The sequence below is a fragment of the Enhydra lutris genome, unplaced genomic scaffold (genome assembly GCF_002288905.1).
Source record: "Enhydra lutris kenyoni isolate GAN:26980312 unplaced genomic scaffold, ASM228890v2 scaffoldscaffold15, whole genome shotgun sequence".
Classification (NCBI taxonomy): domain Eukaryota; kingdom Metazoa; phylum Chordata; class Mammalia; order Carnivora; family Mustelidae; genus Enhydra; species Enhydra lutris.
The window spans coordinates 60,522,308-60,590,721 of NW_019154099.1; the positions used below are offsets into that span (position 1 = coordinate 60,522,308).

The following is a 68,414-nucleotide window of genomic DNA, read 5'->3' on the forward strand; positions in this document are numbered from 1 at the left end:
AGAGATGGGGAGAGATGGAGAGATGGGAGAAGGGAGGGAAGAGGTAAAAGGAGGAAAGGAAGTACAAACAACTCTCCTTTTGTTTGCCTGCTCATGGCTTTGCTTTTATGACACCAAGTGGAACCTTACATATGGGGTGGGAATGTGAGGCATCGGACTTCTTGGAACAAGGGTATCTTTGTACCCGCTGCTGATGGTGTAGGCAGTGTGGCTTTGGGGGCTGATTTTCCTTCCCCGAAGATATCTTGGCCTTGGGGAGGGAAGGCTGGACCTACGTCCCACACATTAAACTGTCATTTTATTTCTTGTAAAGTCTTTGCATGTTCAGAATAATGCATGCGTGTCGCATGGAGCTTCACAGAAGTTTCGGTGAATGAGGGAATGCAGGTAGACGGCTTCCCAAAGCGCCCATGGTGTCCGCTGGTGAGATCTTCTGAAGGCACAGCTGGGCTTCCCTGATGAATAGGTTTGTTAAACCCAAGAGGCCAGAAAAACGTGACCCACGCTTTTGACATATTTGCTGGTGTTACCCGTAATCACATTTTGGAAGAACAGAGCCGCCGAAACATACAGCACAGAGTATAGCTAGGTTCCCCCAAACTAGCCCCAAAACTCATTTATCAAATCCCAACTTCATTCCCTACAGTGCAGCCTTTTCATACCAACCCACAATTCCACAAACAGATGATTTCGAAGACCCAAACACTCACATTCTTGGAGAGATCCTGCAGTGTTGGTACAAACAGTCTAATCAGCGACAGCCCGCCACCCCAGCAGCTTCCAGCCCCCCTAAAGCCGTGGGCTCCTTAGCAACCACATGGCGGACCTCTCCAGGCTAGTCTCTTGGAGTGTTTGCGCATTGCTGCAAGGATTATCCCTGAGCTCTAAAACGGTAGCTGCCACTGTGCTCATAATCGTAATTTAGTTTTTCAAGGCCATGTTCTAAATAATTACAATCCGTGAGAGTCGAGGTTCCTGGCAGATGGGACGGTCCCTTTTCCTGCTCTCTGAGTAGAAGGATAAAAGAGGTGCCCTGATTCAGAGGCAAACGTGGGCCAAAGGAGTGCCAAGTGTCAGTAATGGGTTCCAGGGCGTTAGGGAAGTCTTCCTGGAGGCGGTGACAGTGGAGAAGGACCTGGGAGGAGGAGGGGCCAGCCAGCTTTTATCAGTGGGAGTGGGGACCCAGGAGCCCGCAGACACCGGGTTGTATCTGTGGCCGGTGGCTGGGGCTCAGGGACTGTGTAGAACGGCCGTCGCTGATCGGGCTGCCATGGATTCTCAGGGCTGGGAACACCAGAAAGCGGATTTGGGACTCTATTCCGGCATCAGGGGATCCACAGAAGGGGGTCAGCAGCGGAGACTGGTGTTATCAGTGACGTGTTATCAGGAACGGCAGGGAAGGAGGGTCCCCTGCCATCTCCAAGAGCCAACTCCACGGGCTGAGGGGCAGCCCCAGGCCTGCAGGAGCAGCCGCGCCCTCTAAGTTCTAGCCTCACAGACTCGGAGAAAATGGTCGGGAGGTGCAAGTGGTGTCCAGGGAAGACAGCAGCCCATCTCCAGACCAGCGGATGCCCGGACGCCCTCGGAGCCCCAGATTCCTGCCTGTGGCACACACCTGCCAGGGCAGGGGCAAGGCTACCAGGAGGAAGAAGGAGCTCACGGACCACAGGCGACAAGGGGTGAAGGATGAGGGTAGCTCAGCAAAGGGGGCAGGGCTCGGTGTGGACAGGGCACAACGACACAGACTGCGCTGCAAGCCTGGCCCCTGCCCTGCCCGGCCCCCAGCACCCCTTCCTCTGCCCCTCCCCCATGCACCCCTGCCCCGGCTCCACCACCCTGGCCCCCCACACCCCTGCCCTGTACCACCCCCACACACTCCTGTACCCGCTTCACCACGGGCCCCCTTCTCCCCGTCCCTGCCACCTTCGCACTCCCTCAACCCTGTCCCTGCTCCACAACCCTGCCCCCACCAGGGCTGCCCCCACCCTGCACCCCTGCCCCTGCTCCACCACAGCGCCCCCCCACCGCACCTCTACTCCCCCCTGCACCCCTGCACCTTTGCCCCTGCTCCACCCCCTTGACCTCCTCACCCTGCCCCTGCCCTGCCCGCCCCTTCACCCTGGGGCCCAGGAGCCACTCTCTGACTTTCCCTCCCGCATTAGCTGGGAGCTGTCTCGAGGGAGACACGGGATGCCCGGTGTTCGGTGCAAGGCCTGGCTGGTGCTGGCCCTCGGGAGTCTCCCTGTGACTTCACCGAGTGGGGACGGTCCCTTCCTTGGGAAAGGAGCTGCTGGGGGGGGGGGCATGAGCTACTGTCTGGAGGGCTCAGAGGCCCTCCCCACAGCCATGTCAGGGCCAAAGCCAGATGCAGAGGTGGAGAGAGTGCAGGGGAGGCCACAGACAGACGGCGGGGGCTACCCTCCTCCACCTGGAAACCGCCCTTCCGTCCTGGCCAAGGGGCACCAGGGCGCTGGCCTCCCCCACGTCCCCGACTCCTCACAGCAGAATCAGCCGCTCCAGCCTCTGGTGTCTCCAGGGCCTTTGTTCTTTATTTGAGGTCCCGGGGACACAATCCAGTCATTGATTTGCTCCCGGGCTCCCGTGTCCCCCTCCCCGCCAGGAGGAGGCTGAGGGCCACGGGGGCAGGAAGATGTCCTCGCCCACGACAGGTGACAGGTGCCAGGTGCGGACCAGTGCAGAGGGGGAGTGCTCGGGCCAGCGGGGAGGGGGGGGGGGGCGGGGGGGGGGCGGGGCCAGGAAGAGGAGAGGAGAGGGAGCATGGTGTGGAGGTGGGGCCCCCTGCACAGAGCTGGGGCTCCCCCAGCACAGAGCTGGGGTTCCGGTGAGGACCCCGTGAAGCAAAGTGAACTACAAGGGGGGGTGCAGAGGGGTTGGGTTAGGGGCGGGTGAAAACACCAGGATTTGCTGAAGGATGTAATGTGGGGTGTGGGCAGAGGTGGCCCCCAGCTTCTTGGCCTGTGTGTTTGGTGGGTGGGTGTGCCCCATGTTGCGGGAGCTGATGGATTAGCAGTGCATTGTGGGTGCGCAAGGGCATCAGGGGAAGGGCGTCAAGTTAACAAGCAGTGGGACAGAGAGCATCGCATATTTCTCGGACAGGGAGAGGAAAGGAGCCGAGTCACACAGACTTTAACCCCGAGGGAGGCTTTCCTCACCCCCCACCCCCCACCCCCGGGTTAGCGTCCCCGTCCTCTCTTGCCAAACACTGGGATTCTGGTCCCAAAGCAACAAGAAACTAAGCAGAGCGGGTTTGATTTCGTGATCGCTCCTGAGGACCGTGGGGAGAATTCGCAGGAAGGTCGGACGAAAGCTGAGCTGGGTCGTGATGGAGTCGGAACCCAGGGGCCCCAGGGAGGAGAGCGGCTCTTCCCGCCACTTTGCCTGATGCGACGTGGCTTCTCGTGTCAACTGCAGAAGCCGATGTTTGCGTAGACCTCTGTGAAGACTGGGTGACAGACGGAGAGACTCCATGCCCTGGGTCGGGGTTTGACGGAGATCATTCCCACGGCAGGGTGACATTGGTGGGACGGTCGTGTGAGTCACACGGGAAGATCCAGGCCACCCTGCCTTAGAGGCTGCCTGGTGGGACCATGGCCCTCGGCACCTCCGTGTGCGGATAACCAGGTACAGTTCCCGCATTCCCACGTCACGAGTTGACCTTGTCATTCCACTCGGGTTCACTAGCCCTATTCCTAGGCAAGGAGGGTTTGCAGAAGAACAGATAAGGTAGGAGACGCTGCCGCGGAGAGCGAGCTCCTCGTCCTACCAGCGATGCTTTGTGTCCTCTGCCCTTTGCTGCCCCAAGGACGGTCCCTACAGCATCAGCTGAAAAACATTATCATACGCTATTAAATGACATCCCCTTGGGTTTTGCCAAGGAAGAGCTTTCGAAGGAGCTAACCAGACTCCTCAACTTTCAGTGAAAGGCTCCATGACTTAGTCCCCGCATGCACCGCACCCCAATGGGAAACCATGCAGACAATCCCCTTAGTGGCTGATGACTTGGCTCACCCTTCAAAGAGTAACTTTGGGCCCCTTCGCTGTGCTGTGGGTGCCGCAGGGGCCCCCAGAGCTCTTCCCCTCCTCCTACTGCTCAGGAAGGGGGTCGCACCCCTCAAAGCCAGCCGGCCGCCCACTGCCATATGCAAATTAATCTGGGGGCACGCACACGTCCAGGCTATAACAACAAATAAAGATTAGAAGTTATTTGATAGGAGACAACACAGAAACTATCGCAACAGATATTTTAAATTTATCTACATGGGCACTTTGGTGCCCATCAATGGTTACAAGGTCACACCTTGCTCCCTGACCTTGAATGCAAAGGAAACAGAATGAAAAGTTTGCTTTTCTTCCTTGAGTGTGGATTAGAGAGCGTGAGACGGAGTGCGGGCCTGCGGGTTGGGAGGGGCATGAGATCCCCTTTCCCAGGAACTGCTCTTAAGCGTCCAACGAAAGCGAGCGTCTTGCAGTCTGTCTGGCCTCGGGGTCCTGCCCGAGTCACCAAGGGAACAGCCGTGGGTCCCTGTGAGCACCCACGCAGCGGGCAGCCTGCCTGGCACGGCTGTGCGTGCGCCTCAGTGTAGACATTTACTTAGGGGGCTGAGCGTAGTTTCAGGCACACCTGCGTGCCTCCAGGTAATCAGGAGAAAACTCTCAGTGGAAGGGAAACAACATACCTTTGCATAATTGGAACGTGGTGCGGAGGGGGTAATTACCTCTTCGGAATGGAGCAGCTTTGCTTCCTGTTGGAAAGGAGGCAGACACAGTCGAAGGCCCTCCTTAGGGCTTCCTGCTGTATTCAATTAGCTTTTGAGAGGATGCTGGAAAGGAGGCTCCGTTACCAGAGGCAGGATTTAGGAGATCCCAGAGAAACCCGTCCCCCTGCCCCGGGGGAGTGCCACCTTGTGATCCGGGTAGAACCCGAGGTGGGGAATGACGTGATCAGTTGAACTGGACTCGGTGTGTCACCAGGGCCCGGGTCAGACATGCCGTCTTCCCGTGCAGTGTTCAGAAGGGCACTGACACCGAGTAACTCCTAGGGGATTGTGGTGAGAAGAGGGAGCACACAGCTCTCTGAAGGCTGAGCCCCCCAGCCTCTGTGCACTCAGCAGGGACAACGGCGCTGCCCACATGGGACCGGCTCGAGCGGCAGCTGGACCTCGTTGGTTCAGGCCCGAGCACATGAAAGCGGGAAGCAGTTAACTTCGAGCCAAGAGCTTCGTGTTTTCAGAAAATGGACCAGACGGCAGGAAGGAGGGCGGGTTTGCTTTGAGAGCAGGAAACAAAGTCTGGGCCAGCCGCAGGGAGGAGCACGGACATCTCCAGCAGGTCCTAGAAAGCTCGGGTGGCTGGGGGGAGTGGCCAGTGCATATGCCTTCCCTTCCCATGCCCCCTGGGGAGGAAGCCCCCAGGGTGGGCCCCGCCCTGGAGTAAACCTGACCTGGGGCCACAGGATGGAGGAGCTGAGCCAGGCAGCACCGGCCCAGGCTCTCGCCGCGGGACGCTCCAGCCGGCCAGCAGCTCCTTGTCTGGGTTCCCTTATCCCTCATACTCATTAGGGAGGGCCCGGCTCACTCTCAGCCTGAGGCTTCCCTCCCCCTCTGCAAGGACTCCGACAGGTGCATGAGAGAGCTCTGCAGAGATGGACCCCCATGTATGTCATCTTACGCCATTGTAAGTTAACCTGCCTCTGTTTCTTTTTAAGGGAAACCTGCTCCCCGCGGACGCTGCTCGATGCAGTTAAAAACCAAGCCTCTAATCTTAGAAAGTTGCTGTGGGAGTGATTGCTTCTGGACATGCTCCGGCATCGCTGGATGGCGGAGCGAGATGCCCTGTAAAACGGTATAACCACATGGCCTGAGAGAGGGCACGTTCCTAAAACCTTGTCTTTGCTTCTTTCGGCAGGACACGCCCATCTCCGCCCCTCAGCAAGGCAGTGAGCGTCCCCTGCGCGAACGAACCGGTGAGATCGCCGTGATGTTTTGTGCTTTAATTTCTTTGGACGGCATGGACATTTTTAACAGAGGTCACGGATGGTGATAACACACAAGAGCCCAATAACGTAATAGCAGTAATCGCATCCATGGGTAAAGAAACTGCACAGCCTCGTAAGCTTGGATAATGCTGACTCATGAAATTAACTCTGAAATGTGGGTCAAGGGACCCAGCCAATCAGCACCCCGCTGGCATGGGGCCCGCCTCATTTCCGCTCTGGACCTCAGGAAGCCCTCTGGGTGACCGGCCCGCGATGACACGGTGCAGGTACTGTCCAGCAGCAGAGACCAGCCCAGCCGCGCAGGCTGCGCACGGCAGCTCATCAGCACGTGTCCAGGTGACGGAGCGTACTTGCCAGCTCCGACAGCCTCGGCTCCCACGCACTGCCCTTGACCATGTTGGCGAGGGGGTCCCTTGCTCCCAGCCCTTCTGGTGCTTCTGCAGGCGTAGCCTCCACTAGGAGACATACTGTTTCTGCTAATGTCCAGCCTGCCTCTGTCCTTCCCTTTCTCCTGGAATATATACTCACTGCGGATGACTAGCCCTTCAAAGCCAAGGCGAGTTTCTGTTTTTGCTTAGTGCTCTTCGGTCTCCTATTCTGCCCATTCTCTGTATTAGGCAGTAAATCAAAGCTGTTAACAACCATAATACACTTTGATAGATTATTTGCATAACTGGTTCTCTTTTAAGCAAGAGACTAGCTCATTGAAAACCTGAAATGGCGGGGCGGGGACTGAGACTTTGGCCTCCTTGTTTCTCCAGTATGGCAAATCGGTTTCAGTCCCAGGGCCTTTGCACATGCTGGTCCCTTGGACTTTGATGCTCTTCCTCTGAATCTCCACCCAGAGGGCCCCCTCAGGGCTCTGTTCAAGGGTCACCTTCTAAGAGAGAGGCCTTTTCTGGCCACCAAAGAAGGTAATGCTCCTGCCATTTCCCCCAAGCTAGCCTCTCTATACTGTTCCCTGTCCTATTCGTCTTCAACTCTTGTTTACTGACTTGCTTATCACTGGAAGTTCTGTGAGTGCTAGGACGCAGGTTTCCTCCCCACACTGCATCCAGTGCCTAGAAGAGTGTGCAGCACAGAGGAAGACGTACGGTAAACATTGCTGAAGACACAAACGGTGGAGAAAAGAAAAGTTCTCAGTGACATGTTTCAAATACGCAGGCACATATAGTGACATGGCTTCTCAATTATTTGAAGACAAACACCTTCACAGTCAGACAGGGACGGTCATGCTTCTCTCTGTCTTCTAAGCGGGAAAAACTGAGTGAATTTCCTGCTCTAGTGATTCTTGTCATGAATTAGTGTCGAATGAACTTCCCCATTGCCTCCGGGTAGCTGAGTGAGTGAGGGACCAGAGCTAAGGGTCTCCCACCAGAATTGAGGTTCACGTGTCATTTCAGTCATTTTAAATGCGTGCATTTTTCCCTGAGAAAGCGGAGGTGTTCTCACAACATAAGCTCATACGTTGTTAATAGACCTGTCCCTGTGTGTATTTCCTTTCCAGCACTGCACAGGTCACAGTAAACACGTGTTAGTTAAACCATCACTCTGCTATGGGTGATGCTTTTGGTGCTTGTCCATGAGCACCATGACCCTTGGGACTAAGTCCTTCATTCAGTTCAGAATCATGCCGAGTTTAAAAATCTTTGAGAGAAAAGGAAACCTAATAAAAGGTATATATTTTAAAAATCAAACCCCATGATCCTGTTATACAAAGGAAGCAGGTATTTTTGAAGTCAGATCTATATACATGACATGTCCCCCTTATGAGGGCCCTGTCACATTTCAGGGCGTGATGCTCCCAGTTCCAAGTCTGTCCCATAGCTTCTCCTGCAGCTCCTACATGTGTCTAAAGTCTAGCCTGTGAGGCTCAACCAGAAGGTTCACTTATAAAGCAGCTGACTTCATGCCCCCTTCATCATTTTTGTTGGAAAAGCACGTGTGATGGCTCGAGCTGCAGAAGCCACATTGGGCCATGAAGAAAACCTGAAGACAGAAGATGTGCACTGGGGATGGCAAAACTTAATGACAGAAGGAGCTGTGATCCTGGGAAACTTCATGAAATGTCCACATTGGGTCTCGTTTTACCTGAGAGAATAAACCCTTTGTTTGAACGATTGTTGCTTTGGTTTTTCTAGTCTAGGGAGCTACGTGTAATTCCTGCACACGTTAGGTATTGAGAGAACACTGGGATTAAATATTGGTCACTTATTATAATTCAGATGTATTTTAATTCCCTGAGTAAGATTATGCATTCATAAAGCTAATAAACAAGGTAAATTTTGAGAAATAACGCACACATACAGTATAAGCATTCAAAACTGATGAGATCACTTGGACTGGTGCCGTTGGAAGTGTACAAGACAGGGTAGTCATTTAGAATCTTCAGCAAACACTTGGTCAGCCTACTCCCTATCAGGTGTTGCGTTAGCTCTACCAAAGTGCGGCGGCGAAGACCTGGCACTCAAGCTCTGAGTGCCGACTCGCTGTTTACGAGCTATGTGACCCTGAGCAAGCTGCACCATCTCTCTGAGCTCCCGCGCTCCGGATCACACTTAGCCCTTGAGGGTTTGTGAACCCAGAGAAGTGACTTAGTGAGTGCTTAGGTGAGTTGAAAATAGGTTGTGTTGTCATTAAGCCTGCTCACCCAATGTTTCTGGATCTCCTCCTTCTGGTCCATGGCGCTTCCCATCCCCTTCGAAGATGTGGACATAGCATGCACTTGGGTCCATGAGAAATGAGCAGAAGTGATGACATGCCTCACTTCAGACTGTAAATTTTAAGGAACAGTGGACAATTTGCATTGTTTCCTACCGCGCAGTGGTCCTGGGAGCAAATCTGTGTGCCTCCATCCACCCTGGTCCCTGGTGACTACCGTAAGCTAGACCTCGCTCCTCCCTCCGCCGGCTCACGCTGGAGATGTCATTATGAAAAATACGCCTCTGAGATCCGAGGCTTGCTTCTCACTGCAGCATCACCTAGCTTATCCTGACCGGTCCAGCTGACGAAACCTGTCTTGAAGCCGGCGTACAGGTTTCCAGGTAAAGAAGGCACTCTCCATGCTCTAGGCAAAGGGAACAGAGTCTTGAAAGGGTTCACACGGTTCATGAGTTCAGTGTAACTGTTTCCAGCACTAGGAGCGTGCGGCAGAGAAGCAGAAGCTGAGTCCGGTTGGGGGGATGGGGAGCAGGGTGTATAGTCTGTGGCAACTTTCATGAGGCCAAGTCCCCAGAAATGATTCAAACTTGGAAACCATTCAGCCGAATCTCTGGATTCAATACATTAAGGGTTCTGAAATGAGTCCGTAACCCAAGTCAGAACAAGATCAAAAGCGGAATGAAGTCCGAAAGCCACGAACCAGGACCACGCAACACCAACGTGACACTAGCGCATTCCCAGCATAAGGAGCGGGTTAGACACAGTTGGAGGGAATTACTGACATGGAGAAAACTCTAGCCATAGTGAATACAGACGTGAAACGGGGAACAGTATCAAGACATTTACAGAGAAGGTAATGACCGGATATGAAGAAGCACCAGAGATAAAACCCATCCAATAATCATTGCCCCTGAAGTACAAAACTCAATAAATTTCCAAATAAGAGGTTTCCAAAGGTATAATACAAGAATGTTTTCAACATGATTTCAAGCCCAGCAGGTCTTACCGGCGTCATTCTGTGTCCACGTGCTGAGCTGGGGGTGGCTCCCGGACTTCGGCAAGACTCGGGTGCGGATGAGTGGAAGGGGTGGCCGCGGTGGGAGCCGCGATGGGCCCGTCGAAGGCCATGGGCTGTGTCGACCAGGCTCGGGAAGTTGGACTCCCTGTAAGAAAACGGGCTGGGGGAGGGGCGGGGCATCTTTAACCAGATGGAGAGACGGTCGCGCGCGGATTGCGTGAGCACCATTCTGTCACTTTGGCTGCGCCAGACTTTGTCATCTCTCGACGTTGTCTTCCTGGTGGTCGTCTAGCAGCAGGACTTGATGGCGTGGGGTATGGTCAGGACTGACCTAAGACCCTGATCTCGTCCTCAGGTTTTCAGACCTTTACTACCGATTCTTTTTTTTTTTTTTTTAAGATTTTATTTATTTGAGAGGCAGGGCGTAAGAAACAGCGCGCGAGAGTGGGGGAGGGGCAGGGGGAGAAGCAGACTGCCTGCTGAGCAGGGAGCCGGCGCAGGACTCGATCCCAGGACCTGGGGATCATGACCCGAGCCAAAAGCCGACACCTAACTGACCAGGCCACCCGGGCGCCCTTCACTGCAGATTCGTAAACACTTCCTGGCTACATGCTCACACGACAAAGTAAACGCGCGTAAAAATCCTTCTCCTGTTCCTGCGCAAACCCAGTGCCGAGTAGAGTCCCCGTCTTCAGCGATGCCAGGACCAGAAACGGCAGCGGCTCCATGGGCTTCCGGCCACGCTGCTCCAGGGGCATCTGGGACAGCCGCCTCTGGCTCCCAGAGCTGAGCAAGGCCGGAGTTCGCGTGACCCGCCTGCCGCTCTCCATTCCCTTCAAAAACGTCCTACTTCTTCAGGCTTCCGAGATGTAAACTACAGTCCTTTCAGCGTCAGTGTTGGCATTCAACAGTCCTCGTTATTATCGAGTTATTCCTTTTGGGAAATGAACGTGTTTCTCCCACGGCCTTTCGTCCCTTTCTCTGGTGCTATCTTCTTCCAGGAAGGTCGGTGACAAATCTCTTATCATAGCCTCTAACGGCACTGATGGGGATAAATCACAGCAGCTCTCTCTTCCAACCCAAACAGTCCTTGCTTTTAGAGCTGCTGCAAAGGTCCAACTTTCCGTCCTTTGTATCCTGAGCGTTCACAACATAGGGTCCAGCGGGGTACGGAGCAACAGAGAAGCCCGTACAGGACTGGTGGAGTGAGTCCAGGGTCTGGAACACAATTCTGCAAACACAGGCTGGCATCACTGCTATCTTTGATCAGGCTAAACTCACCACTTTATTCCATGGGTACGTTGCTAGGAGCCCCCTTTCCGAAGCCGCCCGGAGATCAGGGGTGCGTGCACCTTGAACGTAGAGGGCCTGTTTGAGGTCTACTTGCATTGGAAAGGGTTCGGATCACGGGTCCACTTTCTGCTGCCCATGTAGCCGCGGCAGCCCCGCCCTGCGAGACACCACGCCCTCTCTGAGCTTGTCACCAGCAGCCACCACCACCTGGTGCCTGGCGTGTCCCAGGATGCCGACGGCTCCTAGGCGCAGGGGTGAGCCTCGTTCAGTACAAACCAGCTGTGGGGGTCTCCCTCCCCAGGGAACAGCATCACGATGGTCAGGGACCCGGTTCTGGTCCGTGGGAGTGAGGTCTGGCTATTCTGGGACCATTTGCATCCCTCCCAAAAGTACCCAAGAACAAGCGACTGTCTTTATTGGATATTTTGACGGGAGGATACGCCCTATGGGGCTACTACACCCATCTTATGAGCACGAGGGGACAGTCTGAAAAAGAAAAGCCAAGATGCCATGCGTGGCTGAGTAGAAGGTGAGAAGGTCCTGGGCCCCTGGTGAGGCCAGGTAGCTGAGTAAATAATGCAGCCTTGGACCCTTGTTACCGGAGATAACAAATCCCTTTACTCTTCAGTGGTTCTCAAAGGGCGTTCCCAGACCAGCAGCCCCAGCAGCCCCTGGGACGGTTGCTAGAAAGGCAAATCCTTGAGCCCCAGCACCCAGATGACCGAAAAGAAAGTCTGGGGACCAACCATCCAGAGATCGGGTCTAACAACACTCGGGGTGATTCTGATCCGCCCGCGTGCTGGAGAGCAGACGTCAGCCACTGCCCTGGGGTTTCTGTCATCTGCAGTAAACTCTGTCTTGTGAATACCCACACGGCACTTCACACCCCCTTTCCTGGGAAATGCAATCAATTTAACGTTTTTGTTCTACGTGGGGTCACCCGGGAATCTGTGACGTCTGAGATGGGCAGGCTGGAGAGAGGGGGCTGGGGCCGCTCCGGCAGTGTTCTTGAGGTGTAAGGAATTTTGTGAAAATTTAGAGCTTTTAGAGTTCCCGCCCTCGGTGAAAGGAGTGCACTCAGAAAAAGACGGGAAACCAACCAACCAACCAACCAACCCAGGAGGCACAGCTCAGGTCAGAGGAGCCCAGAACTCTCTACACGTCAGGGCAAAGGCCATGAGTCACTCGAGGGCTGGGCGGATGCTTCTAGCACGAAGTCAAGGAGGTACTAAGGACAGGCAGGCAGGAATCTGCCCGACAGCTCAACGGCGTCCTTCGGAGAGGCGGGAACGCGCTGCGGAGCAGGACAGAGCCAGGCTGCAGGAGAGAAACCCCGGCCAGATCCCAGAGGGACGGTCACGTTGCCCAGCTGTCAAGGGCACGAGGCCACACGGCCCTGTCTCCTGGATCACTGCCAAAGCAAGAATCGGAGACTTCACATCCCACCGAGTTGTATCCATCAAAGAAGCGAGGGAGGGCGGCACAGGGGAGGAGTGATGGAGAAGACACAGGGCACATTTCAAGGCACCAATTATCATCCCTTGTCCTTCAAGCGGGGCATCAAAGCGCCGCTACAGTAAGTCCGTTGTGCTGGCTTCACCCAAATGCTCGCACACTCATCTCCTCAGACCTCCCTGCGCCCGCGGACGGACAGCCTGCTCCGTACTGTCTGACCGGGGGGCCCCAGGTCCCACAGGGCAGCTCGGATACCGGACCTCCACAGAGGACGCCAGGCCGGGAGACCGGGAGCAAGACACGTCTCCCAAGCTCACTACGGAGACCCTCCATGGGTCAGAACCACGCTCTTCCCAAAATCCAAAGAGGGGGATCTCCACCCTTCCCATCATTCCGTCCTACGACACTTCGCCTTCTCCTCCGAGTTTCTAGATCACTTTCAAACGAATGCTCCTGGCATTTGCAGATTTTGGCAGTGACTCCCCACTTCATTTGTGATGAGATCTTTTGAGTAAATCCATTTACCGATTCCTACTTTATGTGACTCTCCCAGAATGGCGACCATGACCTGCTCTTTTCATGAAAGTAGGTTTCACAGGCATCAGACCTGGCAGGCCATCTTCCCCCTGCGGCTAATGGGAGCCCCCCATCCCCACCCCGTCACGGCATCACATGTCCCACCTCCATCCAGCTGTCCTGCCACCTCCAAGTCCCCAGACACCCCTACATGGAGGACTTCAGTCTCGGGACTTAAAAACCAACATTTAAAATCGTCTTCCCAACTGCTCCGGTTCTATTTGCTCAAAAGAAGGGACACCCACGTGTTGTATTCCTGTGACGTGAGGATAACGTGGAGGGGCAGAAAAACTATTTCCAACAAGGAGGTCAAGTTGTTCTCGATAAAAATCAAGAGTCATCATTTTTATATTTTCTGCCTCCTAAATTGCACCTGCCATCCACCGCAGTGACCCTGCCTCACGGCTTCGGTTCACCCCTCTCACGCGGGCACACCCAGGAGGCGGCAGGGCCAGGAGCATGAGTGTCCCCATCGGCCCGGACCCGGCTCCTGGGCTCAGGGCTCCGTGTCTCCGCCCTCCCGCCGCGTCATCTGTAAAATGGGTCGGGGGCTCCACCGCCGCGGTGGTGAGGGACTACAAAGGACTTGGTGTGGGGACGGACTCTGAACAGCGGGCAGCCAGCACGCCGGGAGTAGCCTGTGTGTTTGCGAAGTAAGTAACATCTTTGTTTTCCTAATACACTTCCTTTTCATAAGTTCTATCATTTGGGGACCATTATCAGGCTCCCGGGATGAAAACATTTAAATTACGAGGCATCAAAGTATTTGAAGAGCTCCGTGTTTACTTTTTCACTCTCAAACAGCAGGAGTGGCTTTACGCGAAACTCCACATCCACGCAGAAGAAGACGTCCTCCAGGCGCTCATCTCATAAATAATGTATTTTATTTTATTGCATATGGCTGTTAAGGAGAGCATCCATGATCAATACAGACTAAGTACAATGCACTACTCTAGGCCCGTTATCGCCGTCTCCAGCAGTGTCTCATCGACGCTTTATGTACAGCGTGGACAGTGGAAGACAGAGCAAGTAAGTCTTTCGTCATATCACAATAGCAAGAAATATATTTAACATCTTGATATCCAGAAACAATACGTAGCCAAAAAGAAAACACTGTTTAATAACTGTTAAAGTTTATATAGCAAAAAATATTTTAAATTTAAGGTAAGTCAGGCAAAATGTACAAAGACCCAATATACATTGTGAAGTTTTAGCAAACATAACATTTATACATTTTGGTTCCATTCTGTAAACTAAATTAAAAATGTAAATATTGCATATGCCTTTTTTTTTCTTTTTTGAAATGTACAGGATAGAGGAAAATTTAGTATATTATCAACTTTTTATTCTGCTTGTTGTAAGCTGCGGTATGAACGGGAGCCATGGGGAAGGTGCTGAGACCTACTGTAAGTGTAGAGCCTACTCACCCACGCCAGACGTGCGCACGCTGTAGCCAACAGGGTCCGCACTCAGTCCTACTGGACCGGGGGGCACTACACAGCAAACACCACCCACCGGTCCCGAGTCCCCAAAACTAAATGCAAATTTCAGGATGTTTTATACATTGTCATAAAGTGTACATATCCTACACTGAAACTGACCTTCGAGCGGACATCGTAGGGTCCATACCTGTTGCGATGTGTAATTTTAGAAAAGTAAAACTTTAAAAATGTTCTGGGGGATCACTTTACATTCAACTTTGTCTTGCAATACAATCCTCTGTTCTAGAAGTCAGCAAGGAAGCAGGAAGACGTTTGCATTGCCATTAAATATTTTTTTAAGACATTGAATTTTTTTTGGTCTTCCTCTTAAAAAGCCTCATTTTATTAATGCATTATTCTATAGTCATATATATCTATATATTTATATATATTTTTTCTCCAAAAAAAAAAAAAGCTCCCATCTCCAATGATTTAGTGTAACCTCTACAGGACTACCCCCAGCACACAGGCACTGCAGACATGCCCATGGGAAGGGCTCTGCAGCCCTCCGCCACGTGTCACGGGGGCAGCGAGGTGACAGGACATTCTGCTGGTCAAGGTCAGCAGTGGTGGGTAACACCTGCAGAAATCAGAACACTGCAAACACATAATGAGGGTAGTCTTGTCGGGAACTTTTCGACAAGTCAGATGTACCGTGAGGTTTTTCTTTGTCTCCTCCTTTTTCTTCTTCCCTTAACAACACAGGGGCCAGAACAGCTCTTCTACCAAGTTCTTTGCTTCCCTTGTCTTTTTTTGAGTTTTTGTGTGTTTTTTTTTTTTTTAAATTGTTGCTCAGGACAGCCTCATTGGCTGACACAACAGCATCGAGTAAAGATAACACACTTTTTTTTTTCTTTTAAATCTGCCAAAGCTGTGACCACCCTGGGATCGCTAGCATGCCTACGCGAATTTTTGGTTAAAGAAATGCAAGCTCGAGGTTAAGGACAGCAGAGACATCTGAGCTTGTGAACAGGACCAAAGGCTTTTGCAGTCTGAAGTACCTACAGAAACATCCACAGAGAGAAGATTCAACAAGTCTGTTAAAGGTAAAAACAGTTATTTACCCCCTGCCCCAACGCCCCCCAACTCCCTAGCATAGTTGATGATTTTTTCAAAAGTAGGTTGCTTCAGTTACGCATGTTATCGTTATTTATCAATCCATCTTCGAAGTCCAATCCCGAACTGCCTTTCCGCCGAGAAACGTCAGTCCCACACTGGGCTCTGTCTGAGTAAACACGCAGGGACCTGGATTGGAGCCCACGGAGCCGATGCGTCCTGGGACCGGTTAATAAGGCTGAAGGGCCATCCTCGAGCCGCACTCAGCAGAGACGCGCAGAGGTCCCGCCAGCCCCCCGCCGCACAAATCCGGCTTCACCTGGAACTGAGGTAGGACTGTGGTAGGTCTGAGTGCGTGCCAGCGAATGCCAGAGTTCGCCACCTCCGCGGGCATCGGGAGAACCTCCCAGCACGCCGAGGGATCGATTTGCTTTGCCAAAATGAAAGTAAGAAGAAAGTCAGACACTGGCCGTGATTTAGAAGGCCAATGGGAACATCCAATTTTCTTGAGAGTAACTTCTTCGGTGAATTTTGTCAACAAACAAACAAAACACAGCACAAACAGCAGAGTGATGAGTGCGCCCCTCCCCCGCCGCGGGAGCCGGAGAGGGGCAGGCGTCCTTGTCTTGTTGGTTCAGAGTCTAACACGGTCACAGATGTTCCCAAACCTAGTCATTGCTCAGATCCAAAAGAAAACTGTAAGCAGCTTCAGATTTAAAAACAGAACAAAAACCCCACGCTGAGCATCTTCCTTTGATGTCATTCTCAGACGTGTGACGTCATAGTGATCAAGCCAGACAGATCCTCACTCTGGAAGAGAAAGGAAAGAAGTCAGTGGTGACTGTCACAGGAACAGAGCCATCCTGAGTGAGAAAAAGTCCCCTCACGACCCGTGTCACTTGCAAGCATGATGCACTCTGGGAAGAACCACCTCCTCACTGTGTTTTCCAGGGTGGTTACCCCCCCCCCGCCCCCGCACACACACTCCTCTCCTCTGGAAGCACGGCCCGGGGCTAGTGACTTGAGAGGGTCATGCATGGTCTCTGGTGAGGCCAGGCTTGGACTGGACACAGAGAAAGGATGCTGCCCTTGCCCTCGGGGACAGAAGCCATGGAGCCAGTGGCCAGCCTGCTGTCCCGGCTCTCAGCAGCGGCTGCGGGGGAAAGCTCACGAGGGGACGGACACCAGGGCCCGGGAGCACGTCCCAGAAATCACGCCATCGGGGGTTGGTGGGAACATGGGACAGGCAGTGAGTCTGCACCTGCCTCGGAAAACCATCCCCCTGGGTCATGTATCCCATTCCGAAAATGGCCAGGACCACACACATTACTGCAGAGAAACGCTCGTCGTCCCACACCCTCCCCATGGGCCTCGCCGCCCCGGGCCAGGTTAGGTCACTGACCCCCAGGAGCCTACTGATGACACAGCTGTCGGACCCTAACCCGCCCTAACAGCTTCCTGCCTTCAAGCACAAGGATCAAACTTCTTCAACCTGTTCCTAATTTCCATTGTTTCCCACATGTTGTTAACTTCCTGTGTTCTCTGACGGACAGACCGAATTGGAGACTTCGCCATTTCATAGCAAACTGCCTTTCTTTGTAAACTTCTTGGCTTTTTTTTTTTTTTTTTTTAGATTTTATTCATTTTGGGGAGAGAGAAGGCACAATAACAAGAACGAGCAGGGGTTGGCGGGGCAGAGGGAGAAGCAGGCTCCCTGCTGAGCAAGGAGCCCGACGCGGGACTCGATCCCAGGACCCTGAGATCATGCCCTGAGCCAAAGGCAGATGCTTCACCCACTGAACCCCCAGGTGCCCAAAGCTTCCTGGCTTTTTAATCAAATTGTCTCCTGCTAACCCCACACCCACCACTTAGAGAACCGCTAAGCAAGTGCATCCCTCCATCTCCCAAGCGGAAGCACAGTCCCAGAAACCCGTATCAGCCGCTCCTGAGGACGTGCCCCGCTCGCACCAGCCAACTCTCGGGGGCCTGGTGGCCATGCACACCACAGGCGGAGGGGACGCTCCATCCCGAGACCCAGATCCCAGCATGGGACCTCCCGGAGCGCCCTTCCAGGGCACATGGGACTTTATCCCTCAGCCAGTGTCAAAACCTTCCCTTCTGTGCTTTGTCACGCTGTGAGGAGCTACGGAGGACAGGGGGGCCTCTTTCATTCCTGCATTTGTGCATGCGGTGACTCTGCAGGACTCTGCAGGACGAGGGCCTCCCTGAGGCTGCAGGGTGCTGGTGGGGGAGGGGAGCCCCCGGGCAGGGAGTGGAAGCAGCTGGAACTCGGCTCCCACACACGCTTGCAGGGGCCAACGGAAAGGGGCCGGGGCTCCGAGGGTCGAGAGGCAGCGGCCTCCCAGACATGGAACTCCAGATCAGCAGGCTGCCCCCCTCACCACACCCTGCTCTGCTCCACTCCCCACTCCCTGGAGCCTGGGAACCAAGCACATTTGCCTCTATCTTTGTTTACTGACTTCTAGAGGAAGTTAAATGATCTCTCCTCCTGAAAATTAATCTGCTTCATCCAGACTAGGAAAAAAGTCTTCTAACATGACCAACCTGACATCCTCGCCTTTAAGTACGTATGCTTTCTAAGGGTGATACCAGCAAACTTTCATGGGCTTTATTATCTATGTTAATTCTAGTAGGAGCAAAGTACAAATCATTAATTTTATGATCATTCCACACGGAATATTCATCAGGACAGAAGACCCCCTTGAGCCCATTAGGTGTAGCAGCAAAACAAAAAAAGAAACACCAAGAACCACACGTTGCTCGTGAATGTGATCACCAGGATATTTGGATGCTATCCTGGGGGTGCGTGTCTCCAAGGAATTTAAACTTATTGGCATTCATTGAATTTGTCATATCATCACACACAGTGCTGGTCTGCAGCTTAGACACTGCTTTGGAAAGAAACCCATTCACAGAAGCACGGCCCTAAAATTAGTTGATTTTATTTTATTTTAAGGATTTTATTTATTTATTTGACAGACAGAGATCACAAACAGGCAGAGAGGCAGGCAGAGAGAGAGGAGGAAGCAGGCTCCCCGCTGAGCAGAGAGCCCAATGTGGGACTCGATCCCAGGACCCTGAGATCACGACCTGAGCCAAAGTCAGAGGCTTTAACCCACTGAGCCACCCAGGCGCCCAAAATTAGTTGATTTAAAAAAAAAAAAAAACCTTGCATTAACAAGATCTAAGTTGTTCCACTGGACACGTCACCCTGGCCCGCTACTCCCCATCTTGTGACAAATGATGGCCGCAGGAAGGACATGTTTCCTCGTGCCTGGCACCCTCATTCCTGGGAGGAGGGATAATCCCGGGACTTTTCCTTTAAAAGAGCAATCAGAATGCAAATGAGCAAGGGCCCCGTCATTAAAGACCCCGCCTGCAGTCTGCTCTGCTCTGCTCTCCAAAAAGCAGCCGCAGAAACAGAAAACAAGTCACTGAAGACCTTGTCATGAGAATAAGCGGGAAGGCGTCTTTGCCACGCATAGCACCAACGTCGAAACACGGACACGTGTGTCGTTGCTGCGCGGGGCTCCAGGATTCCCAGTATGGTGCGCTTCGGGTCTAGAATGTTCTAGAGATAAATCGGGGAAATCTGCACTGGCAAATTAATTCAAGCAGCATTTTCGATACACATTCTGGCTCAAGACGTTTTCGTTTTGATTTCTCGGGAGTCTGTGGGTTCGGGTGGCTTCACAGTGCGCACTGCAGCGCCAGAATTCAGCGCACAGCCCTGAGTGGTGGCGAGCCAGCCCGGGGAGGCCCTGGTTTCCTCTGCAGAGAGCCTCGTTCCCACCCGCGCCGGACGTGGAGCCCCGGGGCAGGCTGGGTGGGGATGTGCGTGGGGCCCCATGCTGGCCCCCTCCGTGGGGCCCCACGAAGACAGAGCCCCACACCCGACTCCATGGTGCAGGGAGCTCCCAGCGCAGCAGCAGGGACCCGACCTGGATCCAACGGGACCGGACTTAACCCTTGCAGGTGCTTAGGAGAGCCACAGAGGACAACTTACGTGACAAAGAAACAACATATTCTCAAAATGAAAACCTCTATTTCCAGCGGCAACTATGATTAGGAGGAAAGAAACCTGCAATGAGCCCAGACATGCCCTTTGGCCCATTTAAACCTTTGATGTTAAACACAGACTTACAGGAGAACATAAACTTTTCAGTTACATGAGAAATTCCTAGAAAAATAACCCTGATAATACAGTATCTCCGCACTTGACTAAAGGCAAAGCTCTCTTGACTATACCAGCAGGAAAAAAAAAAGTACGGTGAAATGTGATAACAAACCAGAGATTCTAAGAAAAACGGTTACTTGAACTTTTCATTTAAATAGGAGAAAAAAAAAAGAAAAACACACAACTTAAAAGGAAACTAGGGAAGACGTTCCCCCAGGACAAACGGGGGCAGTAAATTACTTCACCAACCCTACTCGTGAGAGACTTCAAACTGTCTATCCTATGAGATCACCGTTTCCACTGACAAGATCATTCCATCCTGACGGCTTGCTGAAGAAGAAATGTCGCAGCCCCAAGTTGAAACTCGATGGAAATGACACAGCACAGACGGGACGAGATGGTCTAGCCCTGGGAAGTGGCTGGGGTCAGAAAAGGGGGCTTCTCCTCCTTTCGCTCCCGTTTAAACCTTCAGGTGAGACCTTGTGTTCATCACCGCACACTAGAGCCCCCAGGGGTCCCGGGCTGGGGGTCCCAGCAGACTCCCACCGCACGTGTGTGTTTCCTTCCTGTGAGTGTCAGTAAGAAGTCCGACGTGCACTTCCTACAAGCTGTGCTACGGCGCGAGCACCCCTCTGCACGCGAGGCCGTGGCGTCCAACAGTGCAGGAGAAACAGGATCCTCACCTGAGGGGCAGGTCCCCCGAATTCCTGGGGGACCCTGCTCTTCAACCATGAAATGTCAGACCTTCCTAGGTACCAACCAGATGGCGGAGCGTCAGAGACTGGTCAGCAGTGAAGGATAGACTGTAACTGTCCCCCGGGGTCCCCTCCCTGCTCCGCTGGGGCCGTCACTGTCCATTGTTACAAATAAGGAGAGAGGAGTGGGGCTGGGGAGGGAGAGAGAGGGTCTGTAACTGTGATGGGGTCCCTGGAGTTTACACTGTTTACACAGCCCCAAGGGCTCGTTCCAGAACTCTCCCCAGTGACACGAAACACTGCCCGGGCCACGGGCTGCAGCCGCACAAACCTGTCTCCCCTGTGAGTGGAGCCCTCAAACCCTACCTGTCCCCAGCATTCTGTATAATGCTTGGTGGCCCTTCCTAAAGCTTCAATGAATTATCTTGAAATAAAGACCCACGTGGTTTACGCCATCTCTCACAGGCAGAAAAGCTATTTAAAAAAAAATTTTTTTAAAAAGGAAAAAAAAATTCTTCTAAAGGAGAACGAATATTTAGGACGGTCTGAGGCCCAACAGAAAGAAAAACCTCTTCAGTTCACAAGACAAGAGAGCGAGAGAGCAAGAGAGAGACACAGGCATTCAGGCAGAGGTCCACAAAGTATGCCAAATCTGACCTGTTGCCTGTTTCTGTAAGTAAAGTTTTATTGGAACAGAGCAAATGCTCACTCGTTAGCAGATGGCCGCTTCTGCACTCAACAGCAGAGGGCAGTGGTCCTGGAGACACTGCCTGCCCCTGGACAGGAGGAAAACTTTGAGGACAAAGGAGGCCAAAGCAGTCAAAATAACACCAGATATTTCCATCTGTGCATTACACCTAGAGACGAATTGATTCTCCCTCTGGAGATTATCTGCAAGCTTCCGTCCTTTGGAAACGCAACACCATGGACTAAAAACCACTAAAAAATCTTGTTAAGCCCTGCCAAAAAGGACGAAGCAAGTCACACACTCATTTATGAAGCCGGCACGCTTTGGGGATTAACTTCCCTTACCCATGGCTCCTCTTGCTTGGTTCTCCACACACAACACGTAAGCACTGAGGGCGTATGATTATCACGAAACACAACCCACCTTCAACAGAAGTGAGTTCACAATATGTTCGTCCAAGTCTTTTCTCTTTCTGGGGCCATCTAAGAACAGGAATATAAGCGTTATGCTTCTAACCTATGAAACAGTAAGAATGCTTGAGCCGAGTGACACCACGTGCATTAAAAGTGCACATATCCAACGAACGGTGTAATTCTTTCCTCGGATTTAACATATTATTATGCTTACACGTTTACGCTGATATAAAGAAGATGTATTTTATGTAGACCACAAAAGTGTTTGTTACATTGTTGTTATCTGAAGTTCTCAAACCTAAATATTATGTGTTTTGTTCAAAATTAAGGCATGTACAATAACAATTTATTCAAAATATATTCACCCCAAATATCCTGTTCTTGTATCTCATTTCAAATGCACCTTTCTCTCCTTCAAATACTTAAATACTTAAGAACTGCTATGGGGGTTATTTTAGTTTTATGATTTCATCCCTTTTTTGTTTTATTACGGAAATCGAAATAAGCATTTTTTGGAAGTCTGAAATTATGCCAAATACAACTCAGATCCCCTCTATAATATCACTGAATAGGAAACAGACTTAGGAGAGTAGTTAAAAAGGGATGGCCTCAGGATTCTAAAATATACTTTGGTTTTCACATTTAACAATAATACTGTAATTTGGAAATGTATTAAAAATAGAGAATAAGCAGTAAAACACTTGTCTTTCATTACAGGAAAAAAGAAAGAAACGTTTAATGGCAACAGGAAGATTCTGGAATCCACTGCCCCCCACCCCCGGCCCGCCTCACCCCTGCCCAGCCATCTCCCTTTTAGCCAGGAGCTTCCACAGGGCACCAACATGCACAAACGTGCCTGAGCGTCCACGGCTTCCCCGCTGACTCCCTCCCTGTCCCTAACATGCTCATGATATGGGGTGTCATTGCTGTCTCCCGGGGGCTCAGAGCTGAGCTCATTTAAAGGCTGTGGTGTGAATGGGCAGCCAGCCCTCAGGGGCAGAATCCCCCAGCAAAGTCAAGGCTGAGGGTCCCGCCCTGCTGCACCCTGGCTCATTCCCTCCACCACTCATCTCCAAAGCATCCTGGGAGCTTAGGAGTGACTCAGGTCAAGCCATCCCCACCCCTTAGAACCGAATGCCATTCCAATGGCTCAGTACGACGTGGGGGTGGATGGCCACGGGTCCCACTGGAGTCAGGGTCCTGGGACCCAGGATCTGGCACTGACCAATCCGTTCCTTCTGAAAACGGGGACCTTATTGTCCTGCGCGGAGTTCCTCCCTGGCCAAGGAGAAGCTACCAAATGAGACTGTACATGGACCAGTTACACATAAAGCAGTCAGCACCGTCCAGGATACACCTGAGTTTCTGCGTGCAGAGGACCCCATGCCACTGGCCTGACTTGAGCTTTGTGGCTGGGTCCCTTAGCTTTCTTCAAGCTCCTATAAACGACATCTGCTTGTCACCACCTGTCCCTGAGAACTACAAAGACTTCTTAGCAAGACCCACAGCCCTGGGCCACCAACCCGAGTCCTCCCACGGTGCTCCTGGGGCGCCTGCCGCGACCTCTTGCCATCCCAGCACTTCCCTGCATTCAAACTCCCACCCGTGGATGACAGCACGAACTGGACGCGCAGGCAGCGAACGAACCAATGAATGCGGAGAAACAAGGGCAAGCGGCTCCCGGAGCCACATGAGTGAACTTCGGGGTAACTGCACAGAAGCGGACAGAAGCCAAACTGCTTCTCGAGGTGGCTCCGGGCTGGTCACAGCTGCCCGCTCCCAGCGCTGCATGGACGCCGGCGGCTCGCTGCGGGACAGAACACACAGATGGGGCCGGGGTCGCAGGCGTCCCCCCGTGGGCAGGTCCCCTGCAGGCGCGTGAGGCAGGGCAGGCACCCATGCCTCTCCAGGTGCACAGCGAACCCCGCAAGCGCACGGCTAACTGGGTTCCAGCAGGCAGGGCTACCCGCATGGGCCTCTGCGTCTCCGGTTTACGCACAAAAGCGCAGCAAACCGCAGATGAGCACTGAGGCTCCACGGTACATGAGAGAGACCCACACCCAAAGAAAGCAGCATTTATTCAAGTTTCAGGAATGACAAATGCCAAGGCTAAGCTGCAAACCATTTCTGTCAAGTTCATTTACTGAAAAGTAACATCGTGTGAGACAACAGCTGTCCACGGCCAGGCCTCCCGGGCAAAGGGGACGGGACGATGGTGGCTCCTGCCCCCGCCCCCGGCCCCACCCCAGCCCGTGGCGGGTCCACCTCCACAACCCCCCCTCCCAGCCATACAGCACCTAGGGCAGGGTGGGGTGCCGCATGCGCTCTCCATCAGAGTGCTAGAGTGCCAGAGCCGGACCGCGCACGGCAGGTGTCTGCACAGAGGAAGGGTCTCCACCCGCGCAGAACGCAGTGGCCCGACCGGTGGGCATTTTCCATGCTGGCTTGCTGGGAGGGGCTTCCCACAGGATGGGCTCTGGTCAGGGGCCCAGCCTGGGATTTCTCACGGCCTCTCGGGAGATTCAAGAGAGCAGGCAAGTTGAACACCTTGGCCCCAGGTGCCTGCTGGAGGCCAGGGCCACGGCTGACACGCCCAGAGCCGGGAGAGCACCCGCTGCCACGCTCTGGCATGGGAGAGATTCCCGCGGGGATGGAGGGCCCCGGCTCCGCCCACACGGCGGCACACTGGGGACAGGAGCCCACAGTCTCTCACCCTTCCCTCTCCTCTGGCGAGAAGAAAGCCCAGTGAAGGAGCAAAACAACCAACCAGAGAAAGACACAGCTTCCCGAACGGCTCAAAGCTTGGGGAGGGGGACACAGGACATTGGGTATGAAGACATCTCTCCTTCCACTGCGAGAAGGCTGGATGGCTCGCGGACTGGCCTGGTCACATCCCCAGTCCCTCCAAGCGGGACAGAATTCTCTAGGACTTTTAGAATGGATTTAAAAAACACACACCTTCCCTAGCCACCTATTTAGGGACCAAAACGACAAAAATGTGACAGAGCAGACAGAAGCTTCTCACGGCGTTTCCATCACACGCCGGAGCGCAGCCCGCCCGCCGCGACAGTCCACCCACGGAATCATTTCCTCCAACTCACAGGTACCAGTGCAAGGATTCGGTGACACACAGTCCACAGGAGTTAAGAGAAAAACAATGGTTATTTTCATGATTTTCCTTAGAGAGCAACAAGCCATGATCGGGCTTCAAAGTGGCCTAGCCCAAGAGGGATGGGAAGAAAACAGCCTCATTCTGAACACTGCCCACGACAGCAAGACCCCCAGGGGCTGGAGTGTGGGACTCTGCCGGCCATCCACTGTGGAGTCCACGGCGCCTCAGCCACGCATCTCTGCGAAGGCCCTGGACGCGGGCCAGATGGCCACTTAGGGACGCACTGCCTCCCACTCCGGCCACTCGCCGCCATAGGGCCTTCCGCAGCAAGTTCTCTAGAGTTTAGGCCTCAGAGAAATCAAGGAGACCCACGAGCACAGACAGACTTACTTTCTAGCACACGCACTTGAGCACGAAAACTGAAATTTCCCATTTCTGGCCTGGACGAGGCAAGAGCATCCCCGAGCGGAGGAGGACCTGCTCCCAGGGACGTAAGCCATCGGGAGAAGGCCGTCCATCCCACTGAGACGGAGGAGCCGAACACGGTCTATGTCTGCTACCGTATTCTGTACACAGTTCACCGAAATTAAGTGAAACAAACCTAAATCCTCAAGACGGACCTCCACGCCACGTCAAGTCCAAGAACCACAGAAGCTACAAGCAACTGCACACAAATCCATGTGCGAAACGTGCCTTTGCCTCCCACACAGGCTGGGGTGGGCGGGTCCTCCCAGTGGCCGCGGGTCCCCCCCGGGTGGCCGCAGCCCCCAGCTCACTCAGCACCAGCACTGTCCTGTCGGGGGTTCTCGCCACGGAATACAGGGAAGACTCGGTTCTCCATCGGCTGGAGGACGGAGCCAGTCCACTGCACAGCCGGAGCCGGGCACTCCCTGGGACAAGCAGAGCCTGCTGGGCCCCCAGCTCAGGGGTCATTCGTAAGCGGCATCAAGAGGCCCTGACCCAGCTCCCGACTCAGTCACGGTCTGTCTTGTCGGGGAGACGGCCTTTCCCCCCACCCCAAGGAAGCCACTGCGTCAACCGGAAGAGCCAGAACCAGGTAGCAGCCAAGCAGCCAGGGCCACGCCACCTTCCTGGCCCAGTGGGTCTCTCCAGCCTCAGGTTTTTCCTCTAAAACTAAGAACAACAAGAACCTCCCTCCAAGGAGGTCCTGAGCACTCGACCACGTTCAGAAGCGCTTCATACGTTCTAAGGTGCTTCAGATGTTTGTGTAGCCGAGTACGAGGCTCCTCGCGGGGGCGGGGGCTCGGCTGCCTATCGCAGTTACCAGCACCCGTCGCATCACAGGCCTCAGCCCACTTTAAGGGCTTCTGCCATCTTCTCCGCGAGTTTGGAGAAGCAAAGGCAAGAGCCATCATCTCCCTCACCAGGCAAAGACCACAAGATGGAAGGATCAGATGACTCCGGTAGGAAGGTTTCTAAATGTTCTGTGTTATTCCGAAGATTCTACTCTGCTTCTAGACTGTTAAATACGAGCTGACAGCTGTACAATGGCTGGCCCTGACCGGGCCCCTACAGGTCACTGTCCCTTGTCACCTCTTTCATCGCCTGATAAGCTCTGCCTTTTTTTCTCCCTCCTCATGAGTCACACGAATCCACTTCTCACTCGGGGATTTCTCACTCGGGGATGTGGCAGCAATCTTCTGCCCCAGGGCCTTTGCATGCCTATTTGTTCCCTTTGCATATGTGGATTCTCTCCCCAAACAGCTACAAGACCTGCTTCCTCATCACCTTCAAGTTGTCCCCTTTCTCATCTCTCTGCTCCCCACTTTATTTTCTGGAGCATCTACTACTACCTGCAATGCTTCACCGTCTGAACCCATTTCAAAATTAAATCTATTTCCTGGGTCTCAAATACAGACCTGAGACTGAATACCTTTCACTTTTCTTTTTAGCATGGAAACCAAACCAATTTCTTTTTAACCCACACTTTAATATTTTTCAAACACGTGAAACATTTTAAGTGTTTAACAAGTAACAACTGGCATCTTTGCAATGAAAAAATATTCAACAATTTGACTGAATCTGCAAGTTGAAGGCAGATCTGACCTTTCTGCCCCTGTCCCTCCCACCCACTGCCCTTCCTTCTATCAAGCAGCCCCTACGTGAAGTCCCCAACCACCCAATGAGAAATTAAAAGGTAAAAGCACAGGAAAGTTGCCTGGAACTACCTCCCACATCAGCCTGATGGGCTGGTAACAGAGAGCCACCAAGCCGATGGACTGCCCGCCTCTGGCCACAGTGGCCACCGTGGCAGAGGATGGGGCTCCAGCAGCAGCAGGTCCCGGAGTGGGAGGCTCCGCGAGCAGAGGGGGATGCTGGTGGCTATCGGGACCCTCCTCTGCACAGGAGAGGGAGGGGCCTTCCTAGCTAGGTCACGAGGTCTATAAAAGGACAGGATCTAGGCATTCAAAAGGGGCTTCAGATCCACCTGCAAACCATCAAAGGTGTGTTATAGCTGGGTCTTAAGCAAACACAGTCCTATTTGGAAATTGTTAGGACAGTGGCTAAAATCTCCAGGTTCACTTTTCACGGAAGGGCACCCCAGCGCGCAAGCAGCCTCCGCAAACATTTCAAACGTGAGCTTTCCACATGGGGGCTGCAGAATAAAGGATGAGCTCACAGAAAGAACTCCCACCAGCCCAACTGAAGAGAGCGCGTACTCTGTGAAGCAGCAGCGGGTGGTGGGCCGAGAAGAACCAGAGGACTCAGGAAAGGGAAGCCATTAACCTAGTGCGGGAAGTTTCTGGAAAACTCCCTCTGACAGTGAAGACTGGGTACAAAGACAGATCCCGAGACAGTTCCAGGACACAGGCTGTAGTGGGCTACACCCAGCAGCTCAGACCCCAGCAAAATCAAACCTATTGCTTCTGAGCCGGAAAACGATCCAGAATCCTGGGAGGTCACCCCAGGGTGTGGGGGGAGAGGCCCCGCGCTGGAGATACTCCCCCATCAGAACCTTCGGTGAGGGCGGCCCCGGCAAAAGGTGGACACCCACCTCTCGGAGCAGTGCCCCAGGAACAGCAGGTGTGGGGAGCTCTGAGGGGCCAGAGGCTGGCGTCACATCGCCCCTGCGAGGACTCGGACATTGGGACACACTGAACCTCAACCGAGTGACGGCTGAACCGTCTTTGACTCTAGGAAATGGCTTAAGACCTGAAGAATTCTGAACATTCCTGCGGAAGAGGACAGACTCCAGAGTGTGGAGATGAATGCTTATCACCCAGAGTTATTCTAGGAACTTAATTAAATGCTCCATGCCAGAGAAACTTGGGTATTTTACTGCTGGGTTATTTCATTTGGAACGGAGGCTACTAATAAACCAGCCCTACTGATAAGCTAAACTGCAAATAATGATAAGAAGTAAAATGAAATTAAGGTGAGTCAGTTCTTCTGCCTCTTTAAAATTCTGATATGACCCCAAATACCAAAATGTCATTATATTTGGAAGTCACACAAACCTCAAACTTGAAAAGAAAGCGCTCATTTGAAAAACTGTCAAAGTAAGGAAAAGCTAAAGAACGTTTTTAAATTCATTAATGTTTAGAAGTTTGTCAGGCTTTCATATCTAATATGTCCACACCATGCATTATTTAAGTTTTCTTTTTTTTTTTTTTAAACTAAACCAGCTGAAGTTAGTTTTCTGACGCCAACTATAATGCAACCGTACCCTCCAGGTTTACAATATCCTAAAAAAGGAAGAAATGCAGCTTTTACAGTATTGCAACTAATATATTTTGCTAAATCCTACCTAAATATTTTCAATTGACTGTACATTTAGAAGTCTACTCAGCAAACGAATGAAACTCTTTGAAGACATGTCTTCGAACTTACTTGATATATACAACCGGAAGAGGGTAGGAGTAGCTAATGGTTTTGTTTTCCACTTCATCTGTGTACACAAAGCGCTATTTTGGGTCACATTTATGCCAGAAAACAATTTCTGAACACGCTACTCTCATGTAAGAATAAAACAGAAGCACCCACTGCCAGTCACCTGAGTGATTTATCTTCTGAAACACACGTCCCGGCTGCTGCGTAAGAAACTGACCGCTTTCGAGCAACCTCGCCCGCCCGAGGAGTCCAGGAGCTCCACGGTGCCCACAGCGTCCCGACGTCCTCGTGTCTCTGCTTCTCACCTTCCAACAAAACCAAGCTGCTCCACACACACGAATCCCTGCCTGGTTTAATCCTGCTTGCTGCTCAGAGTTTCTAAAGCATGATGTGCTTAGTTTTCAAACTTAGTAAGAACATCCTGGCCTATTTCCAAAGCGACTTCCCCACCTCACAATTCCCCCAACTCATCCACCCACCAGGTGCCCGACACCCTGCTTGGGGACAGGAGAGGAGGTGCTGGTCAGACCCCTCAGTGGGGACAAACCCTCCACCCCCCACCCCGGGGGGTGTGGCCGTGGCTTCTCCAACAGGCCTGGGAATTCCGGGGCTTCGTGGGGTGGGGGGGAGACACTGCGGTCCCTACTTTGGCTGGCATCCCCCGCACCCGTACCCCGCGCACTTGGCAGGGCAGCCATGCCCGTTCCAGGGGTGCTCTATGGAAGGGATCCAAGCCTCGCCCCGGGAAAGATTGCTGGGCTTATCTCTGAAGACTCCCTACAGAGGGGCACACCACGGTCTTTATGGGTCAGCTTTTCTATTTATCCTGATAAGTACTCCCCAGACCCAGAAGCAAAGAGACGGGGCACTCTGAACTCTGCTCTCCCTGCTCCCCAAAAAGCTGCACTGATGGGGAGGGCAGGGCAGTGTCCCGTTTCGCGGCAGGCGGCCCAGGGTCCCGCACAGCTGGGTAGATTACCGGGTCTCCCTGTCTACCAGGCAGGCACGTGGGCCCAAGGCTGCCATCTGCTCGGAAGGAAGTCGTCTCTCCAAGGATGCGAGGGACCAGCAGCTCATGCAAACAAAACCGAGTCACCCACAGTGGCACAAGACCGCAGATCCCCACTATGGTTCTTAAAACTACGGACAGCTTCTGAGCTCAGGTTGGCGGACGTCTTCCCTTATGCCTCGGAAAGTGGGGTTGCAGTTACATCATTAGGAAGGTAGAAAAACCACTTTTCTTGGTGTAAAACTTCAGTTACATGATTAAAAAAAAAAAAAAAAAGTCTTGCAAACAAGACAGGCACTCATGAAAGGACCCAGTGCCCAGAAGATCACCACCTAGCAAAAACTGATGAGTTAACTTATCGGTCCTTAGGCAAATTTTAAATTGGTTAGTTTTCAAATACACTCATCATTAAAGAGGTTAATGACTCGTTTCTTAGGAAACTGTTAATGGACTTATTCGTAATGAGGAGATTATGATATTTCACATATAGAATGAATACATCATAAAGACACATCAAGCCATGACCAGGACAACTGTGCAGGTTGAACCCATCACAGAGATCAAGGACGTCTGTCTCCCCAGATGAAAGAGGATTTTCCATTTGAATTATGCCAGGAATTCTCTTCTTCTTTTTCTTTCTTTTTTTTTTTTTTTTTAACAAGTAAGTACATGATCCTGAATACCGGCCAAACCTTCGCTCTTCTGCCTCACAGTAAACATCGCCCACATGGCCGTGAGTGGGCTCATTCCCGGACTGACAGCCCACAGCCTTGCTTCGGTGCGTCCCCTACTTCTGGTGACCAGACCTTTTAGTCCGTGCGCGGAGCACAGTGTCCCCAAGTAAGACAGGCAGATAGCACTTCTACGAGCACTGAGCTGTTCTGCAGGGGTGACAGCCCCGGAACAAAGTTACTCATCCGTACACAAAGGACCCACAGAGACAGGGCACACTCGATTCTTTCTTGATACTATTTACAAACATTTCTACCAACTAATTAAATGGTGACCTTGGAGAAGACGTCTGACCTCCCTCAGCCTCCCTGTTCACAACCTTAAATGAGTTACATTATACCAACACTTCCCAGCTCTTCTCCCTTCCCACGAACTCAACTCGATTCCCTGTGGGTTCTCCCCCAGCTTCGTGGAAGGAGTCTGAATGCATTTGGGGCTGGGAGGGCAGGGAGGTGTCTTCTCGAGTGTAAGGCAAAGCCAGCTTTGCTGAAGTAAAAACAGCTGGGGGAACAGCAGCTTTTCTCGCCGCAGACCCCCCAGGATGCCGGGAAGCCAGCCTGGAAACCTCCAGAACCCGTCACCAACCAACAACCCGAGACAACGATGCCAGCGACACCATAACAGCCATCAAAGACCCATCAGATTCCAAGCTCTTCACAATGTCAGGCGTATCACTGGTTTAAAAAAGTTAGGGTGCTGTCCTCCCGTGTCCTACTTCCTGCTCACCTGCCCACTTTTTCTTGGGAATGAATAAATACACGGAAGAAAAAAAAAGAGAGAGAGAAATGAAGTAACTATCCCCAAGTGAGATAAAACACCACACAGTCCCCGGGAGAGTTGCCGGAGGTGGGTCCACGGTCAAGTCCGCACGTGACTACTGGCTGGGCGCTTCGGAAGCAGACACCGGGAGACGATGGGACAGAATGAAAAGCGCACGAGGACGCAGAGCCCCAGGACGCTGCCAGACCGTTAGCTGGGACTCCCAACAGTCCTCCTTTCGGCTCCGGGAACCTGGCAAGTCCCGGGGCCTCCCTCAGCAGCAGATTCCTGTGGCACTGGGTTTTGGGGCATTACGTGATACTACAGGTAGGAAAATGTCTCTCCACCACGAAGTGGGAAAACACTTTCTGGATTTTAAACAATTCCTTTGACCTAAAGGGGATACGGACACAAAATAATCTTTCAGTATTGATCAGGATAATGGTAACAATGTCACCATCTCCAGCTGCACTGCCCATCAAGCTCTGGGACTATCAGTTACCCACCACTGGAGGCAAAAGATGGACTGAAAATAGCTACTGATAAATTTGCGGGGAGAGAGCACTATCTCACACTCATAAACACGACAGGCTATGCATTAGGACTAAGGAAAAGCATAAATCCTTCAGATAAACATATGGATTTTAAGGTAATTATGAAAATCACATAATATAATGAAATCTTTCACAATCCCCCTTCTTACACATTAAAAAAACTGAAATGTAATCCTAGACTGTAATAATTCACACGATGATTTATAACAATACCAACAGTGGGGCTAGATTAAAGCACCAGTAAGACTTTAATTGTACTTGTGGTTTTAAAGTTTTAACATGATTAGAGAATATGTCATTATTCAATATTCGAGTTTCAATTTAAAAAGAAATTCACATCAATCCTCTTGGCGCATGACCAGAGGAGACATGGAGGCCCTTACCCCATAACACACACACACACACACAAAATATTTCTTTCTGGAAAGTTTGATACTCAAAAATCAATACTAAAGGGGTCCCTGGGTTCAGTCATTTGAGCATCAGACTCTCAATTTGGACTCAGGTCCCCATCTTGGGGTCATGCGATGGGGCCCCAAGTGGGGCTCGGTGCTCAGCACGGAGTCGGCTTGTCCCTCTGCCTCTGCTCCTCCCCTCATCTCTAAAATAACTAAGTAAAACCTTAAAAATAAATAAATAAATAAAATCAACACTAAAATAAAATCCAGTATTTACAAGGTGCTATGAACCTTTAAAGTAGATCTACCACAAAGTTTGACCAAATATTCCAAATTTCAGTAAAAGCACAGCAGGCAAAGACTATTTTGTAAGTCTTTTCTGTGCGCATCTACACATGTGTGACATAAGCGAAGAGGGCAGGTGGCAAATCGGAAGACGCATTCACCTGACGGGAGTTTTACCACGTCTCTGGACATATGAAAGCAACTTTATGCAAACTTAGTATTATTCCAGTCCAATCGCCAAGAAATCAGAACCACTAACTTGCCGATTTTATCACTTGTAAACACGCAGCCTTTACACGGTGACCCAGTTCTATCTCAGAGTTCCCGTGCAAGGAATTCAACGAGGCAGCGAGAACACCACACCCAGAAGGACCCCGTAGCGTTTGCTTCCACTGAGCACGACGGTAGCGTACAAAGTCTGTTCCAGCTCCCTCTCCTCAAACCTTCTGTGCCTTTCAGGTTTGCGCCCAGTTCAAGCAAGTCTCTGCGGCTATCGAGAAACAATCCGATGATCACTGGCAAGGTCCAGCCTCAGCATTTCCCCCGTCCTGACGAGGACTCCCCCAGCTCCCCACTGAACTCAGTCTGCAGGTAAAACTAACACAGAGCCTCCCCCACTGAAATTCAGAGAGTGTGTTTTCATAAAACCCACGACCTGATCAATAACATGCTTATAACGGATCATACGGGAAGGTCAGAACATTCTGTTTTCATTTGTTTACTAAAAAGCCAACATTAAGATGCGCTCCCCGTCTTGTATAGAAATACACATCCTCCCCCCGTCTGTACTAGACAAAATTGGCAGTGAATTCCCCTATTATTAGTGGACTCCGGTGAAGAACCGGCTTTGGGCGGGGTTCTACTTCCCTCTGAGTTTTCCCCACTCTACTTGGCAACGCAGATAAGAGTAAAGTTACATTTTCCCTTAAGTTTCTAAGGTGAAATGGGAACACTTGATTCTGCGCTACCCAAAAAAACAAAACAAAAAGAACCCTCTCCACGTGCCAAATCTGATACCAAAAGTTAACCAGCTCCTGGAACTACGCTTCTACAGAAAATGCCTTAGTGGGAATTTTAACAGAAAACCCATTATATTCATGGTGTTCGTTAAACTGCTGCAAGTTCTCCTCTCCAGAAAAAAGAGAGATTCATTTAATCCACAGAGCTCCAGAGAAAATAAAACATTAATTATCTATGAGAATTCCTTTTGTGGGGGAGGGGGCCTGCGGAAGAGCAAATGACTCCAGCAAACTTCGGAGGTTCCCCCTGTGGTGTCTGACAACTACACAACCCCAAACTGCAGGAGGGGCGACCCTAAGTGAACCAACCCAGGCCCAACACTGGATTCAGCAGCTCAAAGTCGAAGGGTTCTGGTTTCCTTTCAATACACCCCATGCTGAGAGTCAACACTATCCGTTAACAACAACAACAAAAAAAGATGTGTATTCTAATTGCAAATTTTCATCTTGACAGTATCTTTTACATATAAACAAATCATAAAAGGTAATCAAAAGGGCAGTCTTAATGCAGTTTCAGCATTAGGACGCTGTTTTCCTCAACTGTTATTTTCCTATGTAATTTAACCTCTGCTTCTCTGCAATGGATAATTATCTATGCACAACATCTCAAGTTAAGTAAAGGGGGGGAAACACGGTTCTTCAAGACTGGAGTGGAACTAGCAAGGAAGCAAAAAAGACACACGTTTCTTAAAAGGGTATTAGCTCCATTTTCAGATTGAGGTTTTGGGGTTTTTTTTTAAGAACACTCATGGGCAAAAGTGACTTTCCTGTAAATACTCATGGTTTCAAGGCAGTAAGTATCAAGGGCATCAATGGTTTAGGAGCAGGGCCTCTAGAAGGGCACTTTAACTGTTCTTGATTTTTATGATCTGCTGGACCGCCCAGCGGCCAAGGACACGGAAGGGAGAGAGTTATAATTACCCCATTTTACAGACAGAGAAAGTGAGAAAGTGGGGTTAAATGGTTTTCCTCTGTCCCACAATGACTCATTAAGATCAGCAACCAGAAACCTGGTTTCCTGATTCCTGGTTTAATGTTCCACAATACTACGCTTCCTTCTACGAAGTACTATTTTTGTAAAGGTTTCTCTTCCAATAAAGGAAGTAGACCAAGTCAGGTGACTTTCATTCACGAAAGCCTGTGTGTTTTCATTAGCACCTGAGTCCTCTGTTCCTGGGAACAGGGCAGGGGCGTCCGTTATTATCTTATTACCACAGGAGCTGGCCAACCAAAGCAGGAGACCACGCACAACAGAAAAACAAAGGGCATGTGGTTTGTCAAGGGATCTCATCGGAGTTCTAAAAATATTCACGTTCTTTGCTTTCAGATTTCCAATAGGCAATCCTTTCAAACGTAAATCGTGATTATATTGTTCCTTTGGAGACATTCCTCTTATCCCCAGACTCTCTGGCCATAGGACATGGATGAATAGTCCTTTTAGCAAACAGAATTTAAATACAGATGCTTCAGTGGTAACTCTTATCTAACCTGTCTTATACATACGTGAAAACCAATTTTAGAATAAAATCCCGCGACAGAGGAACAGAACACTGAGATAGCACTTTTTACAACATACAGCAACCTCCAATCATAGGACAAAATATATACAGTTAGTTTTCAAATGCTGCTTTAAAACAGAGTAGATCCGTACTCTAGTTCCAGTTCTGAAACAACAACGCTTGGACAAATGGGTTGGATTTTTCTACACACACACACACACACACACACGCACACGCAGAACACACAGTTAAGACCCTTCCCTTGCTCCCAAGTAAGATGCGTAACTGAGAGTTCAATTATTATTTGCTCTGGGTTAATATATATAACTATTGTATCTCATATATTATTATATATTAACCCAGATAGTGCGCGCACACACGCACACACACACGCACACACACACACACACACCCTAGGGTGTGCTAACTTGTTTCCTTCGCTAAGGCACAGAAATCCCACCATCCCCAATTCTATTGGAAACAACCATCAAGCCTTGCAGGAAACCAGTACCTTTGTTACCACTTATGCAAATGCCAAGCCCTGCCCAAACAACCCCGAATTATTTGGCTGCGGCATAATTAATGACGTCTCCTCAAGGGCGCCGAGGAGCTCAGTGTGTGCACAGAAGCCTCCTCTGAGCACCAGGCCCGCGCACGCGATGACCCAGGAAGTTCTCCTATTTCATCTTCAAAGAAACGCTTTGCAAGTCTTCCTCCCTATAAATCATTCTCTCAAAGGACGCTCATCTCCTGGGAACTTTTTACTTACAAGCACCACAAACCAACTTCTACACGCGCACGTGAGGTACATAAAAGTGGACGCTCCCTGAGTTCCTTTCTCCGCAGACCACAACTCAGGTTCACGTCCATAAAGACGACATCCCTGTCCTTCCTGTTCTCCGGTTCTCTGTGTCAACTCCGTTTACTAGATCTATTTAGCATGTAGTCCTTTTAAAAAACTGGTTTGGGCACCACAATGGATCACAGCTCTCTATTTGCTTAAAAAGAGTCGCTCTCCTTCTTACCAGGCGGCTTAGCATAATGCCCACAGAGACCGGAAAAACAGCAAGCAAATCCAGCCTCATCCCCGTTCAGCCAGCATGCAGCGTGGGCACGGCTGCTTCGGTTTCAGAGTCCTGAATCCTATAGGTTGAAAGGAATTTTATACTGGTGGGAAAACCAACAAAACAAAGCAAAATCAGGTCTCCAACTAAACTCCTCCCTTGAGGTTTAAAATTTTCTCTAGTCTGCAAAGGCTCATTCTATCATACAAAAATCACGCTCCCGAATGTATCTCCTTTATCGGAAAGGCCTTGAATCCTTGCAGGCTTGGCCACGCAAACCCCAGCTCACTCCTCCTGCTGCGTCCAGAACCCGCTCCCGGGGCCTTGCAAGTCCAGTCCAGGTTTTTGCTGCCTCCTTCCCCAAAAGGCATAAAAGGTGTTAAGTTCTCAGGCTGCTTTTCTGATTAGAATCAGATTTCAGCAAAATGTACTTTCACGTTCACTAGGGCATATACCCTATACACCCATCTGGGCAGACAAAAACAACTTTTTGCGAGGATGCATCTCCCCCCCCGACCCAGTTCCAGTTCTGCGGGGGCCGTTTCTCCGGTCTGTGTCCTGGCAGGCGACTCTTCCTTCCACCCCAGGACACACACAAGCCATTTTTCAGAAGTACCTGCAAGGGATTCACTTAACTCCAAGCGCAGTGACCTTCAGTGGAGAGTCGCCGGTTACGGGATACATTCCGACCAGTTCCACGGGATCTAATCAGATGTCACAGCTCTATGCTCCTGGTAACTCCCTTTAAATGAAGCCAAATAGCTCTTCCCCTGTCCTAACAGGACAACTGGCTGTTTACCCTATCGCTGTACTTCCGAGCGCCAGGGACCAACCGTCCCAGCAAACTCCAAACCCCATGCTGGACTCAGGTGGGATTCTGCTACTCTGTTTGTTTTAAGGACAAAAGGCACACACGGATCCCCAAGCCCCTGAGATCATCCCCTCGGACCCTCTGCAGCCTGCTGACCTCAGGCCAGCACAGAACTCAGGCTACGGAACGCTATTTGCTACTTTGCGTTTTGGGATTTGTCTTATGGTCCCCCCAGAGCCTCTCCCTGCCTAGCAGCCCACCCACCACCACCAAAGAAAATGAGGAAATGAACACTAGCTCCCCCTTGTTCTCCAACCCCCCATCCCCCAGCCATTTGAAGTTTGAGATCCTCAGAACACACCACCAGCCAAGCAAGCACACCCCTCCCTCCTCGTGGGTATTTGATGGGTCTGTGATCCATACAGGGCACCGTCACGCCCAGCTGTTCTGGAAAAGACCCGTGAGGTCGTCTTCCACTTGTTCTCCCTAGAGCACGGATACTAGACCCTGCTACACGTTCCCGTCACCTGGGCAAACTCTGAACTGTATCGGGGCCTGCGGTCTGCCCGCTGGAGGCTTCGCTTGCGTGCGTCTGGGCCAGGCCCCGGAGGTAACTTCCTCAGGTGAGGCTCGCGGGGGACAGGGCACTCAGAGGACGCCCCCCAACGAGCAGCATCAACACAGCCTTCTTAGGAAGGCGCACTCTCGGCCACACCCTAGACTCAGCCATCGGAACCTGGGCAACCCCGCCACCCGGGTTTAGCTCGGACCAGGTGACGGCCAGGTAGACCTGGACTCCGCCGCTTTCCTGCCGTGCGTGGCACCGTCCCCATTTCAGACCCTCAGGAGAGAAAATGGTTCACTGTTCCCTGCTGCAGCCACCAAAATGGACACTCATTTTCTAAATGATTTGCAGACCTGTTGTGATAACCTCTGAGCCGCCACAAAGATCAGGTGGGCCATGGTTCCAGGAAAACAAAGCAAAAGGTGAGGCAGCTGTCAAACTTAAGGTCAGGAACCCGCAGCTGGCACTGTGGGGCAGCTGACCTGGGAAGACACCGCCCTGGGAACCGATGGGAAGAGGGGGCTGGGCCGGAAAAACAAACCCGAGTCTCCTGAGTGGGAAACTTCACCTTTGACTCAAAGACCACCGGACTGCTCTTGGTGTCTGGAGAAGAAGGAAGCCAGGGGAGGAGCCCCAAGGAAAACAAAACAAGAAGGCTGGTCCAGTATTTTGGCGCTCAGGTCAAGGTACCAGAGAAGAGAATGGCAGTGAACCCAGAGCCTGCTCACGGGCTTCCCCACCCTTCCACCCGCCAACCACAAGATCCAAGGACCTCACCTTTCACAACGGTGGCCTCCTTCAGGTGATGGGACAAGAAGTCAATGCTGGCATAGGTGTTGGCAGAGGGGAGGGCGCCAGGGCCCGGTCCCCCGCAAACCCCACTGCTACCGCTGCCCCCCACAGCGCTGATGAGACCCCCGAGGCTGCGGGTCCGGCCCCAGGCGCTCTTGTCTCCGGGCTGGGGATGCGGATGCTGCTGTGGGGTTGGTGACAGCCCAGGCTCGTCCCTCACGTCGATGGCGATGTAGTTGAGGCCATTCTGGAAGCCGGCAGAGGTCTCCCTGCACATCGGAGAGCTACTGCCCCCGGGGCAGCCCACCAAGCCACCCGGCTGACTCGGTACCCATGGGCGTGCCTGCTGGGGGGGCGGCGGCTGCAACTGACGAGGGGACATGGGGTGCTCCTCACCCCCACCCAGGACGCCGCTGCCGCCCCCTTCACTGCTTTTCCTGAGAGAGACGTTTTCCACGGAGGCCGAGTTGTGGCGCTTAGGGTTATGGGCGAAGGACGGGGACACGGGGGTCACAGTGGTGGTCGAGGAGAAGGTCTCGGAACTGTGGCGCCGCCGGCCCCCCTGTGGGTCTGCGCGGATGACCTTGGCTCCCCGGTGAGGGTCTGGGGGCTGGCTAGCCTGCAGGAAGGCCTCGACTCCTGACACCTGATCCATGAGACTCAGCCTCTTCAAGCCGGACGTTGGGCTGGTAACACGGGCACCTTCCGGCTTCGGGGGGGCCGCGATGGGTTGTGGCGGGGTGGCAGCCACACCAAAGGCCATCTCGGTGTAGTCACCGTTGTCCCCGGTCTCCGAGGACGAAGAGGAGGCAGCGCTGGGGCCCTGGCAAGTGGACGCCTGGGGCAGGCGGTACAGCTCCCCTGGGGGGGGCGGTGGGGGATGCTGCGGCTGCAGCGAGGAGGCGGGGGCAGCGGGGCGTGGGGGCAGCGGCGGGTAGGGGGACGAGGCCTGGGGGGACAGCAGGGCATCCAGGGAGCCCACGGGGTCCCCGCTCTGGGTGCCCGGCTTCGGCGACTTGGGCGAGCTGAAGTCGAGGTTCATGTAGTCAGAGAGCGGGGAGCGCTGCCTGCTGTCGCTGCTCGTGCCCGGGGTGCCGGAGCCCAGGGACGAGGCCGGGCTGCTGGCGGACAGCAGTGAGGACGAGGAGGCCGCGGAAGCCAGCAGCGGAGGTGCGGGCGGAGACAGGCGAGCTCCGGCGTCGCCAAAGTCAATGTTGATGTACTCGCCGGGGCTCTTGGGCTCGGACGGCAGAGGGTACTCGTGCATGCTGGGCAGGGTCTGCAGCCCCTCCAGGGACAGGCGTGTGGGCCGCACTAACCGGGCGCGCTGGTTCGGGAAGCCCTCTGGGCGGCCGCCGCTGCTGCCGCTCGGCCTGCTGGGCGAAGGCACTACTGGGTGAGGAGGCTGGCTGTGGCCGCCTCCCGCCGCGAAGGCGCTGCTGGAAGGCGCGGCCCCCGGGCTGGCGGGCGGTTCGAGCCTCTCCTCTTCCAGGATGCGCCCGACGGGGGAGCTCATGAGCACGTACTGGTCGTTGTCCCCGTTGCAGGTGTAGGGAGCCTTGTAGGAGCGGGGCAGGGAGCTATAGCAGTAGCCAGGGACTCCCCTGAGCATCTCCCCGCTGCCATGCAAGGCGGCAGAGAAGAAGTCGGGAGGGGTCCCCGAGGTACCGGCATCGCTGGGGGACATATTGAGGTAGTCCCCGTTGGGGAGCAGCTTGGTGTCAGCGTTCTCCATGGACAGCTTGGAGCCACACCACATACGCATGTACCCACTGTCCTCCGGGGAGCTCTCGGCCGGGGAGCTCGTCTTGTAGCTGCCCCCGCTCGCTGGAAACGCCCTGCTGACTGTAGGGGTGGGCGCGGGCACCGCGGTTCCCGTGGGGGGCAGGGCTGGGGCCACAGCAGTGCGAGGCTGCAGGATCTGCTTCGGGGCGGACACGCTAGTGGGGCTCATGGGCATGTAATCATCACTCTTACAGCTGCCACTGCCCCCACCCAGGAGGGCCACGCCAGGGGTCATGGGCATGTAGCCATCGTCGGCACCCAGGTTACTGCTGGAGCTCCTGTGGGACCCGATCTCGATGTCGCCGTAGTCCTCGGGATAGGGATGGTAGGCCACTTTGGGAGACGACGCGGGACAGGTCGGGCAGAGGCGGCCGGAGCTGCCAGAGAAGGTGGCCCGCATCAGGGTGTACTCATCCAGGGACGCGGAGGAGGGCTGCGGCACCGGCCGCTGCCGGGCAGGCGTGGTCAGGGAGTAAGTCCTCTTCCTCAGCCCTCGGTCCAGGTCCTGGGCCCCGTCCCCCGACACTCTGCGGTAGGGGCGGCCGCAGTGGCTCAGGGGCCGGTCCATAGTCATGTACCCATACAGCTCGCCCCCGCCGCCGTCCCGGGCCGGGGGAGTCTCGGCGATGGACTCGGGCGTGTTGCTCCTGTGGCCGCAGAAGGCTCTCAGGTCGCCGGGGCTGGAGCCGTACTCATCCAGGGACATGAAGCCGGGGTCGCTGGGGGAGCCCGAGGCCGAGGCGCTGCCGCTGGAGGGCCGCTGGCCGGCGGGCTGGTGCAGGGGGTGCGGCAGGTGCGGGTGCGCGCCGGGGGGCGGCGGGTAGGAGCCGGAGCCGTGCCCGCTGCTGGACGACAGGCTGCCGGGGCTGGTGGCGGCCGGGGGCGAGCGCGCCACGGGCATGGACATGGACCGGCTGTGTTGCAGGGCGCCCCCTGCCGGCGCCGGCGCCGCCTTGCTCGCGCGGGCCCCGCAGCCGCCACTCAGGGTGTGCGAGCGGCTCAGGGGCGCGCGCACCGGCCCGGGGCTCAGGGGACTCCCGGCCACCGACACGGGCCTGCCGCCCGCCGCCCCCGCGCCCGCCGCCGCGCCGCCGTCGCCCTCGCTGGCCGTGCGCACCCGACACGAGCTGCACTTGGCGGCCGGCGGGGTGGCGGCCAGGCTGTCCGTGCGCGAGCGGCGCACCAGGCCCGTCTGGCTCGGGGGCAGGTTGACCAGGTGGTGGTGGCGGCGCGCGCCGGGGACGCTGATGGGGTGTGTGGAGGACGAGCCCGACGACTGGCTCTTGCTGCGCGGCCGGAACTCGAACAGCTCCTTGAGGGCCTTCATGGCCTCCAGGATGGTCTCGTGGATGTTCTGCGCCACCACCGAGTCGTCCGCCTGCATCCACAGCTCGCCCGGGCCCGTGACGGCCGAGCGGCCCACCTCGATGAAGAAGAAGCTGTCCGAGTGGCCGCAGCGCCGGATGTTCATCAGCTGCAGCGTCACCGACGGCTGCTCGCAGTTGAGCTTCACGAAGCCGATGGTGCGCGCCGACAGGCACAGGCGGTACACGCCCGTCAGGTTCTTGCTCTGGCCCAGGCCCTTGGGCTTCAGGTTCACCTGCCACACCTCGCGGTAGGCGGCCGTGGCTGGCGCCACCAGCCCGTAGCTGTCATCCGCCGCGGCGGCGCCGGCCGAGCCGCCCAGGGCGCCGGGCAGGGAAGCGCTGCAGGACGCGGCGGTGGCGGCGGCCGGGGGCCCGTCGCCCGCGCGGCCCTCGCTGACCAGGTCGGTGAGCGCGCGGTACCAGCCCTCCTGCTCCTGCTCGTTCTCGGCCGCCACCGCGAAGTACTCGTCCTTGGTGTAGAGCGCGATCAGGTACTTGTGCTTGGCGTCGGCGCGCTTGTTGATGTTCAGGCAGCAGTCGAGCGCGATGACCCGCTTCGGGGCGCCCGCCTTGCTCCGCCACTTCTTCTCGCTCTCGTAGTACTCGAGCCGCGGCGGCTGCGGCGCCGGACCCCCGCCCGCCGCCGCCGCCGCCGCCTCGTCGCCGGGCCCGCGCAGCACGAAGAAGCGCTTGTGGCCGTGCTTCTGCTTGCGCAGGTAGCCGCACTTGCGCACGCTGTGGTTGTTGTTGTTGTTGTTGTTGAGGTTGGGGCCGTCGCCGCCCGCCGGCCCGGGGGCCCCGTGCAGCGGCGGGCTCGCCATCGCCGGCGTTTCAGGCCGCGCCGCCCGGCCGGGCGCGGAGGAGCTGGGGGCGCGCGTGGGGGGGGCGGGGGCGCGGGCGGGGGCGGCTCCCTCCCCCCCGCGTTCGTCCGCCGGAGCCCGCGTCCCTCGGGCCCAGAGGTGGGGAAGGCTGGGGGAGGCCCGCGGGGGCCGGCCCCGAGCGGTGGCGCAGCGCCCTCCGCGCTCCCGGGCCCCGGAGGATGCCCGGCGCGGGCGGTGGCCGCCCCCCGGCCCGGCTGCCCGCGGCCGCTGCCTCCCGGGCGAGATCTCTCGGGCGGCGCCTGGGGACTCGCTGGCTGGGCCGAGAGTCGGGGTCCCCGCGCCGAGCCGCGGGGCCGAGCCTAAGGCGCGCGCAGCCGCACGGGTCCCGCCGCTGCGCCGCGCTCCGGGGTGCCGGGGTGCGCCCAGGCACTCGGGGTCCGCGCCGCCACCGGGGCTGCTGCTGCTGCCGCTGCCGCTGACGCTGCTGCCAACGGCGACCCGGGCTCGTCGCGGTCCCCGCCGCACAGTGAGTAACACATCGCGCACCGAGTGACTGAACTAAGAAGAGCAAAACAACATGTGACTCGGCGTTACGCAGGCACACACTGCGCGGCCGCCCCGCCCCGCCGCCCGCATTGGCGCCGCGCCCCCCGACGGACGGAAGGCGCAGCCAATGGGCGCGGGCCGCGGGAGGGGCGGGCCGCGCGCCCCCGCCCCGCCCCCCTTTCTCCCGGGGCTGCGTTTCCCGCCGTCCCCTCCCCCTCCCTCGGAGGCCGGGGCCCGGGCGGGGTGGGGGCCGGCCCGAGCCTCATTAATCAGAGGCTCGTTGTGGATGCCGGCGGAGGAGATGCCACCCAGGGCGGGAAAAGGGGCGCGCGGGAGGGGCGGGGGCCGGCCTCCGCGCGGAGGGCCCTTCCCTCCCGCCTCGGACTCAATTAATTGGGATCGCAGCTTCCGCCGGGGAGGAGGCCGGGGGAGGGGACGCCGCGCGGGGCGGGGGCCGGCGGAGATCAAGGGCCGGGACCGGCGGCCGGGGCTGGGCGCCGGGGACGGGGGTGGCAGCAGCGCCGTTCTTCGGGCCTCGCATCGCTGCCGCCGCCCTAGCGGGGGCCGGGGGAACCCGTGAACTCGGCTGCCCTCGCCTCCCCCGCTCCCTCCATCACGCACTTGGGCGCGCGGATCTGGCGCCCAAACTCGGGGTGGGCGCGCGCCCGGCTGCCGCGGCGGGTGTGCGCCTGGGTGGTTCCCGGGAGCCCGGCCCGCGCCTTGTTTACGAGCATCCCATTAGTCACCGGAGCGCGCCGGGTCGGTGGCCGCTCGGGGCCCTTTCCCAGCAGGAGGGGAGGGGCGCGGGCGGCGCCCCCGACCCCGGCCCGCGCTCCCCTCGGGCGGCTCCCGGGGTTCCCCCTCCCTTCCCGGGGACGCCCTTCCCCCGCACCCAGGTCGCAGGCTCTTCCGGGGCGTCATCAGCGCCATTCACTTGTTGGGAGCCCGGGAAGTTGCCGTCCCCGGCCCGGGATGTGGTCGGAGGAGCGGCAGGACTAGCAGGCGCGCAAGAATGCGGTTTCCATAGCGCCAGGGAGAGGGCGGGCGGGGGGCGCAGCCCGGGCCCGGGTCCCCGCGCCTGGGGCCCTCCCCGCGCGACCCTCGCGGCTCCCAGCGTCCGGGCGCGGGGCGGGAGGCTCCAGACCTGCGCGCCCTTCGCGGGCGGCGACGGCCTCCTCGAAAATGCCCTTGAAGAAGCGCTTCTAGTGTTTTCCAGCTGCAGGGCTTTTGTGGTGGCTTTTGTGACTTTCGAAGTCGATCACAAATAAGCAGCCCTGCAGCCGCGTCGCCTAAATGTCACGGGGGGGGCAGCGCGGGGGGGGGGGGGGAGGGGGCACGTCCCTGAGCGGAGAGCGGCGTGGGCTCCGGGCCCCTGCGGAACCCGAGAAGGCTAACAAAACCAGCCCTTGTCTATTCTGTTCCTCTAATTTGTGTGTCTTCGTGAAATAATTGGAAACAATAATGTTGGTTATTTTCTATTAAGTCCTGGAAGTTTGCCTTTGAACGTCCTCTATAGTTTACAAAGGTCTTTATTTTAAATATAATGAAATCTTAAGTCTAAGGATAATAACAAGATTGTGATTTTTGAAAGGGTAATAAATATTTTCACATATTTGTCCGCATGTGACTTAAGGATTCTGCCAGTTGATCTTCTGTGCCAAAAGAGCCCTATTTACACAAAGATAACAAGGGTTTTAGCCCGAATACAGTTAGTTTCTTGTAGAGTACGGTGAATTTGGAAGGACAGAGCTTGCCTCAAAGACGTGTATTTAAAGTCGATCTTCCATTTTAAGTCATGCTTAGAAAAATAATACCTTTTGGAACGTCGCGTGAAGTGTGTGTGCCTGTGTGTGCGCGCACGCGCGCGCGCGTGTGTGTGTGTGTGTGTGTGATTGTGTGTCTGGCACACCTTCGTAGACTTGGTGGATTTCTATTCTTTTTAGATCTTGTTGTCCTTTCTGTGTTAACAAATGTTGCCTAGCAATATGTCTACTCAGAAAAGAGAGATGACGGGATTCTTGGAATTTGAAAGAAATGTGGCCCAGTTTTGTCTGCTTTGTGATGATTTCCATCTCACTTTGTGAGGGATCCAAATGGGCCTGCCTATATGTCCTGCAACCCTGACTAGCCAAGGGTGATCCTGGGATAACCTCTTCTCAGCCTTGTGGGCTAATGATCTCCTCCGAGAAAGTATCTCTTGCAATTATTTCATTCTTCTCCTTTTGTCTCTGGCCTATCCTACAAAATTAGATTTTCACATATTCTCTGAATCCTTGTTTGCTGTACCCCTCAAACATTAACAAGTGTCATCTGTGGAGTGTTTGTTTTTTTCCTTAGGGCTTTTCTAGTGTTAAATGCCATGTTCAAGTCAAGGTGTTAGAAGCCCTAAGTCGGCACTTGGCACTTTCCCCACGTGCTGCCTCTGTCACCAAGGGAGGAGGGTGACGAGCTCTCACCTACATCAGTGGTATTCTCATACCGGGAAGATCACAAATCTGGAGCAAAACTGCAAACTAATTGTCATTCTCAAGTCCTAGAACCTCTAAATACAAGGGTGGGAGGCACAATTTCCATTCTCACTAAGAAGTCAGCCCGTGAAACAAACAGTAAGGAACTCTGTAATTAGAAGTACCCCTGTCTTCTTCCTCAACGAAGGAGCTCATTGTCTTTCTCCCTTTCTACTGCCAAATAAGCTATTTATTTATTTAAAGCTTGTCCGACACCTTGTGATTTTCCAACTGTTCTCCCGTACTTTTTCAGCAAAAGTCAGCTAATAACATCTGTCAACCAGCTCTCCATGCAGGGCTGGGTGCTGTTTCGCATGGCCTGTTGCCAGCCAGCAGCCTGGGTGAAATTTTTTCTCGTGGTCCAAGATCCTTCGTTGGAAGTTCTCCTTGGTTTTATGGATAACTAAATGGCCGTATCTTTTAGCCAGGAGTGTTTTTTGTTTGTCCTTTCTGTTTTGTTTACATAGAATCCTACACAATGATTCTTTGATTAAAACAAATGTCCTTCCTGGGATCCTTTAATGACCTTTCACAAAGCAGTCAGTTTCATAAAAAGGTAGACATTAAAAATGCATCACATCCATAACACAAATAATAATAATACGAATAAGAGTAAGCATCCTTCTCTTCGCTGGTTCATGGAAGGCAGACCCACCTAGGAGGACAAAAGTAGATAGCATTTAGTGCTTGGGGGGTTTCTGGCTTTTTTTTTCCCCCTTTGTAATTCTTAACCCAGTAGTTTTGACAGTTTTTCCTATCTGGATGAGCTGTATCTAAAAACGGTCTGAGCAGATAGTTAAGTGGAACCCTATGCAAACAGTTACAATAGCTTCGATTTAAAATGTGCTTTATGGGGAAAAAAACAAAATAACATAACATAAAATATGCTTTAGGAAGAGGTATAGATTTGAACCTCAGAGCCTTATGTCAGAAGACTTAGTCTTTTTTTTTTTTTTAAGATTTTTATTTATTTATTTGACAGAGATTACAAGTACGCAGAGAGGCAGGCAGAGAGAGAGGAGGAAGCAGGCTCCCTATGGAGCAGAGAGCCCGATGTGGGACTCGATCCCAGGACCCTAGGATCATGACCTGAGCCGAAGGCAGAGGCTTTAACCCACTGAGCCACCCAGGCATCCCCCTAGTTAGTCTTTCAAAAAAGGGACAGCATTTTATCACAGTTTGCTTTGTTAAATAATGTATTTCAGTAGCTCATTTAATACAGTTCTCTTTCTCTGATGAATGAGCCATGCAAAGACAGCCTTTTTCCTCATCTAGAATTCATAAGAGGACTTCCTGTACTTTCATAGTTGTTGTGTTCTCTTTTTTTTCCCACCAATATATTTGCTAATATGTTTCAACTGAAATTTCACAAGAATTTTGTAACATGCTAATTGTGTGCAACAGAATGATTGACATGAGAGAATGTAAGTACTGTTTGGATAGCTTACTATCTATGCATGGCATTCCAAATGTCTGAGGAATCAGGGTTTGTTAATAGATCAGATTGGTTCCTTGGAAATTATAAAGGCTTCCCACTTAGGCGTTTATGTTGCTCATTCATTAAGAATACGTACATCTTTCTTAAATATTCATTAGGGAGGAGGGATTTTCTGAAAGAGGGATTTTCTAAAATAAATGACTTTCATGGGCGTATTTGGTGGAGCAGACTACTGTAACTTTTAATATAACTTAAAAATAAGAATTCTTCTGAAAAATGTATGCACTGAATTAATGCTCTTTAGGAAAACACTCAGTTATGTTGTAGGAACAAGCACAGCTCACCCAATACCGAAAACATTTTCATTTTAAATATAATTATGTTGAAGAAATTTAAACATATAAACCACCAATTACAAAGTGACTATAGTTAGTGACTTAACATTTTTATCAGTTCAGCTCTGGATGTTGTTGTGTTAGAATTTTGAGAATATGTTTCTAAATTGAAAAAAAAACAACCACCTTTTTTTCCTCGTGGACTTTCCATGATCAAAATAAAAATTTTACATTAATGACTGTATAACATTACTGTACCGTGAAAAAAAAGGGGCGTTCCTTCTTAGAATATCCCTCTTGGCATACTTGGCCCTGTAGCCTAACACACTCACATTTTGCATGACCAGACTGGTGCCCTGGGTAGTGCTGGCTGCCAGTGTCCGAGCTGCTGGGTCAAACGTTGTTTGTTTGTTGCTGTTGTGGCTTTCTGTCAGAGCAGAGCACAATTGTCTGCTTCTCAATCTGTAGATCATGAGCAGATGACATAAAAGAAAAAAAAATCTCTAAAATGACACAGCTCTATTTTCTAGGAGGGAGGCGGAAGGAGCAGTGAGGAGCGCTGTGTGTCCTTGAACAGAGCAAATGTTAGGAAGCAGAGATCAGCCTGCGTTCAGTTGATCCGACTGCTTGCTCTCCAGCGAGCTTTTGCCCTGTTTGTAAACCGCTCGGGAGGTAAGTAGGACACGAGCCACCCTGCTTTCTGCCAGATGCTCCGGGGTTTTGTGGAACTGGATTGTAGTCAGAAACCTTCTACTTTTCTGCAGTTCACGTGCTGTTTCTAGGCTCGCCTTTGAGTCTGTTTTCTAGAGTTGTTTTGAAATCCAACCTAAAGATAACAGCGAAATGTGACCCGGTCTTGTGAATGGTGCCACCAACTGGCAACGCTTTTTCCTAAGGCAGAGCAGGCTTTTTTGCAAGACGTTGCAGTCAGAGTAGGGCCAGAAAGTTGGTTACAACCTAACATCCATTTGCTTTGCACCAATCTTTAAATAAGCTGCTAGAAACAATGAGAGAGAAAACAAAGAAATACCGGCAGTGAGCCACCCGGGGCGTTATCAGGGGACAAACGAAAGGCTCCATTCAGTTGAAAAACTTATTTTTTTATGCCTGGGGAAGTATCAAGCTAATACATTCAAATTTAAAATCCATTTCATATCTCAATTTGCATATGTATTTACAAGAACAGTCAGTGGATAAAAAATGAACATCAGTGTTCTTTTAAGAGCTTAGAAAGCCACCTAGCCAGCAAAGTTAAAACAAACAAGGATCTAAACTCAGGACTATTTTGGAGTACACCTGAGTTTACAATCAAGATTTGCTTGTCTTGCAAGCAAACTTTTTTTTTTATCATATTTCTTCACTACATTGACCTACCAGTCTCAAATTTTTTGAGAATAAATGCTGGTCATCTTCAAGGATATTGAAAAGCAAAATTTGAAAAAGCATGGGTGGGAAAGAAAATATATCTTAAAAGCTAAGAATAACAAAAACACTTAAACTATAAACAATAAATGGCAGTTAATAAATGTCCAATGTGGCTATTTTTTTTAATTTTATTTTTTTAAAGATTTTTATTTATTTATTTGACAGACAGATCACAATAGGCAGAGAGGCAGGCAGAGAGAGAGGAGGAAGCAGGCTCCCTGCTGAGCAGAGAGCCTGATGCGGGGCTCGATCCCAGGACCCTGGGATCATGACCTGAGCTGAAGGCAGAGGCTTTAACCCACTGAGCCACCCAGGCGCCCCCCAATGTGGCTATTTTTTACTGAAATAATTTGAACTTATGCACTTGACTTATTTATCAACTCTAAATGTATAAATTACATCTTCTTTTTAATTGTTCTAATTCGTCCTCAGGCAGTGCAAATAATAGAGATGCTCAAGTTAGTAATGCCACTTCGAGGTAAGTTCTCTGTCTAAATAGAGCGAGATCAGAAGACTCAATTTCTTTGCCACCAAGCGTGTCTTCCAAGTACATTTACCTGTGGATGAAAAAAATGCCGATATGGAAAAAGCAATATTATAACTGGTAAGGGCAGCTTACCAGTATATGCATGTATGTTACGCTATTTGATTCTTACCGGCTTATGGGACAAGTGAAATATATGTAATTATCCCATGATGCTGACACCGTGTAAAGACATGATTCCAGCGCAAGTGGGAATGGAACCTCAGTCTTTCGATCCCACTCACGTGTGCTATGTGCCCACGTACGATTGTAAGAACGATTAACTGCTCACGTAGTTACTATACTTTTTCCTTGTCTAGAACACTTAAGAGCAAACGATAATCGACTGAACCGGCCTGAGGAAATACGAGTTAGCGAGGTTTGCAAGAAAATAACAACCATGCTCTTAGGGCCTTTCCTGCTGGCTGTTGAGTGTTGGGTGGAAAGGTCGGTTCAAATGAGCTCGTTCCAAGAATAACCACTTTGAGTGTAAATACCGGCCAGAATTTCACCTTTGCTGGTTCTTTATTAAGATTTCAGTCTCTCGTCTTGCTAAAACATGGAAAAAATGAGAATTCTATATAAAAGTTGTCTTAAAATTACATTTTATACTGCGAGAATGCCTTTTTACGTGGTAAATAGAAAAACTAAAAAGCTGTATTTATCACTGCTACTGAAAAGCAAACAGAAAATGAAGTATATTGCTATTTTGAGAGCTGATGTTTTTCTGTTTTTATTTTGGTAAACTTGTACCTGATTTTAACATTTCTACACGCCGAGAGTGTATTACAATTTCAACATGGCACCCATACCCTTTCTAGGATGAATTAAAAAGGAAATCAATATGCTTGTAGCCATTTGGCCCCATTGATTAAAGTCACACTGTTTTTTAATTATAGAATAATAGGAAAGGAGGGATATCCTTTACTACTCAGGTGAATTTGTATCTTCCTCAGTCCAAAATATAAAAATCACTAAACATATGTTCAGTATTTGTTAAGCTTCAAATGTATTTTAGGAATTATCTAGAATGTAAGTCTTTGCCCTTTTGGTTTTCTATCTAAATAATAAGGCATTATTTCCTTAAATGATTAATGTTCAAGAAGTTTCTTTTTTTCTCTACCTTTTATTTGATATTGTCTCATAATTTGGAAACAAAAATTATTTTTTGTTATTATGACCATCATCTGGCATGTTCTTAATTTTCTTAACAGTTGATCATAATTCCTAATATTGCTATTTTAGCCTCTTCTTGCCAATAATATATGGCAGAGAAAGTGATTTTCATCTCTGAGCACAAAGGTTTTACAAACCATCTCCCACCACATCACATTACATGTTCAGAAAAATTGTAGGACAAGGAGGGATGAAAAAAAAAAAAGAACTGAATTTCAGCTTGCTAAGTAGCAGCATTGTCCGATTATGATTTTGTTTGCACCACAAGAAAGAAAGGAGATACACGAGAAGGAGTACAAGGTACATTGAGGCGACTTCAAAATGAATCTCTTTTAAGGTGTCTTGATTTGTTGTGCTTGATGTTGGGCGCTGAGTAGTTAACATGGAAATTAACCATGTGCTGTTGAATCTCACTGCTGTTCCATTGGTTCTTCTCTTCCTTTTACATTCTTTTTTTAATTATTATTATTTTTTTTTTTTAGTAAACACTCTTGGGCGAACTTGTCCCATTTTTTTTTTAAAGGCTTTATTTATTAGAGAGATGGAGAGAGATCACAAGTAGACAGCAGCAGGCAGAGGGAAAGGGAGAAGCAGGCTCCCCACTGAGCAGAGACTCCGATGTAGGGCTCAATCCCACGACCCTGGGATCACGACCTGAGCCAAAGGCACCTGCTTAACTGACTGAGCCACCCAGGCGCCCCTTCCCTTTACATTCTTAATCCAGTTCCCTTTTCTGCCTCCTGAATGGTGTTTGCAATCTGCAGCTAATTCCATAGGGGGATAAGCCCTTTTTTTGGTCTCCCAGCTTTCTTTACTGGATGGTGTTCCTAGTCATGACTGGATTACAGTTTCAGACATGACAATGCATCATTAAAACATTTTAGTGATAATAACCAAGTGCCCATTTTACAACTAAGGCACATTCATTTAAAATAGATTAAGGGCACTTATACCCAGAGCCCGCCTTCCAAGTTACCTGCTGAACCCTTCCGAGGGAATGAAACTAGTAAATACAGTCTCCAAATTTTGTTTCATGGAAATCAGTTTTAATTAGACAAACATGACTAATTCTATTTAGTCCATTGTTAGGTTAATTTTTAAAAGGCCCGTGTGCTGAGCCCGCCCCAGGCTCCAGGCGAAGGAGCTGTTTGCACAGTGTGGAATGATGTGGGATACATGGTTTCTGGTTATGTTATCTGGTGATAAATCTCTAATAACCAATGAAATATTTGATTCTGGAAAATTTATCAATATTTTTCAGTATTCACTTTGTGCTAGACACTGTGTGGGGTCCTCTGGGGACAAAAATGCAAACCCCCAACAACGCAAACCTACAGTCACCACCCAGTGGGCCCTGCTGGGAGGGACGGTCTTCCCAGGCTCACTCCTGCTCCGACGCCTTCTGCTGGGTTCGTGAATGACTGGTAAACAGTGGCCACCCTTCACTTAAGCCTCTCTAGGGACAGGTTTGCAGACAACTACCCCAACAGAGAAAGCGACAGCTCCCTCCCGGACAAACGGACAAACGGCAAACTTGCTTATCTCAGGCTACAAAGGAGGTGCGCTCTCCAAGCCCCCGAGAGTCAGCTGGGACAACCTCCCACAGAAGCAGGTGCACTGGGTCTCTCCAGGCCACCCCCCCTGGGGCTCGGGTGGAGTAGAAGCAAGGTCCACCCCGAGTCTCGGAGCCAAGATGTTCACGTCCTTGCCTGGTGCACGTGTCACGAGGCAGGCTAACCGATGAGCCGGTAAGGAGATGGAATGAAGTTTCCAGCCCTGGCAGCGCCCTCAGGAAGCTCACAGTCCGCCGGGAAGAAGGGGACGTGTATGCAAATAGCCGAATCGGAGGGCCCGTCGTGCCCCGTCCACAGCTAGAGCGACCGCCCGGGGGATGAGGGGGGACCTGGTGCATTTCCCAAGTGGGCGCTACACTTCACCAGGGTAGAAGACAACTTGTCACTGAACAGGGCTGGCATACCGGGACGTACATATGAAGACTCCTTGAGCTTGCATGTCCGTCTGCTTTCACCGAAACGTCAGTTGAACCACAGATTTCAATATTAAAACACGAAACCATAGAGTTTAAGAGAAAATCAAAGAAATTTGGATGAATTTGACTTCCTAAACCAGAATTCTGTGAGGGGAGGTAATCACAGCTGTATCACAGGTAATGCTTTAGTTCTGTCTTTAGTCAGTACCTGAGGGGTCCCATAAGACCACAATCAAGAATCCAGAAATGGGCAACGGGTCTGAACACAAATGTCACGATAAACAAATAAGCAGCAGAAAGTCTGGAAAATACCGACGCCTGCTTAACCTTTCCCGTAATAAGATAAATGCAAATTAAAACCACAAAGTGGTACAATCATTCACCTATCAGATTGGCTCAGACTAAGAAGTTTGATAGCACAGCGTGTTTGCCAGAATGTCGGGAGGGGTTCCCACAGCGGGCTGCAGGGGCACCAACAGAAGCGCGTGCGCCCAGCCCTTTCGCCGAATCTACCCGAATGGCAAATGCCCACGGTCCTTGACCCACGGTTTAGCTTCTAGGAATTACTCGTGCATACACGAGGCGATTTCTCTACAAGGGTGTTGATCGCATTAATGACTGGACCAGAAAGAAATACGGCTGTGTGAAATCACATGTACGTATGCAGGTGTATTTGTTGCAGGCTCGCCTGGGATACCAAAAAACTTGGAAGCAAGTTGAACACCAACAATTTGGGACTGATCAAACGTCTGTTCCTCTATGTATCTAGCCATCGATATTAGTTCGCAAGGAAATAGACAGATGGTGTCCCTAATCAAGACTGGATTATAATTTTAAATATAATCATAATGAAAACATTTTAATGATGAGAACCAAGTGCCCATTTCATAAACAGGGCACATCCGCATAAAACCTAGCAGGTATAAGGGTAGTATTAATGCATACCAGAATGTTCTGCGACGGGAACGGTGCAGCTCTATCTACACTGACCACAGTCCCATTGGAGAATACACTGCAAGGTGGGATAGACGTCACAGAACAGTGTGTTTAATGGAATGCTGCTATTTTTATAAAAAGGAAATGTGTGTGTACACACACAGACGCTCTGGAACCATACTCTCAAGGCTGGTGACAGTGCAGACCTGGGTTGGGGGGGGGGGAAGTGGGGTGAGGACCCCCATTGTACCAAATGACTTTTGGGGTTTTCTGGATTTTGTAACACAAGAACCTATTAAATAGTCAAAGACGTGAAAATAATTTTAGCTCTAATGAATGGCTCAGTTGCCCTTGGGATGGTTCGGGTGTGCGGAAAGAGGGGGGAGTCAGAAATGGCTCCTGGAAAGTCTTGCATGGTGACTGGGACCCGCAGTGCCCTCTCCTGAGAGAAGGTCGGGGAGGGAGCATGGAGTGAATGATTCTAGACACGAGGGGTGGGACAGAGCTGTCAGCCGCCCCAGGGAAGAGGTCAGCAGACCTTCAGACGGACAGGTTTGGACAGGGGATCAGTTTGGGGGGCCGGGGCCCAGAGCTGCAGTTAACTGGGTGCCGGGCTGGGAGGGTGAGTGAGAGGCGGTCACAGCTGCCCAGACCACGCTAGCACTGACAGGCGATGGGAGAAGAACCCACTGAGGGTCCTGGGCAGGAGCAGCCTTTGAAGTGGGAGGAAACCACTGGGGGAGGAGTCCCGACAGTGAGCAGAGGGGAGTGTGGCGGCAGCCCACAGCTGCAGTGTTGAAGCACAGCCAGGGACAATGGTGGGGAATCCTCCCGTGAAGTGGGGCTTGACCTCCACGGCAAGAGTGCTTCCCCCTGGGCATCAGCGGGGATGAGGAGGTTGGAACGCAGCCCAGAGGCACATGGAAGACTGGCCAGGGTCCCTGTGGAGGAAATGCCATGGGTGCGGCACTTCCCTTCCCTGTGCCGGCAAAGCCCTGGGGGTCACCAGGGACACCAGGAGCCAGAGAGCTGAGTTGGAGAACACGCCGGTCCTGGGGGCAAAGGGCAGCAGCGTCCTCAGGATGGAACTGGGGTCCCCACAGGACACAGACTCAGGTGTACAGTGGAATGACACGTAGAAGAATGTACTAGAAGTGTTTGGGAAACAAAGAAGGAAAACGGGGCTGGTTGAAAGGCACGGACCGCTTAGCGCAAGCGTGTGGGAGCAGGTGTCTGGCAGGAGGGGCTTTGCTGTGGGCGGGAGCCTGATGCCCATGGCAGGTTGGGTTTAACAGCGGCTGTGAAGGTGGCCACTGAGCTGGGGCCAGCCCTCATAAAGGCCAGAGCGCTCGAGACCCCTTCCCTCAGTGTTGCTTGTGTTGGCATCCACAGTTGGTGACCAGAGAGGCTCCAGCCAGGGGGTCCCTTGTGTGGGACAGGGACAGGGACAAGGAGAGATCTACATGTGCCCCTAATCACTCTGGGGGAGTCCCTGGCATGGAGCTTCTGGGGGCCTCAGACATGTCCGGACACGGGGTCCCCACCATTCCTTTCAATCTCACGGTTCTGCTTTGTTGTAAATCGTAGAACCCCCATTCCCAACTTTCCCCCAAAGTGTCGTCTTGCTCTCTTCTGCTTTTGCATTTTTGGAACACGGATCAGAATCCCTTTCCTTGACTCTCAAGCTGACAGCTTGTTAGAACTTGCTCACATAGTACCGGGGGTAGATGCGACTTGTTTATGCAGCAGCTCCTAGTGAGAGCTCAGGCCAAGAATTTCCAGACGTTGTGCCATTAGCCGACCGTCAGGTGCCACTGACCACGCGGGACGAGCATTGACGTCATTCTGGAACAGACAGAAACCGTGCCCGACCTTTCCTCCCATCCTCGGTGCTGCAGGCTGGCGGGCTCTCCTCACGGCCCAGCCTGAAAGAACTCGCTTCACGGCCCTTGAACCCACCTGGGCTTTTGCTGACTTGACCCACTTTCTTAAGGAACCCACCCCCTTGCAGGTGCTCCATCCGTTCTCGTCAGGATTGTTCTTCTACCTTCCGGATTGTGCTTGTATACTTTGTCCTCTAATTGGACATTCTTGCAATTACAGAAAAACTCAAATAAAGCGATCTATTAAGCTTTTTCAATGATAAAGGGCCTGCACGTTGTAAATAGTCAATAAACGTGTGTTGTTACTATTTTGTGTTCTGTGTCATAACTTCTGTGCACCACAAGCATGGAGACCTCGGGGCCCTTCTGTTCAGGGAGTGGGGGCCGATGCCCGAGGATATACAGAGCCGTGTTTCTTGAGGTTGAGCTGTGGGAATTCCAGAGGGTACAGCAAATGAGTGGGAAGGGAGGGCAGAAGTGGGTGTTGGGTGCAGGGAGAGACGGGGTACAGGGGAGAAAGAAGGGACCCAGGAAACCGACACTGTGAGTGTGACCATGAGTTACAGAGCTCTGAGCTGTACAGGAGTTCACTGCCCTCAAGGTTTCTAGAAGAATCCATCCTCATACCTCCTGGGAAAGGGACGGAGTGAGGTAGGGAAATTGAGGTCTTCTGTGGGGGGGGAGTCAAACAAGGTTGACACCTAAAAAAATGACTCTTCTTTGTGCCAAGTTGTGCCTGGAAGAATATATATGAAGCGGATACATAGTATAAACTAGTAGATATTTAGTAACTATTTCTATATTTAATTCTAGAAAAGCAATGGTTTGTTTTCTAACCATGGCTAGAGGCAAAAAATGAGTGAAGCCAATCAGAAAAAGCTACAGGTTTCTAGGGAGAAAAAAAATCATTTTGGCAGGAAAGTGGATTAATGTATAAAATCTTAGTCATTTCTCCTGTGCTAGTATGGTAATGTAGAACTTGTTTATTCTGATTTTTAACTGCAGAAACCTATCGGGATAAAGCGTGTGTCTTCTTTACGTTTTTATTCATTTTCCAGTTACTGAATGTGAGTGTGTACTTTGTAGATCTCGAGGGAAATCTGCGATCTGGGGGTGAACCGGAAGGGAGAGGCTCACTCGCGCTCTCTGTACTGAAGTAGACGGGTCCCCAAGTCTCTGTAGCTCAGAGCAAACACAGCTTTCTTATTCTGAAATCTACTTTCCAAGATGCATCCTTGGTAAAAATTGTACCATCCTGGTAAGTGACCATAGCAGTCGGGGAAGGGCCCACATGCGGGCCTCCGGGTGGGGGAGGGGTGGGCAGCTCGCCACACCTGCCTTTCGGTGTTGCTGTGACCTTGAACCTGCTCTAAAACAATAAGCTTCAAAATGTTCCCAAAAACCTACCATGAGATAGTATGAAAGGAAATAATTTAATGTCACTCTTTTGTCTGACGTGAGTTTTATTTCACAAAATCTGCCCCAATTGAAGCATGTCACCTCGGCGAGAGGACCCAAGGAACTTCATGGTTAAACTGTAGAAGACACCCCAACGTGTAGCATTTATTCCAAAAGATGTTCCTATTTCCAAAAGCAGAAGAGTAGGAGAGCAGAAGAGAAGGATGGAGAACGCGAAGGAAAAAGGGCAAGGCAAGGAAGAACGCGCTGAACGCTGGAGGAGAGAGAAACGCATGTGCCTGGAATCCCACCTGGTGAAAAGAGATTGAAAACCTGAGACGCCTTCTGCCCGCGGGTGGTTTCCTGCAGGCGGGCGCGGGGCTGAGCGTTCACTGGCATCAGGTGGGATCCACTCGAAAAGAAGGTGTAACACTCGTGCTTTAAAAGTGTCGGAGTGAACGCTGGAATTTGATTGCCTGGAGAGGCTTTTAACCCCCCACCACATAATCATTTCATAACACACGTACATTTCTCCTCCCCCCCGCTCTCCCACGTCGGCTCGCGGCACCCGCGGCTTCCCAGGCATCTCCCAAGCCCGTGTCCCTTCTCCGTCTCACAGATGCTCGAAGAGACTGGCAACGATTCCAGTGGCGGTGTTAAATGCCACATATATATTCCGATTATTGGAGTCATCATCGCTTATTGTAGAACATTTTTAGACTCCAGGAAAAGTGAAGAGAAGAAAATTTAAACGCGTTATCATTGTACCACCCAGGGAGCACCATTGCTAATATTGTTGGATGTGTGGCCATCACTAAGTGTATCTAAAAGATTATATATATATATATATATCTTTTATATATAAATCTTTTATATATAATCTTTTATATAAAAGATATAAAAATATACGTATTATAGACAGATATAGAACTCCACAAATAGTAGATATGTTATGGTGCAAAGTGGAAACCGTAGTGCCTAGGCAGACTTTAGTCCTCTTGCAAAATTTGAAATGTCTCCAGTGTCTTGAACTATCAATTTTTAAGCGTACCATTCCTCTGCGCAAATGCACCGTGACTCATTCAACTACCATCTTATGCTTGCCTGTTTTTGTTGTTTCTAATCTCTTACTGTTAAACACTGAGCTGCGGTGACTAAACATAATTTTGTGGTGTTCCTTATCTTGGCAAGTGGGTCTCGACACTTCAGCTACTCCGGCTGGAGATGTACGAGCGGTTCTCACGGTGCTCGCTCCCAGCCCGTCCAGGGCCAGGGCCCGTCTACTTGCACACAAAATATCCTGCAGACATGTTACCTTTTTCCACCACCACCCACCCCCGTGTGCGTGCCTGGGTCTCGGTTTTCTGAGTTCCTCACTGGTCGAGTAATCACAGGGCACGGCACTGGTTATCTCTTACTTGTCACACTTACAAAGTAGATCCTGTTTTCCTCTTCCAACTTTTCTCACACGTTTTTGATGGGATTTTGTTTTGTTTACCTTAAGAAACAGGTTTTTTTAAAAACATTATGCAACATAGTACACACATGCAAAAGGACGTTTAACATATATGCCAATTATAAGTCATGGGACATCAATGTACTCAGTTCCAACCCTAACTAAGAGAGCAGATTCAATATTTGGAAGTCCAGAGACTGGCCTTACCACCATTCTAAATTGGGTTTTATCATTCTTTTACTGTCGTTATGATTTGTCTTTATGATATGTCGTAAGCCTAAATAGTAAATATCTGCATTGTGCTTATATTCAAGCATTCTAGAAACATCATCACACTATTTGCAGTCTTCTGTCACTTGCTTTTTTTTTTAAGCAATGTTCTATATCTTGAGATGTAATTCATATTGCCTAAAAATGTACCATTCAGAGGTTTTTAGCATGATCACAAGGTTGTGAAACAATCACTATTGTCTAAACCTGGAACATGTTCATGACCTTGAAGAGAAACCTCGTGCCCACAAAGACTCCCCTGACGCCCCTTCCCTGAGCCAAGCCAACCAGTGATCCTTCCGTCTCTCATCAATAAGATGTCCTTGAGTCATCTAACTTGGCCAGTGTAGCCATAATTCATTCATTTTAACGGTGACACATGTCTAATAATGTTTCATTTCTGCCGGTGGCCGTTTTGACTATTTATAATTTTTTTGAAATTTTTATTTTAGAATTACTTGCTTTAAAAAAAATGTAAGTTCAACAACTAAGTGATTCTTAGCCATTAAAGCACCGTTTAGCAATCACTCGCACATGCACACATATTCTGACACACATTGCTCTGGACACAGGAATGGAATTTCTTTTTTTTTTTTTTAAGTTTTTCTTTCTTTATTCGACAGAGATCACAAGTAGGCAGAGAGGTGGGTGGTGGGGAAGCAGGCTCCCCGCTGAGCAGAGAGCCCGATGCGGGACTCAATCCCAGGACCCTGAGATCATGACCTGAGTCGAAGGCAAGGGCTTAACCCACTGAGACACCCAGATGCCCCAGGAATGGAATTTCTATTCTTAATTCTGCCCATTCTTAATTGTAACACATATTTAACAATTATTTTCCCAAGTAAGTATGCAATAAAAAATTCCACTAGCAAGGTATCGTTGACTCTAAGTTTTCCTGCACGCAGGGATGCAAATGGCATCTCGTGACTGGACTTTGTGTTTCCTCGGTCACCCCCGATGCAGAGCAGTTCTTGGGAGGGTGGTGGGCCGTTTGCCGTTCCTCCTCCGTGAACTGGGGATCAAGATGGCGCTCATGTCAGCCTCCGGGTTGTTGGTCTTTCCTCCCTGGTTTGTAGGTTTCCTCCGTTCACTGATCCCTTGCAAAAATGGATTTTCATGATTTGTTCCCGTCTCCTCATTTTCTTTATGTTGTCTTCTGAACGAGCAGAAATTCTAAACTCTCACGGAGTCAAATTTATCAAACTTCCTTTTTGGTTTTGTGCTTTGCTTTTTTAAAAAATTCCCTACTGTAAAATTCACAAGCATTCCTTCCTTCTTTCTTTTCCTTTTTCATGTTGACATTTATTCACCTGCTTATGTATGGATGTGATAGAGGCTCAGTTCCGTTTTTCTTACCCTTTTGGAGGCATGTTTTGAATATTTGGCTTTCCCCCACTGCTTGAATGAGCCAAATCTTGTTCGCATGGATAGACGTGCTCGCCTCTCTTCCTCTGTTCTATTTACCTTGTCAATGTCACGCCATTGCAGTAGTCTCTTCTCTTAACACATCTCACTGTCTGGTGAAACATTTACTTCTCCTTCCTCTACAGGAACATGTGAATGCTTGTAACCCTACTCCCTACACATTTTAGAATCAGCTTGACAAGCTTAATGAACCACCTTGTTAAAATTTAGGGAAGTTTGGGAAGATTGGACATCTTTAATACACTGAGTGCTTCCATCCATGACTACGGCGTCTCTCCCAATCTATTCAGGGGAGTTGAAAATGTTTTTTAATAAAGTTCTTTAATTTTTCCTGTAGATATCTTAAACATACTTGGTTACATTTATTCCTAACACCTTGTATATTTTGTTGCTATTGTAAATAGCATCTGTATATAAAAATTCCGTTTTTCTCTTCATTGCTTGGGTATAGAAATCAAATTGATTTTTAATCCGTTATCTCATATCCAGTAATTGTGTTAAAAACCTTGTTATCAATCTGAATAACTCGGAGAGGGTTAAAGGGAAATTCTTTGTAGATAATGTTCAAGTTGTGGGAATTTTGTGTTTTCCTTTCAAATTTTCATTCCCTCTATTTTTAACTCGTACTGAATTCTCTAGAACAAACAGTATGTGGTACCAGGACAACATTGTCTTAATGATCTTTGAAAAGGAACATTTTAAGTTCTACCATTTGGTACCATGCTTTCTCAAAGACTTTGGTAGATCCCATTTAAATCCCACTACGCTCATGGTTTTAAGCTGACAGGACGGGAACATTTATCAAATATTTTTGGGCATCTATTGCCGTGATCTTTGGATCTTCTGGTTTAATCTACTCCTATGGCAAACTGCACTAATTGATTTTCAAATGTTAGACCAAATTTCTGTTTCTGGAATGAATTTAACCTTGTCATTCTTTCACTTTGGGCCCCCCTGAACACAGACTTGGACATAAGGTCTCTCTCTGCGTCTGACAATCCCAGCTTCTGACTTTGTGTCTGTGTGTGTCCGAGTCATCGCCTGTTTGCTGTCGGTCTCTGTGTCTGAACTTCTCCCTTTGAAGGACAGATAATTTCTCATGTTCATCCTCTTGCTCAGTGTGGCTCTTGGAGTTTCTTGCTGCAGGAGGAGGTCCAGCCAGAGTCTAGCCTTCCAAGAGCCCTAGCTATTTTCTTCTGCTTCTGTGTGGATTTTAAAACCAAAGCACAAGGTTTGGGGACACAGGCATTGGCCTCCAGTGAGCCATTACTCATAGCTGGCTCACCACTAGGTTCCTGCGCCATTTTGTTTTATCCCTTGAGGATTTCTCTTACTTTCCTACAAAGCTGTTATGAACTTTAAAGATGTGGTTTTTATTTGATATCTTATAAGTATTTTACAGCAGAAAATTTTCAAGGTATCAAGTCCATAAGTTTGCCCAAAAGGGACAACCGAAGGCTTTCAAATGCTTTCATTCAATCTAGAGAACTTTCTTGTGGTTTATCTTTTTGTTTTTATACCTAAAAGAACTTACAACTATTTTTAACACATACACTTTCAGCGGCATTTGATTGACTACTGTATCATACCAATAGATACCAATACTAAATAAAATACATTTGGACAATATTACTTAACATTTTAAAGATATTGAACCCTACAGGGAAGAGTTATTTCTTGAGGACGTTGTATATGAATGGAAACTTACTTGCAACATAAATTATAATGTGTAATATAGGAAGACAAAGGTAGAACAGAAGTCTTCATTCCCTTACAGATTTAAGCGAGGTGATTCCCTAGAATGAGCTGGCCAAGAACCTTGCTTTGAGCACCTCCTTTTACCAGTTCCTTCTGGTTGGTGGGGGCCACATGAAACCTCGGGGCCATTGTACCTTCTGAACACTGGTCCCTGGATTGGGGCAAAGTGGTGGTCTCGCGGCGGTTGGCCTTCCCGAACATCAGTTACTCCCGATGAAATGAGAACCGCGATGGTAGGGGCCGTGCAGTGGACAGAGAGGGTAACCCACGTGCAATGACTACAAAGGGTTTTCCTACCGCGGCCCACGTCCTTGAAGAACCCACAGAACTGCTACAAAGCCTGCCAGATCTTTGTCTCTGCCTCAACTCCGTGAAGAACTTCAAGTGACGAAATCAAGTCACGCCAACAGCCTGGTTCAAGCCAAGGGCACGGGCAGTAAAGTAGGGTCGCCCCAGTTTCCTGCTCTCCTTTTCATCTCACCGCGAGCTTCGAAGCCGGGTTTCTTCCCATTCTCTCTCTCCTGGGTGCCAAGAACAATTTCCTAGCTCAGCGCAACAGGAGATTGAAGAGAGAATAGCGGGAACAGAACCTACCCGATGCTTTGCTCTGATTCTCCCACGAGCTGAAGAATAATGTCTAGCCATTTGCTGTGTTTGGTCTGACGCTTTAAAAAAAAAAATTTTATTGTGTGATGTTAGTCACCATACAGTACATCATTAGCTTTTGATGTAGTGTCCCATGATTCACTGTTTACATGTAACGCCCAGTGCTCCATGCAACCCGTGTCCTCCTTAATACCCACCACCAGGCTCACCCATCCCCCCACCCCCAACACTCCAAAACCCTCAGTTTGTTTCTCAGAGTCCACAGTCTCTCATGGTTCATTTCCCCTCCGATTTCCCCCAACTGCGTTCTCCTCTCCATCTCCCCATGTCCTCCACGTTATTCTTTATGCTCCACAAGTAAGTGAAACCATATGATAATTGACTCTCTCTGCTTGACTTATTTCACTCAGCATAATCTCTTCCAGTCCCGTCCATGTTGCTACAAAAGTTGGGTATTCATCCTTTCTGATGGAGGCATCATACTCCATAGTGTATATGGACCACACCTTCCTTATCCATTCGGCCGTTGAAGGGCATCTTGGTTCTTTCCACAGTCCAGCGATTGTGGCCATTGCTGCTGTGAACACTGGGGTGCATGTGGTCTGATACTATCTTGTGTGTCTTGTAAGGACTTTAATTTGTCTGTTGATACTGACCGTATCTCTGTCCATCTCTTCCTAACTCCCCAGCAGGTGCGACCCACAAGCACTGCTCACCTAGCTCAACCCAATGAACCCACAGCAGGCTTCACCGCCTGGGGAGCAGCAAGAGGCTTCCCTATGTCGAGTGCAGGTGGCATGACCACCTCCCCCTGTTTCCCAGGCCAGCCCCACCCCGAATACCACCCCGGGTCGTCCACAGTGGTGCTTCTCCAGTTCTGTGGCTTAAAGGCTCTGCAGCCCCCTCCGCACGGGCCGGATGGCTGCTCCTGCTCGGGAGTGGGGTGGATGGACGGTGGGGCCCCGCAGAGCACCTGCTGTCCCTGGTCTTTCTTGCCCTGTGAGGCTGCCCCGTGAGGTGCTACATGTACGTTATTGTTTCTATCTTGCATTATTCCCGAGGGATGGATTCCTGAACGTAAAAATACATTCAAAGGGACTAAATGTTTTAAAGTTTTGTGTGACCAGTACCGAGCTGCTTCCTGGAGAAGCCGTCCCCGGTATCTTAGCAGAAGGGCTCTCTGCTTTCTCTCCAAGTCTCAGAGTTCAGACGGCAAAATATCTGTGCCCTGCGCTGTGTGAGAAGTGACGTCCCATATTTTCATTTGCTCTCTTTTGATGACTGGTAAGGTTAGGATGTTTTCATGTTCATTAAACACACGTCTTTTATCTTTTTATAAAAAACAGTTTTGTGAACTCTTCTGTTGGGTTGCTAATGTTTTTCTCACCAAATTTTATGTGAACTCTATGGACAGTAAGGTCATTAACCCTTTATGGTGTACTTGTTATGAATATTGTTCTGAAATAACATGTGAGTTGTAATTTAGTTCGTGATGTGTCTCAATCTTCAGCGGTTTAAAATTGCCCTGTGCCCAAACATTTTCTCTGTTCTCCATTGTGGTTTATTTAATAAATGTTCACTTTTAGGAATTCTTTCCTTGCCCAGACAGAAGTATTGCTTATGTTTTCTTATACTGTACTGCGGACCACATTATGGTTTTATTTATTTATTTATTTATTTGATGCTTTCGTTTTGGTAAATGGCATGAATAAAAATAAAATTGGCATTTATCCATATGCAAGTACTAGTTCCCAAGACTGCATCTTTAATGATCTGTCTATTCCCTGGTGATTTCTGTAGTTTCTTTCTTTTTCTACCGCAAATTATATTTTGATGAACTCTGTTGTCTACAAAGTTGTAATTATTTGAATTCTTCTATAGGCTTGGGTAAACACCCAGTGTGAGTCGGCACTTAATTCCACCAAAACGTAGGCACAGGAACATTCCTGGCGGCTCTTTTAATAGCGAAGGCAAGATAAATAGTAGCAGAGACTAGAGACGAACCAGACTTCTTCGAGGTTATAACGGATCACAAATCAGGTTATATTCATACGGCTGAACACTAGACAACGAGACAGAAGGAACCCCAGCACCAGGTCATGGCAAAAATTAATCATAAACAAAATGGTGAGTGGAAAAAAAGTTCATATGGTGTGTCCGCGTGTATACAAACCAAGACTGGTCTCGGGTAGTAACCGGAAGGGGCGTCCGAGATCCTTCTGGGAGAGTTCATTGATCTGGGTGTGCGCCCGGTGGTCTATAAAAGCAAAGATTCATCAAGCTATACGCTTAAAATGTTTGTACTTTCTACCTCAACAGAAAGGGAAAAGTGTTCCTGTATGGAATAGTTTAGAATTAAGATTTTGATGTTGTGTTGTTCTGTGTGTCAGGGGTTGAGGTCAGCCTTTAAAATCACACGGGAAGTACAGACAACTTCTTAGCTCGTCGAATGACTGTAATAAGGTGTATAGAACTTCAGAAAAGCTCGAGGACTGAGGATAGAAAAACGACTTCCTGGCTGGTCTCTGCTGCTCCTGGCAGTGAGGGTGGACTCCAGCACAGCTCTCCTGCACCGCAGAGGTTGGCGTGAAAGTGACAGTGTCCCCGCGTGCCGGGCGTTCTGCTAGAATTCTGTGCGTCTCATTTCACTCAGTGCTCACATAGCACAAATAAATATGCGCGTGTCACACAGGAGAGCCCAGGGACCTCCAGACTTCCTGAAAGCAGCCGGTTCTATGTCATGGTCCCATCAATACGTACACGTCCTCGGCAGAAGGAAGTTTCTTGAAGCGATACTTCCTACGGGCCACGGCCTGTGCTTTCTCTGCGCATCTTTCCTACTTACTGGGAACAGCACTTTGTTTCTTTCCACACGTATGAACGGGCAGCAGTCCACAGCTCAAACACTGGAGCAGCCTTCAAAGAAAACAGTGCATTCACCCAAGGACAGTGACACGGATTGTTAAAATTTCTTGCATTTCTCCGAGAACATTAGAAGCAGTCTCCCACTCCCCCCAGCAGCAAAGGGGAGCACATGCTCCCCGAGTCTCTGCCACCCCCAGCCCCCATCTGCGTGGGCCCGCCTCTTTCTTCCTTCCACTCTGGCGTCCCCGTTCCTCCTCTGCCAATGTCTCTGGTTTGCTCAGGATTCAGGTCCGCACCTTTTCTGGGCGCACCCGCTCTCTCGGCCCTTCACGGACTTTCTCCACATTTTGTAAGAAAAAAGTGTTTGCCTCACTCGTGGAGGAGCGTGGATGCAGCGTCAAACACCCTACGGATCCACGAAGCCCCAAAATGATCACATCCCGTCCCTGTTCTCCCCTCCCCCACTCTTAGCACGCGGACCTCTGTAAGGAGCTGCACGTCCAGGTTCAAATTCCCAGACTCCTCGATGTGCACGTCGGCCCCGCTGGGGTCATGGCTCCCCGGGCCTGGCCGGCAGCCTGTCCCCGTCCTCTCCCACCAGGGCTCTGTCCTGTACCCGGACAGCCTCACACACGTGCGTGCAGCATGAGGCAGCCCTGGGCACACACGCCTCAGCACCCAATCCTTGCCCCACCTCGGCAGCCAAGTCCAGGTCTTTGGACCACATTTTAAAAGATGGGTGGTGCGGGTCTCAGGGTGGCCCTCTCTGCCCCAGTGGGCAGGGAGGCCCTCCCGAGATGCCAGGCCAGGCCCAGAAAGACTCCCCTGGAGGTTTTCGGGGCAGAGGGGGAATCTCGGAGCACTGGCGCGTGCTGCCTCCAGACCCCAGGGCATTCAGGCTGTGGGTGGTGAGGAAGTGAAGGACGAGGCCCCAGCCCAGGACCTTCGAGTAGGAGGACACACCTGCTCTGGGATGTCAGCGCCCTGGTCACCTCATGGGGACAGAGGGAACGACTCTGGACCTTTGGGTATGCAGCCAATAAACTCTCCTTTTCTGACCTGGGCCACTTTGAACTGGATGCTCTGCCATCTGAACAAGGACAGGTCTCCTCTGAGAAGCCTCCCTGGAAATGACCGTGCGGCTCACGCGGCCTCACGCCAGCTTCCCGCGGCGTCCCAGCCTGTCTTTCCTTCAGGAGGGCAGCTGGAACTCTCGGGATGGTTTTTAAAGCCGTGCTTCGTTTTCATACTCTCTGACTATCCGTGTAGTAAAGCAGATTCATTTGTCTTTCAGGACAGTGGCAGTGCTGAAGGAGGGAAGGCGCACTGGAAAGGCTCGGTAAATTTCGGTTTTGGGCAGACAGAAGGTGTCTGCGTAAGGAGCGAATAACACCGGTCCTCGGAGCCTGGCGCCGTCCCCTGCTGCCCCCGACGCTGGGCCCTCGACTCCCGCACCTGCCCCCTCACGCAGGGGGACAACTCCGGGCCTCATGGACTTTGCAGCCACTTGGGTCCTTGTCGTGCAACTTAACACTGAATTAGGCAACGTCTTGGCTCACCTGTGTTTTAGCACAGCCGTTAGGAACTCGGCCTCTACAGGCAGCCTGCCTGGGTTCAGATCCCAGCCACCTCCCCCCGCAGAGAGCTGTGTGACCTTAGGCAAGTGACTAGCCCTCTCTGTGCTTCGGTTTCTCCGTTTTGAAAAGGGTGGTAAGGGTCATTCCTACCTAAGAGGTGAGGTTAAGTCACTCGCATTCTTGACGCGCAGGTTGTGAAGAGCGCGCACGTGAGGTCTGGCGAGCACCAGCACGTCGGTGTAAGCAGCCACATTTGTTCGGGTAAAAGGGTAGTAGAAAGGCTCAGGGGCTCTACATTCAGATAAACTCAAGTTAGAATCCTGGCTGCAATCCCCCTGCCTGACCGTGGCGATGGCAGAAGCCACGTGGTCCACGAACCTGGAGTATTTCCTACCCGGCAGGGTGGACCCGTGAGAACGCGTGTGGAGCCCCAGCCCAAGGCCCGGACTCGGGCACGCAGAGTCCCTCCCCTCCCACCGCCAAGTGTGCCGCCACCGCGCCGCGGGCTACTGGGACCGCCGCCTCCACGTCATCACAGCCCGGGAGCTGACGGCTGGCCGGAGGGGTGGCGGTCGTGTCTGACCCTGGGAGGTGGCCTTCGGGTGCTTAGCGTTGCACAACCATGTGTTGAATAGAATACGTGACCGTTTGTATCTCTGGAATCCTGTTTCCGACCTCGGAGGGTCACTCAGAAGCCCCGTGGCAAACATGCCGGCACCCTCCGGGTGACAGCGTGCGGCTGAGTGCAGCTCCCAGGGCTTTCGGTGTGACTCCCAGGAACCCCGGGGACACTGTGGCCAGGCGTGACCAGCATATCCTGCTCTGGGTGGCACCGGGGACGGCCTCGGGCTCAGGCATCCTGTGATTGCCCTGACCGACTGTTCCCCTAAATGGAGAGCACTTGGGCTGCCCCCGGCTCCCCCTTCTCTGAAAGGCCAATGGGCCCAAGCGCACCGGCTCTTTTCTGGTGCAGATCTTTCTCCTCCACGGTCCCTTCCTCGATCCCAAAGCGCATCTCGGGGTCTGAAGGCGGTGAAGAGAATCACCGGCTTGTGGTTCCTCGTTCACAGGCATTGAAGTGTTGGGTCAGGCTGTCCTGAAAGGAAGGTGGGGCACCCCCCAACCGGCTGCCCGCTGCCGGCCCCCACTGGCCGTCCTGACGCCTGAGTCACGGGGGACCCCAGGAGGCCCACCACGCCCTTGGAGCGTGGTTAGGAACGGGTGCGGTAGAAACGGGGACGCTGAGTCCGCACAGGACAGAGCCAACCGCACGACCCTGAGTCACGGAAGGTCAGGGATGAACCGCACAACGAGAGACCCGTGTGCTTGGCAAGGGGCCAGAAAGACTTCACGGAGAAGTAGGACGGGAGCCGTGCCTTCTTCAAATCCCCATCCAGGCTCCAGGAAGGTCAGCAGGGCGGCGGTCTGTCCAGGCTGCCCCCCCGAGCCACGTGTCCCCCACTGGGTGAGCTCCCAGCCTGGCCGCTGGCAGCTGGGGGCAGGAGAGCACGTCCCTTGTCCTGTTTGCTCCATTTCTTGACTGAGGGACGTCAGGTAGATGTTTAATCTTGCTGGGATTAAAGATGTTTTGAAACATTAAATCTTCAATCTTGGATCTTAAATTGCTCTAGACTTGAAGAGTCCTCCTGATCCTTAACCACGACGGGATAACCTCCCCCTCACGTGTGTGCGACAAGGGGCTGCAGCTGGTGGGAAGCACCCGGTAGCCGGCAGCTGTCGTGCTTCACACAGTCACTCTGCAAATGACCGTGGGACGCCCGCCGCGGACAGCAGCGGGGTCCAGACCGGGGATGCCCCAGCGAGCGAAGGAGGGCGTGTGGCCTCTGCTTAGTCTGAGGCTGTGGCAGAGTTAGTGCGTAAACACACTTCGGTGTGGGATATTCTGTGCTAGGAGGGGCTGAGGACGGCCATGCGGGCAGAGCAGGAGCCCCTCACCGGGACTTACGGGGCTGGAAGTTGCTTCCCGGAGAAGTTCTGTGTACGCTGAGAAGAGAAGGACAGATATGTCAGAGCCGAGGGAGTGGAGACCCGCACTCCGGGCAGGAGAACCGTGCAAAGCTCAGGAGGGCCACACACGGAGGGGAGGGACGTGAAGGGGCCCCCGGGGGAGGCGGCCCTGGGGACCAGAGGTGGAGAGCTCCGCGGCGTGGGGTGGAGAGAATCTGTGTCCCGGGACCAGATCATCACTCAGCTTGAGGAAGTCGGAATCATTTGTTACTCGGTTTTAATTTCCTCGTCTGTAAACTGAGCACATGCATGTGTGCACGTGTGCCCATGTGTGTAGATGTGTGTTTGCGTGCGCGCG

The 68,414-nt window shown here is 51.5% G+C and overlaps 1 protein-coding gene across 1 annotated transcript; it reads right to left on the reverse strand.

Moving 5' to 3' along the window:
- Positions 1-15,268: 15,268 nt before the first annotated feature.
- On the reverse strand, positions 15,269-42,015 carry LOC111147115 (insulin receptor substrate 2). The gene is made up of 2 exons (XM_022503017.1): positions 37,987-42,015; positions 15,269-16,366 (listed from the first exon to the last, which is right to left on the reverse strand). Exons 1-2 carry the CDS (start codon positions 41,972-41,974, stop codon positions 16,362-16,364), a joined length of 3,993 nt encoding a protein of 1,330 aa, XP_022358725.1. The 5' UTR covers positions 41,975-42,015; the 3' UTR covers positions 15,269-16,361.
- Positions 42,016-68,414: the final 26,399 nt, after the last annotated feature.

Excerpts from the sequence above, each read along its gene's own strand:
- LOC111147115 (XM_022503017.1), bottom strand. The coding sequence starts at position 41,974 with ATGGCGAGCCCGCCGCTGCACGGGGCCCCCGGGCCGGCGGGCGGCGAC.